The sequence below is a fragment of the Scyliorhinus torazame genome, chromosome 31 (genome assembly GCF_047496885.1).
Source record: "Scyliorhinus torazame isolate Kashiwa2021f chromosome 31, sScyTor2.1, whole genome shotgun sequence".
Taxonomy (NCBI): Eukaryota; Metazoa; Chordata; class Chondrichthyes; order Carcharhiniformes; family Scyliorhinidae; genus Scyliorhinus; species Scyliorhinus torazame.
The window spans coordinates 4,477,203-4,539,702 of NC_092737.1; the positions used below are offsets into that span (position 1 = coordinate 4,477,203).

Here is a 62,500-nt window from a genome sequence, read left to right on the forward strand (position 1 = left end):
TGCCCAAACTGGACCACAGACACAGAGAGAGAGAGAGAGGGAGTGGGGAGAGATGCCAAGAGTAAAACTTCGAGCTCAACCCTCCCTCACCGGGAATGAAGGCCTCGCTGAAGATATCTCTCTTTCAGGATTTGGAAACTGGGAGTCATGAGGAGGGCCGGGATCACGCGCTGTTGGCCTTGGGTCTGAGGCCAGGCCTAGCTGGGAGAGGCTCCACTCATGTCAACATCAAAATGGGTCAACGGGAGTGTGTGGGGGGGGGGGGGGGGGCAACATTGGGGTCTCTAGGCCGGAGGAGGCACCTCTGTTCTAAACCTCACTGCTGGGGGAAAGAGGAGACTCAGTGAAACCTGGGAAGGGTCTCACCAGCTCGACGTTGCTGAGGGACGAACATGGGAACGGGCAAAGGCCATTCAGCCCCTCCAGTGAGGGAGAACATTGCTGATGCGTCTCAGCCCCACCTCCCCGCCTTGGTCCCGTTACCCTTCAACCCCTTCCCCAACCAAAATCTATTCATCTCAGACTTGACATTTCCAATTGAAGACCCCCCCCACCCCCCACTCCTCCCCCCCCCCCCCCCCGCCCCCCGAGCCCAGAGCTCCCAGCTGCCAGATCCTCCCCCCCCCCCCCCCCCCACTCCTCGCCCCCCCCCCCCGAGCCCAGAGCTCCCAGCTGCCAGATCCTCCCCCCCACCCCGTTGCCCCTTTCCGGTGCAACTCCTGACTCACCGAGGCCTGGGGGCCACCTGCTGTCGGTCCCGTTCGAGTGGACACCGTGTGGGATTTTCACCATTGCTCACCATTACTCAGGGAGGGGAGGGGAGAGAGAGGAGGATTGTTATCAGGTCAGTGCCTGTCTGACGAAGGAGCCCCACCCCAGGGGAGAGTGTATCCACCCCCGCCTCCCCGCCCCCCCCGCCCAATAGCGCAGGAATGAACATGGCGAACCTGCTGATCGGCTGGTCAGACTGCGCTCTACATCCGCGCCGATCCCGGCAGTGCCACCGCGAGAGGATCTATTTTTAATTCAACTTGCTCGAGGTCGACCTGGCTTGGACTCAGCTGCCTGCCTCCACGACGCACACAGACCGCAGCTTCCGGACGTTCCCCATCTCCTCGCGAGGCACCCAAACCCCAGGGAATACAACACTGGGAAATTGGAAAGGATCGGGGGAAAAAAAGCTGACGATTTCTGTGCTCGGAAGAGGGGTTTGGACTTTGTAACAGGAAGTGAACACACTGAGCAGCAACTAACCTTTGAGGAAGAGGTTTGGGAATGTGGTCCCTGGAATGAGCAGACACTGGATTCGAATCTCACTGTTTGAAATTCTGACCTCTTTGAGATGAGTGTTCTGCACTGTCCCCCTCCAACACTCCCTCTGCACTGTCCCCCTCAAACACTCCCTCTGCACTGTCCCCCTCCAACACTCCCTCTGCACTGTTCCCCTCCAACACTCCCTCTGCACTGCCTCAAACACTCCCTCTGCACTGTCCCTCTGCTACACTCCCTCTGCACTGTCCCCCTCCAACACTCCCTCTACACTGTCCCCCTCCAACACTCCCTCTGCACTGTCCCCCTCAAACACTCCCTCTGCACTGTCCCCCTCCAACACTCCCTCTGCACTGTTCCCCTCCAACACTCCCTCTGCACTGCCTCAAACACTCCCTCTGCACTGTCCCTCTGCTACACTCCCTCTGCACTGTCCCCCTCCAACACTCCCTCTGCACTGCCTCAAACACTCCCTCTGCACTGTTCCCCTCCAACACTCCCTCTGCACTGTTCCCCTCCAACACTCCCTCTGCACTGTTCCCCTCCAACACTCCCCCTGCACTGTTCCCCTCCAACACTCCCTCTGCACTGTTCCCCTCCAGCACTCCCTCTGCACTGTTCCCCTCCAACACTCCCTCTGCAAAGTCTCCCTCAAACACTCCCTCTGCACTGTCCCCCTCAAACACTCCCTCTGCACTGTCTCCCTCAAACACTCCCAGGACAGGTACAGCACGGGGTTAGACACAGAGTAAAGCTCCCTCTACACTGTCCCCATCAAACACTCCCAGGACAGGTACAGCACGGGGTTAGATACAGAGTAAAGCTCCCTCTACACTGTCCCCCATCAAACACTCCCAGGACAGGTACAGCACGGGGTTAGACACAGAGTAAAGCTCCCTCTACACTGTCCCCATCAAACACTCCCAGGACAGGTACAGCACGGGGTTAGATACAGAGTAAAGCTCCCCCTACACTATCCCCATCAAACACTCTGCAGGACAGGTACAGCACGGGGTTAGATACAGAGTAAAGCTTCCTCTACACTGTCCCCATCAAACACTCCCAGGACAGGTACAGCATGGGGTTAGATACAGAGTAAAGCTTCCTCTACACTGTCCCCATCAAACACTCCCAGGACAGGTACAGCACGGGGTTAGATACAGAGTAAAGCTCCCTCTACACTGTTCCCAACAAACACTCCCAGGACAGGTACAGCACGGGGTTAGATACAGAGTAAAGCTCCCTCTACACTGTCCCCATCAAACACTCCCAGGACAGGTACAGCATTGCGTTAGATACAGAGTAAAACTCCCTCTACACTGTCCCCATCAAACACTCCCAGGACAGGTACAGCACTGGGTGAGATACAGAGTAAAGCTCCCTCTACACTGTCCCCATCAAACCCTCCCAGGACAGGTACAGCACGGGGTTAGATACAAAGTAAAGCTCCTTCTACACTGTCCCCATCAAACACTCCCAGGACAGGTACAGCACTCGGTTAGATACAGAGTAAAGCTCCCTCTACACTGTCCACATCAAACACTCCCAGGACAGGTACAGCACGGGGTTAGATACAGAGTAAAGCTCCCTCTACACTGTCCCCATCAAACACTCCCAGGACAGGTACAGCACGGGGTTAGATACAGAGTAAAGCTCCCTCGACACTGTCCCCATCAAACCCTCCCAGGACAGGTACAGCACGGGGTTAGATACAGAGAAAAGCTCCCTCGACACTGTCCCCATCAAACACTCCCAGGACAGGTACAGCACGGGGTTAGATACAGAGTAACCCTCCATCTACACTGTCCCCATCAAACACTCCCAGGACAGGTACAGCACGGGGTTAGATACAGAGTAAAGCTCCCTCGACACTGTCCCCATCAAACCCTCCCAGGACAGGTACAGCACGGGGTTAGATACAAAGTAAAGCTCCTTCTACACTGTCCCCATCAAACACTCCCAGGACAGGTACAGCACTCGGTTAGATACAGAGTAAAGCTCCCTCTACACTGTCCACATCAAACACTCCCAGGACAGGTACAGCACGGGGTTAGATACAGAGTAAAGCTCCCTCTACACTGTCCCCATCAAACACTCCCAGGACAGGTACAGCACGGAGTGAGATACAGAGTAAAGCTCCCTCTACACTGTCCCCATCAAACACTCCCAGGACAGGTACAGCACGGGGTTAGATACAGAGTAAAGCTCCCTCGACACTGTCCCCATCAAACACTCCCAGGACAGGTACAGCACGGGGTTAGATACAGAGTAACCCTCCCTCTACACTGTCCCCATCAAACACTCCCAGGACAGGTACAGCACGGGGTTAGATACAGAGTAAAGCTCCCTCGACACTGTCCCCATCAAACACTCCCAGGACAGGTACAGCACGGGGTTAGATACAGAGTAACCCTCCCTCTACACTGTCCCCATCAAACACTCCCAGGACAGGTACAGCACGGGGTTAGATACAGAGTAAAGCTCCCTCTACACTGTCCTCATCAAACTCTCCCAGGACAGGTACAGCACGGGGTTCGATACAGAGTAAAGCTCCCTCTACACTGTCCCCAACATACACTCCCAGGACAGGTACAGCACGGGGTTAGATACAGAGTAAAGCTCCCATACACTGTCCCCATCAACCACTCCCAGGACAATTACAGCACGGGGTTAGATACAGAGTAAAGCTCCCTCTACACTGTCCCCATCAAACACTCCCAGGACAGGTACAGCACGGGGTTAGATACAGAGTAAAGCTCCCTCTACACTGTCCCCATCAAACACTCCCAGGACAGGTGTGTCACCCTTTGCGTCTCTGTGTTTCACACTCTGTGTCACTCTGTGTGTCCCAAGCACTGTCTCTCACTCTCACTCTATCTCTCTCTCTATCTCACTGTTTCTCCTCTGCTGTTCTCTCAATCTCTCCTTCATTTAAAAAAAAAAAAAAATTTTCTATTAAAGGTTTTCATAAAATATCAATAACAAAATGAGAAAGAAAAAAGAACCCAACAGGGTTAAGTACAAAACACGATCTAAAAAAGCAACCCCCCCCCCCCCGTACCTAAATAATAAATTAACATTAACACCCCGAATTAACACAACAGGTGTATACACCCCCTCAGACCCTCCAGTGTAAATAACATAAACAAAAATAAAGTAACCCCCCCCCCCGAGCTGCTGCTGCCATTGACCAATGTCTATCGTTCTGCCAGAAAGTCTAAGAACGGTTGCCACCGCCTAAAGAACCCTTGTACCGACCCACTCAAGGCGAATTTCGCCCTCTCCAATTTAATAAACCCCGCCATATCGCTGATCCAGGATTCCACGCTTGGGGGCCTCGTATCTTTCCACTGAAGGAGAATCCTTCGCCGGGCTACCAGGGACGCAAAGGCCAGAATTCCGGCCTCTTTCACCTCCTGCACTCCCGGCTCCTCTGCCACCCCAAATATTGTGAGCCCCCAGCCCGGTTTGACCCTGGATCCTACCACCCTCGACACCGTCCTCGCTACTCCCTTCCAAAATTCCTCCAGCGCTGGGCATGCCCAGAACATATGGGTGTGATTTGCTGGGCTCCCTGAGCACCTAACACACCTGTCCTCACCCCCAAAGAACCTGCTCATCCTTGTCCCGGTCATGTGTGCCCTGTGCAGCACCTTAAACTGTATGAGGCTGAGCCTCGCGCACGAAGAGGAAGAGTTCACCCTCCCTAGGGCATTTGCCCACGTCCCCTCTTCGATCTCCTCTCCCAACTCCTCCTCCCACTTACCTTTCAACTCCACCACCGAGGCCTCCTCCTCTTCCTGCATCACCTGGTAAGTTTCCGAGATCTTCCCCAATCCCACCCACCCCCCCGAGAGCACCCTGTCCTGTACTGTGTGTGGCAGTAGCCGCGGGAATTCCACCACCTGCCGCCTGGCAAACGCCCTTACCTGTAAGTACCTGAAGGTGTTCCCCGGGGGGAGCCCGTACTTCTCCAGCTCACCCAGGCTCGCGAACCTCCCGTCCACAAATAGGTCCCCCAACTTTCGTATCACTGCCCTGTGCCACCCCGAAAACCCTCCACCTGTTCTTCCTGGGGCGAACCGGTGGTTCCCCCGTAATGGGGTCCAAGCCGAGGCCCTAACTTCCCCCCTATGCTGCCTCCACTGCCCCCAAATTTTGAGGGCTGCCGCCACCACCGGGCTCGTGGTATACCTCCTTGGAGGGAGCGGCAGCGGCACCGTTCAATCTCTCCTTCATGATGATGAGCGGAATGCACCTTTCCCTCTCCCCCTCCAGCCTCAGTCTGTTATTGCTCCAGCCCCTCGGAGAGTCAATTCCTCAGGCCCATAGTCCCGGGGGGGGGCAGCAACTTCCAAACCCACGACCTCTGCCATCTAGAAGGACGGCACCAGATACCTGGGAACCCCACCACCTGGAGATTGTTCAGCCCCTCAACTCATACCTCCCTCCTGCAAACTCCCTCCACCTCCCTCTCCCCCATCTGTCCACTCCCTCGCTCTCTCTCTCTCTCCACTCCATCTCTTCACTCCCTCGCTCTCCCTCTCTCCACTCCATCTCTTCATTCCCTCCCACTCTCTCTCCCCACTCCATCTGTCCACTCCCTCGCTCTCTCTCTCCACTCCATCTCTTCACTCCCTCTCTCTCCCTCTCCGCATCTGTACATTCCCTCCATCTCTCTCTCTCCACTCCATCTCTTCACTCCCTCGCTCTCTCTCTCCACTCCCTCCCTCTCTCTCTCGCCACTCCATCTCTTCACTCCCTCCCTCTCTCTCTCCACTCCATCTCTTCACTCCCTCCCTCTCTCTCTCTCCACTCCACCTGTCCACTCCCTCCCTCTCTCTCTCTCCACTCCACCTGTCCACTCCCTCGCTCTCTCTCTCCACTCCATCTCTTCACTCCCTCTCTCTCCCTCTCCGCATCTGTCCATTCCCTCCCTCTCTCTCTCCACTCCATCTCTTCACTCCCTCTCTCTCTCTCTCCCCGCTCCATCTCTTCACTCCCTCCACCTCTCTCTCCGCTCTCCCTCCACTCCCCCCCCCCCCCATGTCTCAAGCTCCACTCCCTCCCTCCATCTCTCTCTTCCCATTCCCTCCTACCCTCCCCTCCACTCTCCCTCCATCTCCCTTTCCTCCTGCCTCCTGGAATGTGTGCCCGCTCACCCCTCCCTCTTTCCCCCGCCCCCCCCTCACTCTCTCTCTCTCTGTCCCACTTGAGTATTTCTCCACCTCCACCCTCCCACCTCTCCCCTTCCCCCAATGAGGACTGGGTGCAGTGATGTTGGTCCGACTGCCAGCGGGGGGGGGGGGGGGGAATCCATGGGGATCTCAATTCCCCTCCACTCCCAACCCCTTTCTCTCCCCCACCCCCTCGAAAACCCTTTTTCTACACTTTGTAATGATGCCCCAGCCGTCCCTCCCAGTCAGCGAACAGTGTCTACTTTTACACCTCGACTGTAAGTGATGTAAATAATTACTTTCTGTTTCTAGCTCTTATTAATTTTTGTAAAATAAAGGAGTATTTTCTTGACGGAAGAAATGTTCTTAGAGTTTAAATTATGCAAAAATAACTAAAATAAAAAAAAATTAGCAGTGGATTCAGTGAGAGAGGCCTGAGTAAAGATAGATTGGAAAAAGATTGGCGGAACCCTCTCTTATTCAACGATGTCGAATCTGTTTGTCTGTTCATTTTGACTCTGTCTTTGATTCTGTATGCATTGCGACCAGATTGATATACAGCTTGTTTTTTTGGGGGGTATTAAGTAACCTCGCTGGATTTACCATCAATAAATGATTTTTTTTTTTTAAGATTTGCCTCCTTTTTTCGTACATTCACCTGAATTTCGGGTCATAGAATTGTGCCAGGGCAGGCCATTCACCCCACTGTGCCCGTTCTAGCCCTTTGCCAGATCTCCCCCCCCCCCCCCCACCTCTTCCCTCCTCCCCTCCCACCTCGCGCCGCACAGCAACACAAGAAGTAGTATCAGGATTAGGCCCACTGGACCCGTCGAGCCTGCCCTGCTATTCAGTACAATCCTGGCCGATCCAGCTGTTTAGCACAGGGCTAAATCGCTGGCTTTGAAAGCAGGCCAGCAGCACGGTTCAATTCCCGTCACAGCCTCCCCGAACAGGCGCCGGAATGTGGCGACTAGGGGCTTTTCACGTCAACTTCACTGAAGCCTACTTGTGACAAAATGCGATTTATTATTATGAGCTGGCCTCCACCGCGCCGAGGGACAGTGAATTTCAGAGATTCCCCACCCTCTGCGAGAAGGGATTTCTCCGCACCTCGGTTTTAGATGACCGGCCCTCTATCTTGTAGCTATGTCCCCTTGTTCAAGACTCTCTCACTGGTGAAAAAAATCTCGCCATCCACCCGGTCTAGCCCCCTCAGGATCTTATACTTTGAATAAAGTCTCCCCTCACTCTGCTAAGCTCCAAGGAATACAGACACGGTTTATTTAGTCTTTCTTGCTCGGACAACCGTCCCATCGCAGGAATTATCCTGGTGAAGCTCCTTTGGAACTGCCTCCAATGTTACTATATCCTTTTTTAGATAAAGGGACCAGAACTGTACGCTTATTCCAGGAGTCACCAACACCCTGTACAATTGCAACAAAACCTCCCTATTTTTAAACTCCACCCCCATCACAGTCAAGGCCTCAATGGCGTTGGACCTGCCTGTTACCTGTTTGTGATTCTGGAACAGCCAGATCCCTCGGCACTTCACCCACCCGCAGTCTCCCTCCATTTAGATAATAATCTGCCTTTTGATTCCTCCTGCCGAAATGCATGACCTCGTACTCCTCTCTCTCTCTCCCTCCCCCACATTAAACTCCATTCGCCTGCCGTTCGCCCAGTCACCAGTCTATCGATATCCCGTTGGAGAATCACGACGTTGATTGGAAACGTTGCATTATATTCCTTCCTCCAGATCATTAATGCAAATAGTAAACGATTGCAGGCCCAGAACTGACCCCTGCGGTACTCCACTGCTTACAACTTTCCACTCTGAAAAGGACCCATTTATTCCAACTCGCTGTTTTCTGTGTTACAGCCAGTTTTCAATCAGTGCTAACACACTTCCTCCAATTCCAGGGACTTTCACTTTATGCACCAGCCTCTTATGTGGCACCTTGACAAATGCCTTTTGGAAATCTAAATACACTACATCTACAGGTTCCCCTCTATCTACTCTCCCTGTTATATCCTCAAAGAATTCAAACAAATCTGTCAAACATGACTTGCCTTTCATTAGACCATGTTTTTTTAAAAATCCATTTTTTCCAATTAAGGAGTGGCCAATTCGCCCACCCTGCACATCTTTGGGTTGTGGGGGCGAAACCCACGCAGACACGGGGTGAATGTGCAAACTCCACACGGACAGTGACCCAGAGCCGGGATCGAAGCCGGGACCTCGGCGCCGTGAGGCAGCGGTGCTAACCGTGCTGCCCGTCCTTAGACCATGTTGACTCGGTTTGATTATATTCACCATTCCTAAACAATTAGCTATTTCCTCTTTGATTATTGACTCCAGCTTCTTGCCAATAATAGATGTTAAACTAACTGCCTGTGGTCCCTGTCTTCTGCCTTTCTCCCTTTTTGAACAAGGGAGTCACATTGGCTGTTTTCCAAACTTCTGTTACCCTCCTGCAATTTAGCGGGTTTCGAAAAATTTCAACCAATGGCACCACTATCTCTGCAGCCATGTCCATTCAAACCCCAGCGTGCAGCCCATCGGGTCCTGGTGACTTGTCCGTCTTTAACCCTTCGAGGTAGTTCAACACTCTGTCCCTTGAGATTGTGATTTCCGTAAGGTTGACCGTATTATTTCAAATCAGCCCATCTGATATCGTAGGGATATTTACAATGTCTGTTATTCAATATATAAACCACCCCGAATCCCTCGATTAGATTCCAGTCTGTAACTCACTCCCGGGTATCTGTTATTCTATATATAAACCACCCCGAACCCCTCGATTAGATTCCAGTCTGTAACTCACTCCCGGTTCTCTGTTATTCTATATATAAACCACCCCGAGCCCCTCGATTATATTCCACTCTGTAACTCACTCCCGGGTATCTGTTGTTCTATATATAAACCACCCCGAACCCCTCGATTAGATTCCAGTCTGTAACTCACTACCGGGTATCTGTTATTCTATATATAAACCCCCCTGAACCCCTCGATTAGATTCCAGTCTGTAACTCACTCCCGGGTATCTGTTATTCTATATATAAACCACCCCGAACCCCTCGATTAGATTCCAGTCTGTGACTCACTCCCGGGTATCTGTTATTCTATATATAAACCACCCCGAACCCCTCGATTAGATTCCAGTCTGTAACTCACTCCCGGGTATGTTATTCTATATATAAACCACCCCGAACCCCTCGATTAGATTCCAGTCTGTAACTCACTCCCGGGTACCTGTTATTCTATATATAAACCACCCCGAACCCCTCGATTAGATTCCAGTCTGTAACTCACTCCCGGGTATCTGTTATTCTATATATAAACCACCCCGAACCCCTCGATTAGATTCCAGTCTGTAACTCACACCCGGGTATCTGTTATTCGATATGTAAATCACCCCGAACCCCTCGATTAGATTCCAGTCTGTAACTCACTCCCGGGTATCTGTTATTCTATATATAAACCACCCCGAACCCCTCGATTAGATTCCAGTCTGTAACTCACTCCCGGGTATCTGTTATTCTATATATAAACCACCCTGAACCCCTCGATTAGATTCCAGTCTGTAACTCACTCCCGGGTATCTGTTATTCTATGTATAAACCACCCCGAACCCCTCGATTAGATTCCAGTCTGTAACTCACTCCTGGGTATCTGTTATTCTATATATAAGCCACCCCGAACTCCTCGATTAGATTCCAGTCTGAAACGCACTCCCGGGTATCTGTTATTCTATATATAAACCACCCCGAACCCCTCGATTAGATTCCAGTCTGTAACTCACTCCCGGGTATCTGTTATTCTGTATATAAACCACCCCGAACCCCTAGATTAGATTCCAGTCTGTAACACACTCCCGCGTATCTGTTATTCTATGCATTAACCATCCGAACGGGGTGTGGCACAGTGGTTAGCACTGTTGCTTCACAGCGCCAGGGTCCCGTGTTCGATTCCCGGCTTGGGTCACTGTCTGTGCGGAGTCTGCACGTCCTCCCCGTGTCTGCGTGGGTTTCCTCCGGGTGCTCCGGTTTCCTCCCACAGTTTAAAGATGCGGGGTTAGGAGAATTTGATAACGATGATGAGGATTTGATGATGGAGGTGTGCAGGAACAGGGGCGATGTGTGAAGGGGCGATGGGTCGAGGATCTGTTCTGGTGTTTAGTTGGGAAAGTTCCACTTAAGGAATCACATTTAATCAAAGGCACCTTGGCAGCGAACCGGTGCCCCTGGGGAGTGGGGGAGGGTGGGAATCCTGGTTTTAATAGCAAGCCTGTGTTTGAAGGCCTCAGGGCAGTGAGTGTGCAGAGTGACTGTGTGACTCAGACCCACACGGAGTGCGAGGGAGGGAAAGAAACCTCAGAAAAAACACTTTGTCACCAGGCTCGGCCTGCTCCTGTTTCAAACCACTTTCCCGGTCGCTGTGCGTGAGCTTGGCACACTGCGGCCCAGGTGCAGGGTTCAGTCCTCCCCCCCACTCTCGCCCCCTCCCTCCCCCTCCCCTCCCCCCTCCCCCTCCCCCTCCCCCTCCCCGTCCCCTCCTCCCCCTCCCTCCCCCTCCCCCTCCCCTCCCTCCCTACCCCCTCCCCCCTCCCCCACCTCCCCTCCCTCCCCCTCCCCCTCCCCCTCACCCCCCTCCCCTCCCTCCCTCACCTCCCTCCCCCTCCCCTCCCTCCCTCCCCCTCCCCCTCCCTTCCCCTCCCCTCCCCCTCCCCCTCCCTCCCCCCTCCCCCTCCCCCTCCCTCCCCTCCCCTCCCTCCCCTCCCCTCCCTCCCCCTCCCCTCCCCCCCTCCCTACCCCCTCCCCCTCCCCTCCCCCTCCCCTCCCCTCCCCCTCCCCACTCCCCCTCCCCCTCCCCACCCACTACCCTCCCCCTCCGCTCTCCCCCTCCACTCTCCCTCCCCCTCCCCCCTCTCCCCCTCCCCCCCTCCCCTCCGCCTCCCCCTCCCCCCTCCCCCCTTCCCCCCTCCCCCCTTCCCCCCTCCCCACAGTGCTAACCACTGTGCCGCCGTGCTTTAATCAGGACCAACAAATGTGCAGATTATCTAATGATTCTCACTTTGCTGTTGTCCTGTAATCGGCTCCGGTGGCCGGGTTTCCCCCAGTGCCGGACCCCCCCCGAGACTCTCACATTTGCAGCTGGTTATAACCGCCGCACTCTCGGCCTGTTAACATTCCTGTCTGATGGAGCAGGATCGCTGAGGCCTTGATCCCAGGCTCAGGAATGTGGCCCTTCAGAATCCATATTGCCATGTCGTGCCCTGCGTGTTGACAGGTCTGACTGGGGCGGGGGGCTGTCCGGGGCGGGGGGCTGACCGGGGCGGGGGCTGACCGGGGGAAGGGGGGGGGGGGGTGGGTGGAGGGGGGGTTGTTTAAGTTTTAATTGGCGTTAGGCCTGAGGCAGTGAATGGAGGCCCATGGCTCGCCCTGACTGAATCGCGGCCTCCCCACGGGGAATCTCGCGACTGGGGTGACGCGTGTTAAACTGATCCGAGCTCCCGCCCCCCCCCCCCCTCGTTGGGGGTTAGTGTGAGCAGGTTGGAGGTGAGGCGCTGTGAGGGGGTTGGAGGTGAATGTGAGGGAATTGCACGGTACGGATTCTGTGAAGATCCAAAAATAATTTCCCACTCATTTTCTTAAAATCTTCCCACCGTTGCCAAGTTCCAAGGATCCCGGGAGTACTAATCTTCATTCGTGACACAAGTAGGCGTCCATTAACACTGCAATGAAAGGGCAGCACGGGGGCGCAGTGGTTAGCACTGCTGCCTCACGGCGCCGAGGACCCGGGTTCAATCCCGGCTCTGGGTCACTGTCCGTGTGGAGTTTGCACATTCTCCCCGTGTCTACGTGGGTCTCACCCCCACAACCCAAAGATGTGCAGGGCAGGTGGATTGGCCACGCTAAATTGTCCCTTCATTGGAAAAAATGAATTGGGTGCGCTAAATTTATTTTTAAAAACACTGCAATGAAGTTACTGTGAAAAGCCCCTAGTCGCCACACTCCGGCGCCTGTTCGGGTACACTGAGGGAGAATTCAGAATGTCCAATTCACCTAACAGCACGTCTTTCGGGAATTGTGGGAGGAAACCGGAGCACCCGGAGGAAACCCACGCAGACACGGGGAGGATGTGCAGACTCCGCACAGACAGTGACCCAAGCCGGGAATCGAACCCGGGACCCTGGAGCTGTGAAGCCAGAGTTATCTGTGACAGCTTGTTGTGAATAATTTGGCTGTCACTTTTCCTCCAATAAAGAGGGAGAGGACTTTACTGTCTGGATCTAAAACAGTTTGGGGAATGTCCAGATCGCCAAATTCACACGAGCGGTGGTCGGAATCCATCTTTGGTTGTTGCTGAGGGAGTGTTTACTGAGGAATTGTCGCACTTTGTTTGTGATATCCTCTCTCTCCCTCTCTCTCTCCCTCTCCCTCACTCCCTCCCTCTCTCCCTCCCTCTCTCTCTCTCCCTCTCTTTCCCTCTCTCTCTCTCTCTCCCTCACTCCCTCACTCCCTCTCTCTCCCTCTCTCTCTCCCTCTCCCTCACTCCCTCCCTCTCTCCCTCCCTCTCTCTCTCTCCCTCTCTTTCCCTCTCTCTCTCTCTCTCCCTCACTCCCTCTCTCTCTCCCTCTCTCCCTCTCCCTCACTCCCTCCCTCTCTCCCTCCCCCTCTCTTTCCCTCTCTCTCTCCCTCTCCCTCACTCCCTCTCTCTCTCCCTCTCTCCCCCTCTCTCTCTTTCCCTCCCTCCCCCTCTCTCTCTTTCCCTCCCTCCCCCCCTCTCTCTCTCCCTCTCTCTTTCCCTCCCTCCCCCCCTCTCTCTCTCCCTGTCTCCTTCTCTCTCTCTCCCTCCTTCCCTCTCTCTTCCTCTCTCCCTCCCCCCTCTCTCTCTCTCCCTCTCTCTCCCTCCCTCTCTCTCTCCCTCTCCCTCACTCCCTCCCTCTCTCTTTCCCTCTCTCTCTCCCTCACCCTCACTCCCTCTCTCTCTCCCTCTCTCCCCCTCTCTCTCTTTCCCTCCCTCCCCCCCCCTCTCTCTCCCTCTCTCTCTTTCCCTCCCTCCCCCCCCTCTCTCTCTCCCTGTCTCCTTCTCTCTCTCTCCCTCCTTCCCTCTCTCTTCCTCTCTCCCTCCCCCCCTCTCTCTCTCTCTCTCTCTCTCCCTCTCTCTCTCTCCCTCTCTCTCTCTCCCTCTCTCTCCCTCCCTCTCTCTCTCTCCCTCCCTCCCTCCCTCTCTCTCTCTGTCCGTCCAGTCAGTGATCACGGTCCGGGAAATGGGCTGATTCGCGGAGAGAGGACCCCTTGAGTCAGGGGAATGGACATCTGGAATACCGCTCCGTGTCGGACGCCCGCTGCCTGTCCATGGGCGGGGTGGGGGAATTCGGGGTTAAGAAAACAAGGTGTCGAAGGCAGTTGGTTCATTGCCGATCGGAGCCGCTCCCGGATTAACCCCTTCCCTTCACTGTCAGAGCAACGTTGAGTGTTACGGATCACTCACAGCTGGAGTCCATTCAGTCCACCACACTCCCCTGAAAGATCATTCATAGAAAATAGGGACAGGAGGAGGCCATTCGGCCCTTCGAGCCTGCTCCGCCGTTCATTATGATCAGGGCTGATCATCAAGTTCAATACCCCAATCCCCCTCCCCCATATCCCTCGATCCCTGTAGCTCCAGGAGCTGTATCTAATTCCTGCCTGAAATTACACAGTGCTTTGGCCTCCAACTACTTTCTGTGGGAGTGAATTCCACAGATTCCCCGCTCTCTGGGTGAAGAAATCTCTCCTCACCTCAGTCCTAAAAGGTTTACCACTTATCCTCAAACTATGCCCCCTAGTTCTGGACTCCCCGACCATCGGGGACATTCTTTCTGAATCCACCCTGTCCAATCCTGTTAGACATGATGTGGAGATGCCGGCGTTGGACTGGGGTGAGCACAGTGAGAAGTCTCACAACACCAGGTTAAAGTCCAACTGGTTTGTTTCGAATCACTAGCTTTCGGAGCGCTGCTCCTTCCTCAGGTGAATGAAGAGGTCTGTTCCAGAAACACATATATAGACAAATTCAAAGATGCCAGACAATGCTTGGAATGCGAGCATTAGCAGGTGATTAAATCTTTACAGATCCAGAGATGGGGTCACCCCAGGTTAAAGAGGTGTGAATTGTCCCAAGCCAGGCCAGTTGGTAGGACTTTGCAGGCCAGATGGTGGGGGATGAATGTAATGCGACATGAATCCCAGGTCCCGGTTGAGGCTGCACTCATGTGCAGAACTTGGCTGTAAGTTTTCTTTAAGACAGAGATAGATAGGTTCTTGATTAATAAGGGGATCAGGGGTTATGGGGAGAAGGCCGGAGAATGGGGATGAGGAAAATATCAGCCATGATTGAATGGCGGAGCAGACTCGATGGGCCGAGTGGCCTAATTCTGCTCCTGTGTCTTCTGGTCTTACCCCGATCCCTCCCCTACCATCCCACACTTCCCTGTCCTTCATCCTCTGACCCTCACCCCCTCTGACCCTAACCCAGGACAACGTTGTGAACTCTGGAAGCTGCTGTGATTTATTCCATGTTGTAGAGTTTTCCATGTTCCCAGTTGAATAGGCCAGTCGATAAGTTGCAAACATATACAGAGCTTTATTGTGCTGCTCCCCTCGGTTAGACAGACAGAGTGAACCAGAGCTCACAGGAAGAGCTCACCGAACAAGAAATACCAGAGACGGCCAAAACAACACCTCTTTATTGATGAGAGTGTGCAGGTGATGACACCTTGTTCTTGGTAAATACTTATTAATCCAGCAACAGCTGTTAAACTCACTCTTCCTGCCTCGCTGCTCAACACATTGACATTCTCCCTCGCACTTTACACACATTCTCAATTCTCTCTCTTAGCTTCCCCGACAGGCGGCCCTGTCAAAGATCATTCTCTCCCAAAACAGAGACATCTCCCGGTTCTGTCTGAATGTTTCTTTCTAACTCTCTGCTAAAGTCAGCTGCCTCTCGCCCCATTCCCTCTCTCTGTCCATTCCCTCTCCCTGTCCATTCCCTCTCTGATCCTCTCTCTCTCCATTCTGTCGCTCTGTCTCTCTCTGTCCAGTCCCTCTCTCTGTCCATTCCCTCTCTTTGTCACTCTCTCCATTCCGACTCTCTGTCCATTCCCTCTCTCTGTCTCTCTCTCCATTCTGTCGCTCAGTCCATTCCCTCTCTCTGTCTCTCTGTCCATTCCCTCTCTGATCCTCTCTCTCTCCATTCTGTCGCTCTGTCTCTCTCTGTCCAGTCCCTCTCTCTGTCCATCCCCTCTCTTTGTCACTCTCTCCATTCCGACTCTCTGTCCATTCCCTCTCTCTGTCTCTCTCTACATTCCCTCTCTCTGTCCATTCACTCTCTCTGTCCATTCCCTCTCTAATCCTCTCTCTCTCCATTCTGTCGCTCTGTCTCTCTCTCTCGATTCTCTCTCTCTGTCCATTCCCTCGCTCTGTCTCTCTCTGTCCATTCCCTCTCTCTGTCTCTCTCTCCATTCTGACTCTCTGTCCATTCCCTCTCTATGTCTCTCTCTCCATTCCCTCTCACTGTCTCTCTCTCCATTTCCTCTCTCTGTCTCTCTGTCCATTCCCTCTCTCTGTCCATTCCCTCTCTCTGTCCATTCCCTCTCTCTGTCCATTCCCTCTCTCTGTCTCTCTCTCCTTTCCCTCTCTCTGTCCATTCCCTCTCTTTGTCTCTCTCTCCATTCCCTCTCTCTGTCTCTCTCTCCATTCCCTCTCTCCGTCTCTCTCTCCATTCCCTCTCTCTGTCTCTCTGTCCATTCCCTCTCTCTGTCTCTCTGTCCATTCCCTCTCTCTGTCTCTCTCTCCATTCCCTCTCTCCGTCTCTCTCACAATTCCCTCTCTCTGTCTCTCTGTCCATTCCCTCTCTCTATCTCTCTCTCCATTCCCTCTCTCTGTCCATTCCCTCTCTCTGTCTCTCTGTCCATTCCCTCTCTCTGTCTCTAACTCTCCATTCCCTCTCTCTGTCTCTCTGTCCATTCCCTCTCTGATCCTCTCTCTCTCCATTCTGTCGCTCTGTCTCTCTCTGTCCAGTCCCTCTCTCTGTCCATCCCCTCTCTTTGTCACTCTCTCCATTCCGACTCTCTGTCCATTCCCTCTCTCTGTCTCTCTCTACATTCCCTCTCTCTGTCCATTCACTCTCTCTGTCCATTCCCTCTCTAATCCTCTCTCTCTCCATTCTGTCGCTCTGTCTCTCTCTCTCGATTCTCTCTCTCTGTCCATTCCCTCGCTCTGTCTCTCTCTGTCCATTCCCTCTCTCTGTCTCTCTCTCCATTCTGACTCTCTGTCCATTCCCTCTCTATGTCTCTCTCTCCATTCCCTCTCACTGTCTCTCTCTCCATTTCCTCTCTCTGTCTCTCTGTCCATTCCCTCTCTCTGTCCATTCCCTCTCTCTGTCCATTCCCTCTCTCTGTCCATTCCCTCTCTCTGTCTCTCTCTCCTTTCCCTCTCTCTGTCCATTCCCTCTCTTTGTCTCTCTCTCCATTCCCTCTCTCTGTCTCTCTCTCCATTCCCTCTCTCCGTCTCTCTCTCCATTCCCTCTCTCTGTCTCTCTGTCCATTCCCTCTCTCTGTCTCTCTGTCCATTCCCTCTCTCTGTCTCTCTCTCCATTCCCTCTCTCCGTCTCTCTCACAATTCCCTCTCTCTGTCTCTCTGTCCATTCCCTCTCTCTATCTCTCTCTCCATTCCCTCTCTCTGTCCATTCCCTCTCTCTGTCTCTCTGTCCATTCCCTCTCTCTATCTCTAACTCTCCATTCCCTCTCTCTGTCTCTCTCTCCATTCCCTCTCTCTGTCTCTGTCTCTCTCTGTCCATTCCCTCTCTCTATCTCTCTCTCCATTCCCTCTCTCTGTCTCTCTCTCCATTCCCTCTCTCTGTCTCTCTCTCCATTCCCTCTCTCCGTCTCTCTCTCCATTCCCTCTCTCTGTCTCTCTCTCCATTCCCTCTCCCTGTCTCTCTCTCTCCATTCCCTCTCTCCGTCTCTCTCTCCATTCCCTCTCTCTGTCTCTCTCTCCATTCCCTCTCTCTGTCTCTCTGTCCATTCCCTCTCTCTGTCTCTCTCTCAATTCCCTCTCTCTCCATTCCCTCTCTCTGTCTCTCTCTCCATTCCATCTCTCTGTCTCTCTGTCCATTCCCTCGCTCTGTCTCTCTCTCCATTCCCTCTCTCTGTCTCTCTCTCCATTCCCTCTCTCTGTCTCTCTGTCCATTCCCTCGCTCTGTCTCTCTCTCCATTCCCTCTCTCTGTCTCTCTCTCCATTCCCTCTCTCTGTCTCTCTGTCCATTTCCTCTCTCTGTCTCTCTCTCCATTCCCTCTCTGTCCATTCCCTCTCTCTGTCTCTCTGTCCATTCCCTCTCTCTGTCTCTCTGTCCATTCCCTCTCTCTGTCTCTCCGTCCATTCCCTCTCTCTGTCTCTCTGTCCATTCCCTCTCTCTGTCTCTCTGTCCATTCCCTCTCTCTGTCTCTCTGTCCATTCCCTCTCTATGTCTCTCTCTCCATTCCCTCTCACTGTCTCTCTCTCCATTCCCTCTCTCTGTCCATTCCCTCTCTCTGTCCATTCCCTCTCTCTGTCTCTCTCTCAATTCCCTCTCTCTCCATTCCCTCTCTCTGTCTCTCTCTCCATTCCATCTCTCTGTCTCTCTGTCCATTCCCTCGCTCTGTCTCTCTCTCCATTCCCTCTCTCTGTCTCTCTCTCCATTCCCTCTCTCTGTCTCTCTGTCCATTTCCTCTCTCTGTCTCTCTCTCCATTCCCGCTCTCTGTCCATTCCCTCTCTCTGTCCATTCCCTCTCTCTGTCCATTCCCTCTCTCTGTCTCTCTGTCCATTCCCTCTCTCTGTCTCTCCGTCCATTCCCTCTCTCTGTCTCTCTCTCCATTCCCTCTCCCTGTCTCTCTGTCCATTCCCTTTCTCTGTCCATTCCCTCTCTCTGTCTCTCTGTCCATTCCCTCTCTCTCTCCATTCCCTCTCACTGTCTCTCTGTCCATTCCCTCTCTCTGTCCATTCCCTCTCTCTGTCTCTCCGTCCATTCCCTCTCTCTGTCTCTCTCTCCATTCCCTCTCTCTGTCTCTCTGTCCATTCCCTCTCTCTGTCCATTCCCTCTCTCTGGCTCTCCGTCCATTCCCTCTCTCTGTCTCTCTCTCCATTCCCTTTCTCTGTCTCTCTGTCCATTCCCTCTCTCTGTCCATTCCCTCTCTCTGTCTCTCTGTCCATTCCCTCTCTCTGTCTCTCTGTCCATTCCCTCTCTCTGTCTCTCTGTCCATTCCCTCTCTCTGTCTCTCCGTCCATTCCCTCTCCCTGTCTCTCTGTCCATTCCCTCTCTCTGTCTCTCTGTCCATTCCCTCTCTCTGTCTCTCTGTCCGTTCCCTCTCTCTGTCCATTCCCTCTCTCTGTCTCTCTGTCCATTCCCTCTGTCTCTCTCTCCATTCCCTCTCTCTGTCTCTCTGTCCATTCCCTCGCTCTGTCTCTCCCTCCATTCCCTCTCTCTGTCTCTCTCCATTCCCTCTCTCTGTCCATTCCCTCTCTCTGTCTCTCTCTCAATTCCCTCTCTCTCCATTCCCTCTCTCTGTCTCTCTCTCCATTCCATCTCTCTGTCTCTCTGTCCATTCCCTCGCTCTGTCTCTCTCTCCATTCCCTCTCTCTGTCTCTCTCTCCATTCCCTCTCTGTCTCTCTGTCCATTCCCTCTCTCTATCTCTCTCTCCATTCCCTCTCTCTGTCTCTCTCTCCATTCCCTCTCTCTCTCCATTCCCTCTCTCTGTCCATTCCCTCTCTCTCCATTCCCTCTCTCCGTCTCTCTCTCTCCATTCCCTCTCTCTGTCTCTCTCTCCATTCCCTCTTTCTGTCTCTCTCTCCATTCCCTCTCTCTGTCTCTCTCTCCATTCCCTCTCTCTGTCCATTCCCTCTCTCTGTCTCTCTCTGTCCATTCCCTCTCTCTGCATCTCTCTCCATTCCCTCTCTCTGTCCATTCCCTCTCTCTGTCTCTCTCTCCATTCCCTCTTTCTGTCTCTCTCTCCATTCCCTCTCTGTGTCACTCTGTCTATTCCCTCTCTCTGTCTCTCTCTCCATTCCCTCTCTCTGTCTCTCTGTCCATTCCCTCTCTCTGTCTCTCTGTCCATTCCCTTTCTCTGTCCATTCCCTCTCTCTGTCTCTCTGTCCATTCCCTCTCTCTGTCTCTCTGTCCATTCCCTCTCTCTGTCTCTCTGTCCATTCTCTCTCTCTGTCTCTCTGTCCATTCTCTCTCTGTGTCTCTCTCTCCATTCCCTCTCTCTGTCTCTCTCTCTCCATTCCCTCTCTCAGTCCATTCCCTCTCTCTGGCTCTCTGTCCATTCCCTCTCTCTGTCCATTCCCTCTCTCTGTCTCTCTGTCCATTCTCTCTCTCTGTCTCTCTGTCCATTCTCTCTCTGTGTCTCTCTCTCCATTCCCTCTCTCTGTCTCTCTCTCTCCATTCACTCTCTCTCCATTCCCTCTCTCTGCCTCTCTCTCCATTCCCTCTCTCTGTCTCTCTCTCCATTCACTCTCTCTGTCCATTCCCTCTCTCTGTCTCTCTGTCCATTCCCTCTCTCTGTCTCTCCGTCCATTCCCTCTCTCTGCTTCTGTCCATTCCCTCTCTCTGCCTCTCTGTCCATTCCCTCTCTCTGTCTCTCTCTCCATTCCCTCTCTCTGTCTCTCTCCATTCCCTCTCTCTGTATCTCTCTCCATTCCCTCTCTCTGTCCATTCCCTCTCTCTGTCTCTCCATCCATTCCCTCTCTCTGTCTCTCTGTCCATTCCCTCTCTCTGTTTCTGTGCATTCCCTCTCTCTGTCTCTCTCTGTCCATTCCCTCTCTCTGCATCTCTCTCCATTCCCTCTCTCTGTCCATTCCCTCTCTCTGTCTCTCTCTCCATTCCCTCTCTCTCTCCATTCCCTCTCTCTGTCTCTCTGTCCATTCCCTCTCTCTGTCTCTCTCTCCATTCACTCTCTCTGTCCATTCCCTCTCTCTGTCTCTCTGTCCATTCCCTCTCTCTGTCTCTCCGTCCATTCCCTCTCTCTGCTTCTGTCCATTCCCTCTCTCTGCCTCTCTGTCCATTCCCTCTCTCTGTCTCTCTCTCCATTCCCTCTCTCTCTCCATTCCCTCCCTCTGTCTCTCTGTCCATTTCCTCTCTCTGTCTCTCTGTCCATTTCCTCTCTCTGTCTCTCTCACCATTCCCTCTCTCTCTCCATTTCCTCTCTCCGTCTCTCTCTCCATTCCCTCTCTCTGTCTCTCTCTCCATTCCCTCTCTCTGTCTCTCTCTCCATTCCCTCTCTCTGTCCATTCCCTCTCTCTGTCTCTCTGTCCATTCCCTCTCTCTGTCTCTCTGTCCATTCCCTCGCCCTGTCTCTCTGTCCATTCCCTCTCTCTGTCTCTCTCTCCATTCACTCTCTCTGTCTCTCTGTCCATTCCCTCTCTCTGTCTCTCTCTCCATTCCCTCTCTCTGTCTCTCTCTCCATTCCCTCTCTCTGTCCATTCCCTCTCCCTGTCTCTCTGTCCATTCCCTCTCTCTGTCTCTCTCTCCATTCCCTCTCTCTGTCTCTCTGTCCATTTTCTCTCTCTGTCTCTGTCCATTCCCTCTCTCTGTCTCTCTCTCCATTCCCTCTCTCTGTCTCTCTGTCCATTTTCTCTCTCTGTCTCTCTCCATTCCCTCTCTCTGTCTCTCTCTCCCTTCCCTCTCTCTGTCTCTCTGTCCATTCCCTCTCCCTGTCTCTCTGTCCATTCCCTCTCTCTGTCTCTCTGTCCATTCCCTCTCTCTGTCTCTCTGTCCATTCCCTCTCTCTGTCTCTCTGTCCATTCCCTCTCTCTGTCTCTCTGTCCATTCCCTCTCTCTGTCTCTCTGTCCATTCCCTCTCTCTGTCTCTCTCTCCATTCCCTCTCTCTGTCTCTCTGTCCATTCCCTCTCTCTGTCTCTCTCACCATTCCCTCTCTCTCTCCATTCCCTCTCTCTGTCTCTCTGTCCATTCCCTCTCTCTGTCTCTCTGTCCATTCCCTCTCTCTGTCCATTCCCTCTCTCTGTCTCTCTGTCCATTCCCTCTCTCTGTCTCTCTGTCCATTCCCTCTCTCTGTCCATTCCCTTTCTCTGTCCATTCCCTCTCTCTGTCTCTCTCTCCATTCCCTCTCTCTGTCTCTCTGTCCATTCCCTCTCTCTGTCTCTGTCCATTCCCTCTGTCTGTCTCTCCGTCCATTCCCTCTCTCTGTCTCTCTGTCCATTCCCTCTCTCTGTCTCTCTCTCTCCATTCCCTCTCTCTGTCCATTCCCTCTCTCTGTCTCTCTGTCCATTCCCTCTCTCTGTCTCTCTGTCCATTCCCTCTCTCTGTCTCTCTGTCCATTCCCTCTCTCTGTCTCTCTGTCCATTCCCTCTCTCTGTCTCTCTGTCCATTCCCTCTCTCTGTCTCTCTGTCCATTCCCTCTCTCTGTCTCTCTGTCCATTCCCTCTCTCTGTCTCTCTCTCCATTCCCTCTCTCTGTCCATTCCCTCTCTCTGTTTCTCTGCCCATTCCCTCTCTCTGTCTCTCTGTCCATTCCCTCTCTCTGTCTCTCTCCATTCCCTCTCTCTCTCTCTCTCTCCATTCCCTATCTCTGTCTCTCTGTCCATTCCCTCTCTCTCTCCATTCCCTCTCTCTGTCTCTCTCTCTATTCCCTCTCTCTCTCCATTCCCTCTCTCTGTCTCTCTGTCCATTCCCTCTCTCTCTCCATTCCCTCTCTCTGTCTCTCTCTCCATTCCCTCTCTCTCTCCATTCCCTCTCTCTGTCTCTCTCACCATTCCCTCTCTCTCTCCATTTCCTCTCTCCGTCTCTCTCTCCATTCCCTCTCTCTGTCCATTCCCTCTCTCTGTCTCTCTGTCCATTTTCTCTCTCTGTCTCTCTGTCCATTCCCTCTCTCTGTCTCTCTCTCCATTCCCTCTCTCTGTCCATTCCCTCTCTCTGTCTCTCTCTCCATTCCCTCTCTCTGTCCATTCCCTCTCTCTGTCTCTCTGTCCATTCCCTCTCTCTGTCTCTCTCTCCATTCCCTCTCTCTGTCTCTCTCTCTCCATTCCCTCTCTCTGTCCATTCCCTCTCTCTGTCTCTCTGTCCATTCCCTCTCTCTGTCTCTCTCTCCATTCCCTCTCTCTGTCCATTCCCTCTCTCTGTCTCTCTGTCCATTCCCTCTCTCTGTCTCTCTCTCCATTCCCTCTCTCTGTCTCTCTCTGTCCATTCCCTCTCTCTGTCTCTCTCCATTCCCTCTCTCTGGCTCTCTGTCCATTCCCTCTCTCTGCCCATTCCCGCTCTCTGTCTCTCTGTCCATTCCCTCTCTCTGTCTCTCTGTCCATTCTCTCTCTCTGTCTCTCTGTCCATTCTCTCTGTGTGTCTCTCTCTCCATTCCCTCTCTGTCTCTCTCTCTCCATTCCCTCTCTCTGTCTCTCTGTCCATTCTCTCTGTGTGTCTCTCTCTCCATTCCCTCTCTGTCTCTCTCTCTCCATTCCCTCTCTCTGTCCATTCCCTCTCTCTGTCTCTCTGTCCATTCCCTCTCTCTGTCACTCTGTCTATTCCCTCTCCCTGTCTCTCTCTCCATTCCCTCTCCCTGTCTCTCTCTCCATTCCCTCTCTCTGTCTCTCTGTCCATTCCCTCTCTCTGTCTCTCTCTCCATTCCCTCTCTCTGTCTCTCTCTCCATTCCCTCTCTCTGTCTCTCTGTCCATTCCCTCTCTCTGTCCATTCCCTCTCTCTGTCTCTCTGTCCATTCCCTCTCTCTGTCTCTCTCCATTCCCTATCTCTGTCTCTCTCTCCATTCCCTCTCACTGCCTCTCTGTCCATTCCCTCTCTCTGTCCATTCCCTCTCTCTGCCTCTCTGTCCATTCCCTCTCTCTCTCCATTCCCTCTCTCTGCCTCTCTGTCCATTCCCTCTCTCTGTCCATTCCCTCTCTCTGTCTCTCTCCATTCCCTCTCTCTGTCTCTCTGTCCATTCCCTCTCTCTGTCTCTCTCCATTCCCTCTCTCTGTCTCTCTCTATTCCCTCTCTCTGTCTCTCTCTCCATTCCCTCTCTCTGTCTCTCTGTCCATTCCCTCTCTCTGTCTCTCTGTCCATTCCCTCTCTCTGTCTCTCTGTCCATTCCCTCTCTCTGCCTCTCTCCATTCCCTCTCTCTGTCTCTCTCTCCATTCCCTCTCTCTGTCTCTCTGTCCATTCCCTCTCTCTGTCTCTCCGTCCATTCCCTCTCTCTGTCTCTCTGTCCATTCCCTCTCTCTGTCTCTCTGTCCATTCCCTCTCTCTGTCTCTCTCCATTCCCTCTCTCTGTCTCTCTCTCCATTCCCTCTCTCTGTCTCTCTGTCCATTCCCTCTCTCTGTCTCTCTGTCCATTCCCTCTCTCTGTCTCTCTGTCCATTCCCTCTCTCTGTCTCTCCGTCCATTCCCTCTCTGTCTCTCTCTCCATTCGTTGGTTTCCTCCGGGTGCTCCGGTTTCCTCCCACAGTCCAAAGATGTGCAGGTTAGGTGGATTGGCCATGATAAATTGCCCTTAGTGTCCAAAATTGCCCTTAGTGTTGGGTGGGGTTACTGGGTTATGGGGATAGGGTGGAGGTGTTGACTTTGGGTAGGGTGCTCTTTCCAAGAGCCGGTGCAGACTCGATGGGCCGAATGGCCTCCTTCTGCACTGTAAATTCTATGATCTATGATCTATGATCATTCCCTATCTCTGTCTCTCTGTCCATTCCCTCTCTCTGTCTCTCTCTCCATTCCCTCTCTCTGTCTCTCTCTCCATTCCCTATCTCTGTCTCTCTGTCCATTCCCTCTCTCTGTCTCTCTCCATTCCCTATCTCTGTCTCTCTGTCCATTCCCTCTCTCTGCCCATTCCCTCTCTCTGTCTCTCTGTCCATTCCCTCTCTCTGTCTCTCTCTCCATTCCCTCTCTCTGTCTCTCTCCATTCCCTATCTCTGTCTCTCTGTCCATTCCCTCTCTCTGCCCATTCCCTCTCTCTGTCCATTCCCTCTCTCTGTCTCTCTCTCCATTCTCTCTCTCTGTCTCTCTCCATTCCCTCTCTCTGCCCATTCCCTCTCTCTGTCTCTCTGTCCATTCCCTCTCTCTGTCTCTCTCTCCTTTCCCTCTCTCTGTCTCTCTCTCCATTCCCTCTCTCCGTCTCTCTCTCTCCATTCCCTCTCTCTGTCTCTCTGTCCATTCCCTCTCTCTGTCTCTCTCTCAATTCCCTCTCTCTCCATTCCCTCTCTCTGTCTCTCTCACCATTCCCTCTCTCTGTCTCTCTCTCCATTCCCTCTCTCTGTCTCTCTCTCCATTCCCTCTCTCTGTCTCTCTCACCATTCCCTCTCTCTGTCTCTCTCTCCATTCCCTCTCTCCGTCTCTCTCTCTCCATTCCCTCTCTCTGTCTCTCTGTCCATTCCCTCTCTCTGTCCATTCCCTCTCTCTGTCTCTCTGTCCATTCCCTCTCTCTGTCTCTCTGTCCATTCCCTCTCTCTGTCCATTCCCTTTCTCTGTCCATTCCCTCTCTCTGTCTCTCTCTCCATTCCCTCTCTCTGTCTCTCTGTCCATTCCCTCTCTCTGTCTCTGTCCATTCCCTCTGTCTGTCTCTCCGTCCATTCCCTCTCTCTGTCTCTCTGTCCATTCCCTCTCTCTGTCTCTCTCTCTCCATTCCCTCTCTCTGTCCATTCCCTCTCTCTGTCTCTCTGTCCATTCCCTCTCTCTGTCTCTCTGTCCATTCCCTCTCTCTGTCTCTCTGTCCATTCCCTCTCTCTGTCTCTCTGTCCATTCCCTCTCTCTGTCTCTCTGTCCATTCCCTCTCTCTGTCTCTCTGTCCATTCCCTCTCTCTGTCTCTCTGTCCATTCCCTCTCTCTGTCTCTCTCTCCATTCCCTCTCTCTGTCCATTCCCTCTCTCTGTTTCTCTGCCCATTCCCTCTCTCTGTCTCTCTGTCCATTCCCTCTCTCTGTCTCTCTCCATTCCCTCTCTCTCTCTCTCTCTCCATTCCCTATCTCTGTCTCTCTGTCCATTCCCTCTCTCTCTCCATTCCCTCTCTCTGTCTCTCTCTCTATTCCCTCTCTCTCTCCATTCCCTCTCTCTGTCTCTCTGTCCATTCCCTCTCTCTCTCCATTCCCTCTCTCTGTCTCTCTCTCCATTCCCTCTCTCTCTCCATTCCCTCTCTCTGTCTCTCTCACCATTCCCTCTCTCTCTCCATTTCCTCTCTCCGTCTCTCTCTCCATTCCCTCTCTCTGTCCATTCCCTCTCTCTGTCTCTCTGTCCATTTTCTCTCTCTGTCTCTCTGTCCATTCCCTCTCTCTGTCTCTCTCTCCATTCCCTCTCTCTGTCCATTCCCTCTCTCTGTCTCTCTCTCCATTCCCTCTCTCTGTCCATTCCCTCTCTCTGTCTCTCTGTCCATTCCCTCTCTCTGTCTCTCTCTCCATTCCCTCTCTCTGTCTCTCTCTCTCCATTCCCTCTCTCTGTCCATTCCCTCTCTCTGTCTCTCTGTCCATTCCCTCTCTCTGTCTCTCTCTCCATTCCCTCTCTCTGTCCATTCCCTCTCTCTGTCTCTCTGTCCATTCCCTCTCTCTGTCTCTCTCTCCATTCCCTCTCTCTGTCTCTCTCTGTCCATTCCCTCTCTCTGTCTCTCTCCATTCCCTCTCTCTGGCTCTCTGTCCATTCCCTCTCTCTGCCCATTCCCGCTCTCTGTCTCTCTGTCCATTCCCTCTCTCTGTCTCTCTGTCCATTCTCTCTCTCTGTCTCTCTGTCCATTCTCTCTGTGTGTCTCTCTCTCCATTCCCTCTCTGTCTCTCTCTCTCCATTCCCTCTCTCTGTCTCTCTGTCCATTCTCTCTGTGTGTCTCTCTCTCCATTCCCTCTCTGTCTCTCTCTCTCCATTCCCTCTCTCTGTCCATTCCCTCTCTCTGTCTCTCTGTCCATTCCCTCTCTCTGTCACTCTGTCTATTCCCTCTCCCTGTCTCTCTCTCCATTCCCTCTCCCTGTCTCTCTCTCCATTCCCTCTCTCTGTCTCTCTGTCCATTCCCTCTCTCTGTCTCTCTCTCCATTCCCTCTCTCTGTCTCTCTCTCCATTCCCTCTCTCTGTCTCTCTGTCCATTCCCTCTCTCTGTCCATTCCCTCTCTCTGTCTCTCTGTCCATTCCCTCTCTCTGTCTCTCTCCATTCCCTATCTCTGTCTCTCTCTCCATTCCCTCTCACTGCCTCTCTGTCCATTCCCTCTCTCTGTCCATTCCCTCTCTCTGCCTCTCTGTCCATTCCCTCTCTCTCTCCATTCCCTCTCTCTGCCTCTCTGTCCATTCCCTCTCTCTGTCCATTCCCTCTCTCTGTCTCTCTCCATTCCCTCTCTCTGTCTCTCTGTCCATTCCCTCTCTCTGTCTCTCTCCATTCCCTCTCTCTGTCTCTCTCTATTCCCTCTCTCTGTCTCTCTCTCCATTCCCTCTCTCTGTCTCTCTGTCCATTCCCTCTCTCTGTCTCTCTGTCCATTCCCTCTCTCTGTCTCTCTGTCCATTCCCTCTCTCTGCCTCTCTCCATTCCCTCTCTCTGTCTCTCTCTCCATTCCCTCTCTCTGTCTCTCTGTCCATTCCCTCTCTCTGTCTCTCCGTCCATTCCCTCTCTCTGTCTCTCTGTCCATTCCCTCTCTCTGTCTCTCTGTCCATTCCCTCTCTCTGTCTCTCTCCATTCCCTCTCTCTGTCTCTCTCTCCATTCCCTCTCTCTGTCTCTCTGTCCATTCCCTCTCTCTGTCTCTCTGTCCATTCCCTCTCTCTGTCTCTCTGTCCATTCCCTCTCTCTGTCTCTCCGTCCATTCCCTCTCTGTCTCTCTCTCCATTCGTGGGTTTCCTCCGGGTGCTCCGGTTTCCTCCCACAGTCCAAAGATGTGCAGGTTAGGTGGATTGGCCATGATAAATTGCCCTTAGTGTCCAAAATTGCCCTTAGTGTTGGGTGGGGTTACTGGGTTATGGGGATAGGGTGGAGGTGTTGACTTTGGGTAGGGTGCTCTTTCCAAGAGCCGGTGCAGACTCGATGGGCCGAATGGCCTCCTTCTGCACTGTAAATTCTATGATCTATGATCTATGATCATTCCCTATCTCTGTCTCTCTGTCCATTCCCTCTCTCTGTCTCTCTCTCCATTCCCTCTCTCTGTCTCTCTCTCCATTCCCTATCTCTGTCTCTCTGTCCATTCCCTCTCTCTGTCTCTCTCCATTCCCTATCTCTGTCTCTCTGTCCATTCCCTCTCTCTGCCCATTCCCTCTCTCTGTCTCTCTGTCCATTCCCTCTCTCTGTCTCTCTCTCCATTCCCTCTCTCTGTCTCTCTCCATTCCCTATCTCTGTCTCTCTGTCCATTCCCTCTCTCTGCCCATTCCCTCTCTCTGTCCATTCCCTCTCTCTGTCTCTCTCTCCATTCTCTCTCTCTGTCTCTCTCCATTCCCTCTCTCTGCCCATTCCCTCTCTCTGTCTCTCTGTCCATTCCCTCTCTCTGTCTCTCTCTCCTTTCCCTCTCTCTGTCTCTCTCTCCATTCCCTCTCTCCGTCTCTCTCTCTCCATTCCCTCTCTCTGTCTCTCTGTCCATTCCCTCTCTCTGTCTCTCTCTCAATTCCCTCTCTCTCCATTCCCTCTCTCTGTCTCTCTCACCATTCCCTCTCTCTGTCTCTCTCTCCATTCCCTCTCTCTGTCTCTCTCTCCATTCCCTCTCTCTGTCTCTCTCACCATTCCCTCTCTCTGTCTCTCTCTCCATTCCCTCTCTCCGTCTCTCTCTCTCCATTCCCTCTCTCTGTCTCTCTGTCCATTCCCTCTCTCTGCCCATTCCCTCTCTCTGCCTCTCTGTCCATTCCCTCTCTCTGTCTCTCTCTCCATTCCCTCTCTCTGTCTCTCCGTCCATTCCCTCTCTCTGTCCATTCCCTCTCTCTGTCTCTCTGTCCATTCCCTCTCTCTGTCTCTCTCTCCATTCCCTCTCTCTGTCTCTCTGTCCATTCCCTCTCTCTGTCACTCTGTCTATTCCCTCTCTCTGTCTCTCTCACCATTCCCTCTCTCTGTCTCTCTGTCCATTCCCTCTCTCTGTCTCTCTGTCCATTCTCTCTCTCTGTTTCTCTGTCCATTCTCTCTCTCTGTCTTTGTCTCCATTCCCTCTCCCTGTCTCTCTCTGTCCATTCCCTCTCTCTGTCTCTCTCTCCATTCCCTCTCTCTGTCTCTCTGTCCATTCCCTCTCTCTGTCACTCTGTCTATTCCCTCTCTCTGTCTCTCTCTCCATTCACTCTCTCGGTCTCGGCGGGCCGGCCTCTCTGTGGCTGGGGGCCTCCTTTCTTCCGTGCCGGCCCCTGTAGTCCTGCACCATGTTGTGTCGGGGCCGGCGCGTTGATGGAAGCCACTGCGCGTGTGTGGACCGCGCGTCGCCCAGTTGACGCCGGGAACAGCAGTTGGAGCGGTGTGGCATCAACACTTAGCCGCGCAATGGGAGAATCCCGCCTAGTGTTCTTACAGGGAGTAAGAACTGGGGGAGTCGTTGAGGAGTCTGGTAGCTGTGGGGAAGCTGTTCCTGTGTCTGGATGTGCGGTTCTTCCGACTTCCGTACCTTCTGCCTGATGGAAGGGTCTGGAGGAAGGCAATGCCTGCGTGGGAGGGGTCTCTGATAACACTGTCTACCTTCCTGAGGCAACGGGAGGTGTAGACAGAATCAATGTGGGGGTGGCAAGCTTGTGTGATGCGGTGGGCTGAGTTCACCACACTCAACGAGCACACCCGCTGCGCCAGTTATCGTTCTGGTGTGTCTACGCCTGCCCCCAACGTCCACTGGCACCCACCCTGGGCTGCGGGACCCCGGACCAGCTCACCGGTCACGCCAGGTGGGAGGCAGAGGGTTAGCCAGCTGCTGGGACGTCGATGGAGGTATCCCAAAATAGCAGGTGCCAGGACAATCTGCCAAGACGGGTTGATTGAAGCGCCATTGATAATTGCTTTCTCTCTTGGCCGTTTCATCACCGGGTCCAGACCCGCCCTCCGCAACATTCCCTGTTCCAACTTCACATTGCCTTAAGGTGGCAGTTTACAGAAACCACATTGCTGTTATTACAGAGCTGGCCCCGTTACAGATTTGAGTTTAATATTTAAATTCCCTCCGTGATTCAGTTTGCAGCCTAATTGTTTTTCGAGGAGGCTGCTCTGAAACTGGTCTGATCGCAGCAAAGACGGAGATTAGAGCCTGTCTATTATACAAATGGGCTCCTGCTCAGGGACTGACTCACTGACAGGGGCACACACTCGCTCCAAATCGCTCCAAATCAAAGAAATGCAGGAGGAAATGTTTGCATCTCGAGAGCTCTTCATCAGATGATAGACACTCCGCACTGTTTCACCGCCAATGGAGTGTTTTCGAAATTGTAATGTCAGACAGTGATTATCACTCTCGCTAATGATGAGGCGGAACTGACAGTATGGTCTCATTCTTGTGATACTCATTGGGGGATGAATGTTGTCCCGGATTGGCAGGAAATCTCCCCTTCGACATAATGCAATGGGATTGTATCGAGCAAACCAGACAGACCCTGGATTAAACTCTCACCCGGAGAATAGTGCAGCAATCCCTCAGTACTGACCCTCTGTCAGTGCGGCACTCCCTCAGTACTGACCCTCTGACAGTGCGGCACTCCCTCAGTATTGACCCTCTGACAGTGCGGCACTCCCTCAGTACTGACCCTCTGACAGTGCGGCACTCCCTCAGTACTGACCCTCTGACAGTGCGGCACTCCCTCAGTATTGACCCTCTGACAGTGCAGCACTCCCTCAGTACTGACACTCTGACAGTGCGGCACTCCCTCAGTACTGACCCTCTGACAGTGCGGCACTCCCTCAGTATTGACCCTCTGACAGTGCGGCACTCCCTCAGTACTGACCCTCTGACAGTGCGGCACTCCCTCAGTACTGACCCTCTGTCAGTGCAGCAATCCCTCAGTACTGACCCTCTGTCAGTGCGGCACTCCCTCAGTACTGACCCTCTGACAGTGCGGCACTCCCTCAGTATTGACCCTCTGACAGTGCGGCACTCCCTCAGTACTGACCCTCTGACAGTGCGGCACTCCCTCAGTACTGACCCTCTGTCAGTGCAGCAATCCCTCAGTACTGACCCTCTGACAGTGCGGCACTCCCTCAGTACTGACCCTCTGTCAGTGCAGCAATCCCTCAGTACTGACCCTCTGACAGTGCGGCACTCCCTCAGTACTGACGCACTGACAGTGCGGCACTCCCTCAGTACTGACCCTCTGACAGTGCGGCACTCCCTCAGTACTGACCCTCTGACAGTGCGGCACTCCCTCAGTACTGACCCTCTGACAGTGCGGCACTCCCTCAGCACTGACCCTCTGACAGTGCGGCACTCCCTCAGTACTGACCCTCTGACAGTGCGGCACTTCCTCAGTACTGACCCTCTGACAGTGCGGCACTCCCTCAGTACTGACCCTCTGACAGTGCGGCACTCCCTCAGTACTGACCCTCTGACAGTGCGGCACTCCCTCAGTACTGACCCTCTGACAGTGCAGCACTCCCTCAGTACTGACCCTTTGACAGTGCGGCACTCCCTCAGTACTGACCCTCTGACAGTGCGGCACTCCCTCAGTACTGACCCTCTTACAGTGCGGCACTCCCTCAGTGCTGACCCTCTGACAGTGCGGCACTCCCTCAGTACTGACCCTCTGACAGTGCGGCACTCCCTCAGTACTGACCCTCTGACAGTGCGGCACTCCCTCAGTACTGACCCTCTGACAGTGCGGCACTCCCTCAGTACTGACCCTCTGACAGTGCGGCACTCTTTCAATACTGACCCTCTGACAGTGCGGCACTCCCTCAGGACTGACCCTCTGACAGTGCAGCACTCCCTCAGTACTGACCCTCTGACAGTGCGACACTCCCTCAGGACTGACCCTCTGACAGTGCTGCACTCCCTCAGGACTGACCCTCTGATAGTGCGGCACGCCCTCAGTACTGACCATCTGACAGTGCGACACTCCCTCAGTACTGACCCTCTGACAGTGCGGCACTCCCTCAGTACTGACCCTCTGACAGTGCGGCACTCTTTCAATACTGACCCTCTGACAGTGCGGCACTCCCTCAGGACTGACCCTCTGACAGTGCAGCACTCCCTCAGTACTGACCCTCTGACAGTGCGACACTCCCTCAGGACTGACCCTCTGACAGTGCTGCACTCCCTCAGGACTGACCCTCTGATAGTGCGGCACGCCCTCAGTACTGACCCTCTGACAGTGCGACACTCCCTCAGTACTGACCCTCTGACAGTGCGGCACTCCCTCAGTACTGACCCTCTGACAGTGCGGCACTCCCTCAGTACTGACCCTCTGACAGTGCGGCACTCCCTCAGTACTGACCCTCTGACAGTGCGGCACTCCCTCAGTACTGACCCTCTGACAGTGCGGCACTCCCTCAGTACTGACCCTCTGACAGTGCGGCACTCCCTCAGTACTGACCCTCTGACAGTGCGGCACTCCCTCAGTACTGACCCTCTGACAGTGCGACACTCCCTCAGTACTGACCCTCTGACAGTGCGGCACTCCCTCAGTACTGACCCTCTGACAGTGCGGCACTCCCTCAGTACTGACCCTCTGACAGTGCGGCACTCCCTCAGGACTGACCCTCTGACAGTGCAGCACTCCCTCAGTACTGACCCTCTGACAGTGCGACACTCCCTCAGGACTGACCCTCTGACAGTGCTGCACTCCCTCAGGACTGACCCTCTGATAGTGCGGCACGCCCTCAGTACTGACCCTCTGACAGTGCGACACTCCCTCAGTACTGACCCTCTGACAGTGCGGCACTCCCTCAGTACTGACCCTCTGACAGTGCGGCACTCCCTCAGTACTGACCCTCTGACAGTGCGGCACTCCCTCAGTACTGACCCTCTGACAGTGCGGCACTCCCTCAGTACTGACCCTCTGACAGTGCGGCACTCCCTCAGTACTGACCCTCTGACAGTGCGGCACTCCCTCAGTACTGACCCTCTGACAGTGCGGCACTCCCTCAGTACTGACCCTCTGACAGTGCGACACTCCCTCAGTACTGACCCTCTGACAGTGCGGCACTCCCTCAGTACTGACCCTCTGACAGTGCGGCACTCCCTCAGTACTGACCCTCTGACAGTGCGACTCTCCCTCAGTACTGATTGTGTTTCCCATATTGTGTGATGCGGAGTGTTTACAGACACTCTTGGATCTCCGAGCCTGAGCGATGGTTTTGTTGGAAGCGAGTTAATGGGACCAGCGGGAGTTAGGATTTTCAGCCTCGCAGATAATTAAAATCGCAGGGAGCAGATGAAATCGCGATTCAGCTCCAGGGAGCTTGTGGGAAACGGGTCTTTGGGGGGGATTCTTCCGAAGGCACGTTTCCTCCACACCATCGGATTTCAGTGAAGCTACAGAAAGAGCGAAGGTTTGGAAACAGTCATCGCCGTCAACTCTGACCAGCCAGCCCATCACAGCCGCTCCGTTTTGCATTTACATAGCACCTTTCCAGTAACAGAACATTCCAACATGCTTCACGGGAGCTCTCTGGAGCGGAATCCAACAACAAGGCAATCCCATAATACTTGGTCAGGGGGTCAAACGCTCGGTCAAAAAGGAGCATCTTGAAGGGAGAGAGAGAGATAGAGAGCGAGAAAGAGAGGGAGGGCTTTAGGGAGGGTATTTCAGAGCTTTGACGGGGGCAGGGTTGGGTCCATGTTCTGGAGGCGGAAAGAGGGGCTCTTCGTGATGGCGTGCACATGAATTCGAAAGCTCATCCCGGGGCCAATTGTGACCCCCGAGACTGGGAAGGGGTTGGATCAGCCTGAGACTGTTGCCAGGTTGGGGGGGGGGGGGCAGAGGGATGGGGGTGGTCCCTGGAAAATGGTCGTTCGCAGCGGGGACGAACTTCAATCATTCCGACGTAATAATCGGAGGAGATATCTGCTCAGCTGAACCATGGGTCAGCACACAGCTACACACTGTTGGCACTGGTGGCGATGTCACTGATAACGCGAGTTACTTTCCCCATTTCTCCCCCCCCTCCTCTCGCCGACGGTCCTGAGGCCAAGCCCCCAGCCTGAGCTGGGGGTGAGCTGAAGGCGCGCGGCCCGGGTGTCGCTGACGGTATATCTGCGCGTCTTCACACCCATCGAAGGCGGAGGGCCGAGCGTGGGGCAGAAATCTTCACCTTTGTGTGAAAGCTGCTGAGCAGCACAGCTGACGTGCGTCACAAAGACAGAACATTCCGGCATCTAGATTATAAATAAATCAACTGAACATTCGCATTAGCTGGTGCGACCCTATGATTATTTCATAACTTACATTTTGAAGATTAGAATCTGCCTGTGAAGTAGTCAGAGTGAATGTGACCGATTGTGATGGTTCCAGGTGGATGCTCCAGAAACTTCCACCGGGCCCAGCCAGGGGTTAACCCTTTCCAGCTTCTGTTCAACCACCATAACCCCAACATCCTCACCGGTCATCTCAACCTTCGCCAATAACCATTAACCTCACCATTAACCACTCACTCTAACCACTAACCATTAACCCTCACCATTAACCACTCACTCTAACCATTAACCCTCACCATTAACCACTCACTCTAACCACCAACCATTAAACCTCACTATTCACCACTCACTCTAACCACTAACCATTAACCAACACCATTAACCACTCACTCTAACCACTAACCATTAACCCTCACCATTAACTACTCACTTTAACCACGTACCATTAACCTTCACCATTAGCCACTCACTCTAACCACTAACCATTAACCCTCACCATTAACCACTCACTCTAACCACTAACCATTAACCCTCACCATTAACCACTCACTCTAACCACTAACCATTAACTCTCACCATTAACCACTCACTCTAACCACTAACCATTAACCCTCACCATTAACCACTCACTCTAACCACTAACCATTAACCCTCACCATTAACCACTCACTCTAACCACTAACCATTAACCCTCACCATTAACCATTCACTCTAACCACTAACCATTAACCCTCACCATTAACCACTCACTCCAACCACTAACCATTAACCCTCACCATTAACCACTCACTCTAACCACTAAACATTAACCCTCACCAATAACCACTCACTCTAACCACTAACCATTAACCCTCACCATTAACCACTCACTCTAACCACTAACCATTAACCCTCACCATTAACCACTCACTCCAACCACTAACCATTAACCCTCACCATTAACCACTCACTCTAACCACTAACCATTAACCCTCACCAATAACCACTCACTCTAACCACTAACCAGTAACCCTCACCATTAACCACTCACTCTAACCACTAACCATTAACCCTCACCATTAACCACTCACTCTAACCACTAACCATTAACCCTCACCAATAACCACTCACTCTAACCACTAACCATTAACCCTCACCATTAACCACTCACTCTAACCACTAACCAGTAACCCTCACCAATAACCACTCACTCTAACCACTAACCATTAACCCTCACCATTAACCACTCACTCTAACCACTAACCAGTAGCCCTCACCATTAACCACTCTAGGGCAGCACGGTGGCGCAATGGGTTAGCTCTGCAGCCTCACGGCGCCGAGGTCCCGGGTTTGATCCCGGCTCTGGGTCACTGTCCGTGTGGAGTTTGCACATTCTCCCCGTGTCTGCGTGGGTTTCGCACCCGCAACTCAAAAATGTGCAGGGCAGGTGGATTGGCCGCGCTAAATTGGGCCATAATTGGAAAAAATGAATTGGGTACACTAAATTAATTTTTTTAAAACACCCCGCTAACCACTAACTATTAACAAACACCATTAATTACTCACTCTAACCTTCACCATTAACCATTCACTCCAACCACTAACAATTAACCCTCACCATTAACTACTCACTCTAACCACTACCATTAACCCTTACCATTAACCATTCACTCTAACCATAACTATTAACTCTCACCATTAACCACTCACTCTAACCACTAACCAGTAATCCTCACCATTAACCACTCAATCTAACCACCAACCATTAACCCTCACCATTAACCACTCACTCTAACCACTAACCATTAACCCTCACCAATAACCACTCACTCTAACCACTAACCATTAACCCTCACCATTAACCACTCACTCTAACCACTAACCAGTAACCCTCACCATTAACCACTCTAGGGCAGCACGGTGGCGCAATGGGTTAGCTCTGCTGCCTCACGGCGCCGAGGTCCCGGGTTTGATCCCGGCTCTGGGTCACTGTCCGTGTGGAGTTTGCACATTCTCCCCGTGTCTGCGTGGGTTTCGCACCCGCAACTCAAAAATGTGCAGGGCAGGTGGATTGGCCGCGCTAAATTGGGCCATAATTGGAAAAAATGAATTGGGTACACTAAATTAATTTTTTTAAAACACCCCGCTAACCACTAACTATTAACAAACACCATTAATTACTCACTCTAACCTTCACCATTAACCATTCACTCCAACCACTAACAATTAACCCTCACCATTAACTACTCACTCTAACCACTACCATTAACCCTTACCATTAACCATTCACTCTAACCATAACTATTAACTCTCACCATTAACCACTCACTCTAACCACTAACCAGTAATCCTCACCATTAACCACTCAATCTAACCACCAACCATTAACCCTCACCATGAACCACTCACTCTAATCACTAACCATTAACCATCACCATTAACCACTCAATCTAACCACTAACCATTAACCCTCCTCATGAACTCCTCACTCTAACCACTAACCATTAACCCTCACCATTAACTACTCACACTAACCACTAACTATTAACCCTCACCATTAATACTCACTCTAACCACTAACCATTAACCACTCACTCTAACCACTAATGTTAACCCACACAATTAACCCTCACCATTAACCACTCACTCTAACCACTAACATTAACCCTCACCATTAACCACTCACTCTAACCATTAACCTTCACCATTAACCACTCACTCTAACCACTAACCATTAACCTTCACTATTAACCACTCACTCTAACCACTAACCATTAACCCTCACCATTAACTACTCACTCTAACCACTAACCATTATCTCTCACCATTAACTACTCACTCTAACCACTAACCATTAACCCTCACCATTAACCATTCACTCTAAACACTAACCATTAAACTGAAACACAAACCGATGACCCTGAACCTAATTACTATATCCTAAGCATAACTGCGAAAATATTAACCCTAATCATAAATTTTAACCCCCTAAACCCTAACCTTAACCACTAACACTGAGCACTAGTCATGAAGGTTGGGTGTGCTCCGCCCTCCTGTCATGTGAGAGTGCCTTTAAGAATTGGATGTTTAAGAAATGTACCTTTAAGAAATGAAGCTGATCATATTACTGAAGTGATGTCACGTCTGCTTTTGGGAGTTTTAGTTTCAGTTTGAAGAATGCTTGGGTGTGGCTGTGAGCTGCATTGCTGGTGATCTCTGCCATGAAGGACTATCATTTGGGGGAATCTTTAATGGTAAGAAATGAGGAATTATGTAGTTTGGGAAGAATGTTGCCAGAAAAGGTGGTGGTATGTGGAATTCAGGGTGAGAGGAGTAGTGTTCCATTATGTAAGGTAAGGTTGGAAAGTCCAGTGAAGAGTGGTGAAGTGGTAGTAGGAGTAATAGATCAACTATCTTGTCGAGGAATACAGTTTATCTTAGGTAATGATATAGCTGGATCGCAGGTGAAAGTGATGCCTACTGTGGTTGATAAGCCAGCGGAAAATCAGACAACTGAAGTGTTGAAGGACGAATATCCTGGGATTTTTCCGGATTGTGTAGTAACAAGGTCGCAAAATCACAGGTTAAGACAAGAGGAGAAATCAAAGAGTGAAGATGAAGTTGAAGTGCAATTATCAGAAACGATTTTTGATCAGATGGTTGAAAAAGAACAAGAACAGGAGGAGGATGAGGCGGATATTTTTAGTTCAGGAAAATTGGCAGAGTTACAACAGAAAGATGTAAAAATAAAACGGATATATCAGAAAGCATATACGGAAGAGGAATCTGAGAGTATACCAGAGTGTTGTTACCGTAAAAGTGATGTCTTGATGAGAAAATGGAGAACTTTACATATGCAGGCGAATGAAAAGTGGGCAGAAGTTCATCAAGTAGTATTGCCGGTAGGGTATAGAAAGGAGGTGTTGCGAGTTGCACATGAGGTACCAGTGGGAGGTCATTTGGGAATAAGGAAAACTCAAGCTAAAATCCAGAAACATTTTTATTGGCCTGGACTACATAAAGATGTAGTTAAATTTTGTCAATCATGTCACACATGTCAAGTGATAGGGAAACCTCAAGCAGCGATAAAAACAGCGCCCTTAATACCCATTCCAGCATTTGAGGGACCTTTTACGAGGGTCCTAATTGATTGTGTAGGACCGCTTCCTAAAACAAAAAGTGTGAATCAATATCTTTTGACTATAATGGATGTGTCTACTAGGTTTCCAGAGGCCATTCCAGTACGTAATATTACAGCTAAAAGGATTGTGGAGGAGTTACTTAAATTCTTTACTAGATATGGACTACCCACAGAAATTCAATCGGATCAAGGATCGAATTTTACGTCAAAGTTATTCAAAGAAGTTATGGATAGCTTAGGAATAAAACAATTTAAATCAACTGCGTACCATCCAGAACAGCAGGGAGCATTAGAAAGGTGGCACCAGACATTAAAGACAATGTTGAGGGCGTATTGTCAAGATTATCCAGAGGATTGGGATAAAGGAATCCCATTCGTATTGTTTGCAATTAGGGATGCACCTAATGAGTCTACCAAATTTAGTCCTTTTGAACTAATTGTTGGTCATGAGGTAAGGGGACCACTTAAATTGATTAAGGAAAAATTGGTGGGTGAGAAATCGGAAATTACACGATTGGATTACGTGTCAAATTTTAGGGAATGATTAAATAGAGCAGGTGAATTGGCTACACAACATTTGAAAGTTGCACAAAATGTGATGAAACGGGTAGCGGACAAGAAATCCAAAGTTCATAGCTTTGCCAGCGGGGATAAAGTTTTACTGTTGTTACCAGTGGTAGGTGAGCCTTTAAAAGCTAGGTTTTGTGGACCGTATCAGATTGAAAGGAAATTAAGTGAGGTGAATTATGTGGTAAAAACACCGGATAGAAGGAAGACTCACCGAGTGTGTCATGTGAATCTGCTTAAAAGGTACTTTGAAAGGGAAGGAGAGCAAAAGGGGGAGGTTTTAATGATTCTAACTCAAAGTGACGAACCAAATCCAGATGACTGTGAATTTGACATACCTCAAATTAAATTGGAAAATGAGGGTGTTCTTAAAAATTGGGATGAATTGTTAAGTTACCTTCCAGAGGAAAAACGGACTGATCTGAAAGAGTTATTGATATCACATGGACAAGTTTGTAGAGATAAATTGGGAAGTACTAAAATGGCTATACATGATGTAGATGTGGGAAACGCTGTTCCTATCAAACAACATCCATATAGACTTAATCCTTTAAACTTGGCACAGGTTAACAGAGAGATTGAGAGTATGATTAAAAATGGCATAATTGAACGGGTTGCAGCCAATGGAGCTCACCCATAGTGATGGTACCTAAACCAGACAGTACCCAACGGTTGTGTGTGTGGAAAGGTGAATGCAGTTGCAAGAATGGACTCTTATCCTATCCCACGTTTGGAGGATTGCATCGAGAAAGTGGGACAATCCGCTTTTATTTCCAAATTGGATTTACTGAAAGGTTACTGGCAAGTAGCTTTATCTGAAAGGGCGAAGGAAATTGCAGCTTTTGTGACTCCAGGCGGTAGATACCAGTTCAAAGTTATGCCATTTGGCATGACACGCCCCAGCCACATTTCAACGGTTAACTAATGCAGTCGTTTCAGGATTATCCAATTGTGCGGTATACATCAACAATCTGCTTTTATTTTCAACTTCCAGACATGGAATGAACATTTTAAACATCGTATGGAGCTCTTCGATTGACTTCAGGAGGCGGGTTTGGTGATGAACCGAGCCGAAAGTGAATTTGGAGAAGCCCGAATCACTTTCCTTGCGGCGTTTCCGATACCCTCAAGACGAAGGGAAATAATGCAATCTCTTTGCATGCATGAATTTGATCGAACCTTTGTGCAAAAGATGTGTAGTGTGATTACTCCACTGATGGAATTGCTGAAGAAACGTAAAAAAATTCAATGGACAGCGGACTTTCAACAGGCATTTGACTGCCTGAAAGATGTGATCACCAATGCTCCTGTGTTGGAGAATTGCAAGGGGCTCTGTGGTCAGATTGAACTAAAGTATCTGATTCTAAAGAGAAATGCCGAGGAGTAGAGGAATGGATGGATCGTGCAGAGACTTTCTTGTTCAAAGAGACTGGCAATCGAGAAGGTTTTCGGTTGGAGGAAGAAGAACGGGAAAAATAGACTTTATTATTATCTCTGTTTGTGTTTTTTTAAACAAAAACGTATATTTATTGTGTGCATTTCTTAGTGGATGGTGCAAAAGTGAAAAATGAAACCATCTTGAAGTTGATGGTTTATTTTTTTTTCTTGGGGGGAGGTGTCATGTGAGAGTGCCTTTAAGAATTGGATGTTTAAGAAATGTACCTTTAAGAAATGAAGCTGATCATATTACTGAAGAGATGTCACAGGGGGGAGCTGAGCTCACTTCTGCTTTTGGGAGATTTAGTTTCAGTTTGAAGAAAGCTTGGGTGTGGCTGTGAGCCGCATTGCTGGTGATCTCTGCCATGAAGGACTATCTCTTAATCATTTGGTGAAATCGGAATTGTAAAAAGGTCTCCGTATTGAATATAAATCTAATGTGGTTCTGTTTGAACGATTTGTTAAGTCTTTTGGATGTGTAAAGGAACAGTTTGCAGGATTGGTTAGCGCTGTATTATTTTCGGGGGTTATCTTTGAAGTAAGGGGTGGTAAGAGATCCAATGTTTATTTAAAAGGTTAATTTGAGTTCATGGAATAAACATTGTTTTGTTTTAAAAACCACGTGTCCATAATTGTAATACTACACTTAGGGAGCAAGCCGTGTGCTTCAAAAGCAACTTCATGTTACATTTTGGGGTTCTGAAAACATCTCTCCTATAACACTCCTGCCAGCTAATGATCCTGAGTCTAACAGCACAGGGCGATCCCAGATATAAACGATTGGGAGCTGAATCCAGGATCACAAATGACACAAAGGGTGGAATAGGCCAACACGCTCCTGAGGAGCAACGGTGCAGAAATCTGACAAACACAAGGTAGGTCAGAGACAACGAGAGAGAGAGAGATGGATAGAGAGAGCGAGAAACAGAGAGAGAGAGAGAACAGAGAGAGACAGAGAGAGAGAACCAGAGAGAGAGAGAGAAAACAGAGAGAGACAGAGAGAGAGAAACAGAGAGAGAGAGACAGAGAGTGGGACAGAGAGAGAGACAGAGAGAGAGCCAGAGAGAGGGACAGAGAGAGAAACAGAGAGAGGGAGAACACAGAGAGAGAGAGACAGAGAGAGAGAAACAGAGAGAGAGAGAGACAGAGAGAGAGAGAAACAGAGAGAGAGAGACAGAGTGGGACAGAGAGAGAGACAGAGAGAGAAACAGAGAGAGGGACAGAGAGAGACAGAGAGAGAGAGAACACAGAGAGACAGAGAGAGAAACAGAGAGAGGGTCAGAGAGAGAGAGAGAGAGAACAGAGAGAGAGACAGAGAGAGAGACAGAGACAGAGAGAGAGACACAGAGAGAGACAGAGAGGGAGACAGACAGAGAAAGGGACAGAGAGAGAGAGACAGAGAGAGAGAGAGAGAAAGAGGCAGAGGGCGAGAGAGAGAGAGAGAGAGAGAGACAGACAGAGAGAGAGGCACAGAGAGAGAGACAGAGAGAGAGTCGGAGGCCGAGGGACAGAGAGAGACAGAGAGAGCGAGACAGAGAGAGAGTCGGAGGCAGAGGGACAGAGAGAGACAGAGAGAGACAGTGAGAGAGAGAGACAGTGAGAGAGTGAGACAGAGAGAGAGTCGGAGGCAGAGGGACAGAGAGAGACAGAGAGAGACAGTGAGAGAGAGAGACAGTGAGAGAGAGAGACAGTGAGCGAGAGAGACAGTGAGAGAGAGACAGTGAGCGAGAGAGACAGTGTGAGAGAGAGACTGTGAGAGAGAGAGACAGTGAGAGAGAGAGACAGTGAGCGAGAGAGACAGTGAGAGAGAGACAGTGAGCGAGAGAGACAGTGAGAGAGAGAGACAGTGAGAGAGAGACAGTGAGCGAGAGAGACAGACAGAGAGAGACAGTGAGAGAGAGAGACAGTGAGAGAGAGAGATAGACAGAGAGAGAGAGGGAGGCAGAGAGAGAGAGACAATGAAAGCCAGAAGGGGCAGAGGGTAAGAGAGAGGCAGAGTGAGTAAGACAAAGTCGGAGACAGAGGGATAGATTGAGAGACCGAGAAACAGGGAGAAAGGAGAGAGAGACAAACAAAGAGAGAGAGTGATGGATAGGGAGATGTAGAGACAGAGAGAGAAATGGGGAGTGTGGGAGAGGGAGAAACAAAGACTGAAAGAGAGACAGAGACAGTGAGAAACAACAAGAAACGATAGCAAGTTCGCGAGACAGGGAGCGACAGAGCGGTATTTGCCCTCAGGATCCATCATGCCCCCCTCCCCTCCATTCTGGGGGTGTCCTGTGGGGTAGAGCGCCACCTAGTGGCTGACAGTTTGAGGAATTGATGCAAAGTAAATAGTTGGACAAAACTGGCCATGTAATTGGCCGGTAGGGCAAATACTCCAGCCTGGCACATACCCAGGGGAGAGCTCCCTGTCCCTGTCTAAACCTCCCTCAGTAACACAGCATTATCCCAGTGAATTATCCCCATTCTCCTAGAGATAGAGAGAGGGGAGAGATAGAGAGAGGAGAGCGTTAGAGAGAGAGAGAGAGGGGAGAGCTAGAGAGAGGGGAGAGATAGAGAGAGGAGAGCGTTAGAGAGAGAGAGAGAGGGGAGAGCTAGAGAGAGGGGAGAGATAGAGAGAGGAGAGAGTTAGAGAGAGAGAGAGGGGAGAGCTAGAGAGAGGAAAGAGTTAGAGAGAGAGAGAGGGGAGAGATAGAGAGAGTTAGAAAGATAGAGAGAGTTAGAGAGATAGAGAGAGGGAAGAGCTCGAAAGAGGGGAGAGATAGAGCGAGGAGAGAGTTAGAGAGAAAGAGAGAGGGGAGAGCTCGAGAGAGGGGAGAGAGATAGAGAGAGGGGAGAGATAGAGAGAGGGGAGAGATAGAGAGAGATAGAGAGAGGGGAGAGCTAGAGAGAGGGGAGAGATAGAGAGAGGAGAGAGTTAGAGAGATAGAGAGAGGGGAGAGATAGAGAGAGGGGAGAGCTCGAGAGATAGAGAGAGGGGAGAGCTAGAGAGAGGGGAGAGATAGAGAGAGGAGAGAGTTAGAGAGATAGAGAGAGTTAGAGAGATAGAGAGAGGAGAGAGAGATAGAGAGAGGGGAGTGATTGAGAGAGGGGAGAGCTCGAGAGAGGGGAGAGAGATAGAGAGAGCGGAGAGATAGAGAGAGGAGAGAGTTGGAGAGATAGAGAGAGGGGAGAGAGATAGAGAGAGGGGAGAGCTCGAGAGAGGGGAGAGAGATAGAGAGAGGGAAGAGATAGAGAGAGGAGAGAGTTAGAGAGCTAGAGAGAGGGGAGAGATAGAGAGAGGAGAGAGTTGGAGAGATAGAGAGAGGGGAGAGAGATAGAGAGAGGGGAGAGCTCGAGAGAGGGGAGAGAGATAGAGAGAGCGGAGAGATAGAGAGAGGAGAGAGTTAGAGAGATAGAGAGAGGAGAGAGTTAGAGAGAGATAAAGAGAGGGGAGAGCTAGAGAGAGGAGAGAGTTAGAGAGAGATAAAGAGAGGGGAGAGCTAGAGAGACGGGAGAGCTAGAGAGAGGGGAGAGAGATAGAGAGAGGGGAGAGATAGAGAGAGGAGAGAGTTAGAGAGAGAGAGAGAGGGGAGAGAGATAGAGAGAGGGGAGAGCTAGAGAGATAGAGAGAGGGGAGAGATAGAGAGAGGAGAGAGAGATAGAGAGAGAGTGATAGAGCGAGGAGAGAGTTAGAGAGCTAGAGAGAGGGGAGAGAGAGAGAGAGGAGAGAGTTGGAGAGATAGAGAGAGGGGAGAGAGATAGAGAGAGGGGAGAGCTAGAGAGAGTTAGAGAGATAGAGAGAGGGGAGAGATAGAGAGAGGAGAGAGAGATAGAGAGAGAGTGATAGAGCGAGGAGAGAGTTAGAGAGCTAGAGAGAGGGGAGAGAGAGAGAGGAGAGAGAGAGAGAGGAGAGAGATAGAGAGAGGAGAGAGTGAGAGATATAGAGAGAGGGGAGAGCTAGAGAGAGGGAGAACTATAGAGATAGAGAGAGGGGAGAGCTAGAGAGGGGAGAGATAGAGGGTTAGAGAGATAGAGAGAGGGGAGAGATAGAGAGAGGAGAGAGTGAGAGATATAGAGAGAGGGGAGAGATAGAGAGAGGGGAGAGCTAGAGAGCTAGAGAGAGGGGAGAGAGAGAGAGAGGAGAGAGAGAGAGGAGAGAGATAGAGAGAGGGGAGAGATAGAGAGAGGGGAGAGCTAGAGAGATAGAGAGAGGGCAGAGCTAGAGAGAGGAGAGAGTTAGAGAGATAGAGGGTTAGAGAGATAGAGAGAGGGGAGAGATAGAGGGTTAGAGAGATAGAGAGAGGAGGGAGTGAGAGAGAGAGAGAGGAGAGAGAGAGAGAGGAGAGAGATAGAGAGAGGAGAGAGTTAGAGAGATAGAGAGAGGAGAGAGATAGAGAGAGGGGAGAGCTAGAGAGAGGAGAGAGAGAGAGAGAGAGAGAGGAGAGTGTTAGAGAGATAGAGAGAGGGTAGAGATAGAGAGAGGAGAGATTTAGAGAGATAGAGAGAGGGGAGTGATAGAGAGAGGAAAGAGTTAGAGAGAGAGAGGGGGGAGAGATAGAGAGAGGAGAGAGAGAGATAGAGAGAGGGGAGAGAGAGATAGAGAGAGGGGAGAGATAGAGAGAGGTGAGAGTTAGAGAGATAGAGAGAGGGAAGAGATAGAGAGAGGAAAGAGTTTGTGAGAGAGAGAGAGGGGAGAGCTGGAGAGGTAGAGAGAGGAGAGAGTTAGAGAGATAAAGAGAGGGGAGAGATAGAGAGAGGAGAGAGTTAGAGAGATAAAGAGAGGGGAGAGATAGAGAGAGGAAAGAGAGAGAGAGAGAGGGGAGAGCTGGAGAGAGGGGAGAGATAGAGAGAGAGGGGAGAGCTGGAGAGAGGGGAGAGATAGAGAGAGGAGTGAGTTAGAGAGATAGAGAGAGGAGAGAGTTAGAGAGATAGAGAGAGGGGAGAGATAGAGAGAGGAGAGAGTTAGAGAGATAGAGAGAGGGGAGAGATAGAGAGAGGAAAGAGTTAGAGAGAGAGAGAGGGGAGAGCTGGAGAGATAGAGAGAGGAGAGAGTTAGAGAGAGAGAGGGGAGAGCTGGAGAGATAAAGAGAGGAGAGAGATAGAGAGAGGGGAGAGCTAGAGAGAAGGGAGAGATAGAGAGAGGAGTGAGTTAGAGAGATAGAGAGAGGGGAGAGATAGAGAGAGGAGAGAGTTAGAGAGATAGAGAGAGGGGAGAGATAGAGAGAGGAGAGAGAGAGAGAGAGGGGAGAGATAGAGAGAGGTGAGAGTTAGAGAGATAGAGAGAGGGGAGAGAGAGAGGGGAGAGCTGGAGAGATAGAGAGAGGAGAGAGTTAGAGAGAGAGAGGGGAGAGCTGGAGAGATAAAGAGAGGTGAGAGATCGAGAGAGGGGAGAGATAGAGAGAGGAGAGAGTTAGAGAGCTAGAGGTAGTTAGAGATAGATAGAGAGAGGGGAGAGAGATAGAGAGAGGAGAGAGTTAGAGAGAGGAGAGAGTCAGAGAGCTAGAGAGAGTTAGAGATAGATAGAGAGAGGGGAGAGATAGAGAGAGGGGTGAGCTAGAGAGAGGGGAGAGCTAGAGCGAGGAGCGAGTTAGAGAGAGAGAGAGATGGGAGAGATAGAGAGAGGGGAGAGGGGAGAGATAGAGAGTGGGGAGAGATAGAGAGAGGAGAGAGTTAGAGAGAGAGAGAGGGGAGAGATAGAGTGAGTTAGAGAGATAGAGAGAGGGGAGAGCTAGAGAGAGGGGAGAGAGTTAGAGAGACAGTTAGAGGGGGAGAGAGATAGAAAGAGGAGAGTTATATGTAGAGAGAGAGAGAGATCGAGAGAGAGGAGAGAGGTTGAGAGGGGAGAGAGATAAAGAGAGGAGAGCAAGATATCATAGAATTTACAGTGCAGAGGCCATTCGGCCCATTGAGTCTGCACCGGCCCTTACAAAGAGCACCCTACTCAAGCCCACGTCTCTACCCTATCGCCGTAACCCCCACTTAACCTTTTGTTTTGACACTAAGGGCAATTTAGCGTGGCCAAACTACTTAACCCGCACATCTTTGGACTGTGGGAGGAAACCGGAGCACCCGGAGGAAACCCACACAGACACGGGGAGAACGTGCAGACTCTGCACAGACAGTGTCTCTGCGGGGAATCGAGGGGTTCGGCGTGGTTTATATATAGAATAACAGATACCCGGGAGTGAGTTCCAGACTGGAATCTAATCGAGGGGTTCAGGGTGGTTTATATATAGAATAACAGATACCCGGGAGTGAGTTACAGACTGGAATCTAATCGAGGGGTTCGGGGTGGTTTATATATAGAATAACAGACACCCGGGAGTGAGTTACAGACTGGAATCTAATCGAGGGGTTCAGGGTGGTTTATATATAGAATAACAGATACCCGGGAGTGAGTTACAGACTGGAATCTAATCGAGGGGTTCGGGATGGTTTATATATAGAATAACAGATACCCGGGAGTGAGTTACAGACTGGAATCTAATCGAGGGGTTCGGGATGGTTTATATATAGAATAACAGATACCCGGGCGTGAGTTACAGACTGGAATCTAATCGAGGGGTTTGGCGTGGTTTATATATAGAATAACAGATACCCGGGAGTGAGTTACAGACTGGAATCTAATCGAGGGGTTCGGCGTGGTTTATATATAGAATAACAGATACCCGGGCGTGAGTTACAGACTGGAATCTAATCGAGGGGTTCGGCGTGGTTTATATATAGAATAACAGATACCCGGGAGTGAGTTACAGACTGGAATCTAATCAAGGGGTTCGGGATGGTTTATATATAGTCTAACAGATACCCGGGAGTGAGTTACAGACTGGAATCTAATCGGGGGGTTCGTGGTGGTTTATATATAGAATAACAGATACCCGTTAGTGAGTTACAGACTGGAATCTAATCGAGGGGTTCGGGGTGGTTTATATATAGAATAACAGATACCCGGGAGTGAGTTACAGACTGGAATCTAATCGAGGGAGTCGGGGTGGTTTATATACAGAATAACAGATACCCGGGAGTGAGTTACAGACTGGAATCTAATCGAGGGGTTCGGGGAGGTTTATATATAGAATAACAGATACTTGGGAGTGAGTTACAGACTGGAATCTAATCGAGGGGTTCAGGGTGGTTTATATATAGAATAACAGATACCTGGGAGTGAGTTACAGACTGGAATCTAATCGAGGGGTTCGGGGTGGTTTATATATAGAATAACAGATACACGGGAGTGAGTTACAGACTGGAATCTAATCGAGGGGTTCGGGGTGGTTTATATATAGAATAACGGATACCCGGGAGTGAGTTGCAGACTGGAATCTAATCGAGGGGTTCGGGGTGGTTTATATATAGAATAACAGATACCTGGGAGTGAGTTACAGACTGGAATCTAATCGAGGGGTTCGGGGTGGTTTATATATAGAATAACAGATACACGGGAGTGAGTTACAGACTGGAATCTAATTGAGGGGTTCGGGGTGGTTTATATATAGAATAACGGATACCCGGGCGAGAGTTACAGACTGGAATCTAATCGAGGGGTTCAGGGTGGTTTATATATAGAATAACAGATACCCGGGAGTGAGTTACAGACTGGAATCTAATCGAGGGGTTCAGGGTGGTTTATATATAGAATAACAGATACCCGGGAGTGGGTTACAGACAGGAATCTAATCGAGGGTTTCGGGGGGTTTATATATCGAATAACAGATACCTGGGAGTGAGTTACAGACTGGAATCTAATCGAGAGGTTCGGTGTGGTTTATATATAGAATAACAGATACCCGGGAGTGAGTTACAGACTGGAATCTAATCGAGGGATTCAGGGTGGTTTATATACAGAATAACAGATACCCGGGAGTGAGTTACAGACTGGAATCTAATCGAGGGGTTCGGTGTGGTTTATATATAGAATAACAGATACCCGGGAGTGAGTTACAGACTGGAATCTAATCGAGGGGTTCGGGGTGGTTTATATATAGAATAACAGATACCTGGGAGTGAGTTACAGACTGGAATCTAATCGAGGGGTTCGGGGTGGTTTATATATAGAATAAGATACCCGGGAGTGAGTTACAGACTGGAATCTAATCGAGGGGTTCGGGGTGGTTTATGTACAGAATAACAGATACCTGGGAGTGAGTTACAGACTGGAATCTAATCGAGGGGTTCGGTGTGGTTTACATATCGAATAACAGATACCCGGGAGTGAGTTACAGACTGGAATCTAATCGAGGGGTTCGGGATGGTTTATATATAGAATAACAGATACCCGGGAATGAGTTACAGACTGGAATCTAATAAAGGGGTTAAGGTGGTTTATATATAGAATAACAGGTACCCGGGAGTGAGTTACAGATTGGAATCTAATCGAGGGGTTCGGTGTGGTTTATATATAGAATGACAGATACCCGGGAGTGAGTTACAGACTGGAATCTAATCGAGGGGTTCAGGGTGGTTTATGTATAGAATAACAGATACCCGGGAGTGAGTTACAGACTGGAATCTAATCGAGGGGTTCAGGGTGGTTTATATATAGAATAACAGATACCCGGGAGTGAGTTACAGACTGGAATCTAATCGAGGGGTTCGGTGTGGTTTATATATAGAATGACAGATACCCGGGAGTGAGTTACAGACTGGAATCTAATAAAGGGGTTAAGGTGGTTTATGTATAGAATAACAGATACCCGGGAGTGAGTTACAGACTGGAATCTAATAAAGGGGTTAAGGTGGTTTATGTATAGAATAACAGATACCCGGGAGTGAGTTACAGACTGGAATCTAATCGAGGGGTTCGGGGTGGTTTATATATAGAATAACAGATACCCGGGAGTGAGTTACAGACTGGAATCTAATCGAGGAGTTCGGGGTGGTTTATATATAGAATAACAGATACCCGGGAGTGAGTTACAGACTGGAATCTAATCGAGGGGTTCGGGGCGGTTTTGTATAGAATAACAGATACCCGGGAGTGAGTTACAGACTGGAATCTAATCGAGGGGTTCGGGGTGGTTTATATATAGAATAACAGATACCCGGGAGTGAGTTGCAGACTGGAATCTAATCGAGGAGTTCGGGGTGGTTTATATATAGAACAACAGATACCCGGGAGTGAGTTATAGACTGGAATCTAATCGAGGTGTTCAGGGTGGTTTATATATAGAATAACAGATACACGGGAGTGAGTTACAGACTGGAATCTAATCGAGGGGTTCGGGGTGGTTTATATATAGAATAACAGATACCCGGGAGTGAGTTACAGACTGGAATCTAATCGAGGAGTTCGGGGTGGTTTATATATAGAACAACAGATACCCGGGAGTGAGTTACAGACTGGAATCTAATCGAGGGGTTCAGGGTGGTTTATATACAGAATAACAGATACTCGGGAGTGAGTTACAGACTGGAATCTAATCAAGGGGTTTAGGGTGGTTTATATACAGAATAACATACCCGGGAGTGAGTTACAGACTGGAATCTAATCGAGGGGTTCGGGGTGGTTTATATATAGAATAACAGATACCCGGGAGTGAGTTACAGACTGGAATCTAATCGAGGGGTTCAGGGTGGTTTATATATAGAATAACAGATACCCGGGAGTGAGTTACAGACTGGAATCTCATCGAGGGGTTCGAGGTGGTTTATATATAGAATAACAGATACCCGGGAGTGAGTTACAGACTGGAATCTAATCGAGGGGTTCGGGGTGGTTTATATATAGAATAACAGATACCCGGGAGTGAGTTACAGACTGGAATCTAATAGGATTAAGACTCTACGAAATGCAGTGAATTGAATGATGAGATATATTGACAAGTACACCTGACCTAATATTGTGGGTCCTTATCCATGACTTCAGCAAAACCCTGAACCTGCCCTTGGTTTATTGTTTTGGTGTGTTGGAGGTGTTACTCTGGGACTTGCACCCTGACTGCGCTGATCTGAGCGTGTCTATCCAGCCGGAGCACTGCGATACACTCACTGACATGAGGCACCTGTTGCAATATTCAGCGAGGATCTCCCAGGGCTGATGTACCAGATCGCACTGAATGATTCCACAGGCAACCTCCGTGACACATCCAGTTTTACTAGTCCTGACTGACTCGCACAAGCTGTGTTTAGAAGATTAAGGGGTGATCTAATCGAGATGTTTAAGATGATTAAAGGATTTGATGGGGTGGAGAGCGAGAAACTATTACCTCTGCGGGGTCCGCGGGGGGGGGGGGGGGGGGGGGGGGTGGCAGAACCTTCAAATTGGAGCCACGCCTCACACAGAGGGGAGCGGGGATCCGGAACATCCCCCCCCCCCCCACCCCCCCCCCCCCCCCATCAAACAAATCTCCCCCAAAGACTTGGGATCAAAAGAGAATTGATGGATTTTTGTTGGGGAAGTGTTTGAAGGTTACACAATTTAAGATTAAAATGAAAATGAAAATCGCTTACTGTCACAAGTGGGCTTCAAATGATGTTACTGTGAAAAGCCCCTAGTCGCCACATTCCGGCGCCTGTTCGGGGAGGCTGGTATCGGAACGGACTTGCCCCAATTCTATTTACTGTTGGAAGAGGGCGTCATTCTGTCCTGTGTGTGATGTTCCCCTGCATCCCGCAGAGCTCTGGCGGTGAAACCTTTGCTCACACCCTGATGCAGGGTACGGCGCTAGACAAATGCAAGTCTGTCTTTGCCAAGGTGCCGTTTGGCGAGGGGCTGCCTGTGGTTGAATTGTCCGAGAGTGATTCTCAGACAGTCTGGCTGCAGCCCCCGCCCCCCCCCCCCACCCCCCCACCCTCACTGAGTCACTCAGATGGAATTAACCTTGAACAATCCACAGACAGTAAATTTGCCCACTGGGATCATGAACAAATACATGAATAGGATGGGAATAGAGGGATACGGACCCAGGAAGTGTAGAAGATTGTAGTTTAGTCGGGCAGCATGGTCGGCACGGGCTTGGAGGGCCGAAGGGCCTGTTCCTGTGCTGTACATTTCTTTGTTCTTTGTTCAGTTTCCTCCCGCAGTCCAAAAATGTGCGTGTTGGGTGGATTGGCCGTGGTAAATCACCCCTTAGTGTCCAAGGGATGTGCAGGTCACGTTCTGGGGTAGGGGCTGGACATGGGAAGGGCCTCTTTGTGCACTGTAGGGATTCTATAAAATCGGCCCAATCTATCAGAGGGACAATTTGACCCCAGGCCACATTCGGAGGGTATGACGCATAGGTGACCACAGAGAGAGAGCAGAGAGAAAGTGAGATGGAGAGACCGAGAGAGAGGACGAGCGAGAGAGAGAGAGCAGAGAGTTGGAGAATGAGAGAGAGAGAGAGATACCAGAGAGATAGGGTGGGAGAAAGGGAGAGGGAGAGAGAGGTAGAGCGGGCTGAGAGGTTTAGGGAGGGCGTTCCAGAGAGCGGAATTGGAGGAGCGCAGAGATCTTGGAGGGTTGGAGGGACTGGAGAAGGTTACAGAGATCAGGAGGGTTGTAGGGGCTGGAGGAGGTTACAGAGATAGGGAGGGTGGAGGGACTGGAGAAGGTTACAGAGATCAGGAGGGTTGTAGGGACTGGAGGAGGTTACAGAGATAGGGAGGGGTGTAGGGACTGGAGGAGGTTACAGAGGTAGGGAGGGGTGTAAGGACTGGAAGAGGTCACAGAGATAGGGAGGTCTGGAGGGGGTTACAGAGATGGGGAGGGGTGGAGGGGGTTACAGAGATAGGGAGGGGTGTAGGGGCTGGAGGGGGTTACAGAGATAGGGAGGGTGTAGGGGCTGGAGGGGGTTACAGAGATGGGGAGGGGTGGAGGGGCTGGAGGGGGTTACAGAGATAGGGAGGAGTGGAGGGGCTGGAGGGGGTTACAGAGATTGGGAGGGTTGTAGGGGCTGGAGGGGGTTACAGAGATAGGGAGGGTGGAGGGGCTGGAGGAGGTTACAGAGATAGGGAGGGTTGCAGGGCTGGAGGAGGTTACAGAGATAGGGAGGGTGGAGGGGCTGGAGGAGGTTACAGAGATTGGGAGGGTTGTAGGGGCTGGAGGGGGTTACAGAGATAGGGAGGGTGGAGGGGCTGGAGGAGGTTACAGAGATAGCGAGGGTTGTAGGGGCTGGAGGAGGTTACAGAGATAGGGAGGGTGGAGGGGCTGGAGGAGGTTACAGAGATAGGGAGGGTGGAGGGGCTGGGGGGGGGGTTACAGAGATAGGGAGGGTGGAGGGGCTGGGGGGGGTTACAGAGATAGGGAGGGTGGAGGGGCTGGGGGGGGTTACAGAGATAGGGAGGGTGGAGGGGCTGGAGGAGGTCACAGAGATAGGGAGGGTGGAGGGGCTGGAGGGGGTTACAGAGATAGGGAGGGTTGCGGGGCTGGAGGAGGTTACAGAGATAGGGAGGGTGGAGGGGCTGGAGGAGGTTACAGAGATTGGGAGGGTTGTAGGGGCTGGAGGAGGTTACAGAGATAGGGAGGGTGGAGGGGCTGGGGGTGGGTTACAGAGATAGGGAGGGTGTAGGGGCTGGGGGGGGGGTTACAGAGATAGGGAGGGTGGAGGGGCTGGGGGGGTTACAGAGATAGGGAGGGTGGAGGGGCTGGGGGTGGGCCCACCCTCCCCGTTGCGAGCTGCTCAGGGTCCCATTCCCAGATGGATCAATCCCATCACAACTGTTGCCTCTCCCACCTCCAAAATCAATTTCACCACAAGTGTAAATGTTCCCAGATCTTCCCAGATTCGGTGTTCAGAATGTCAGGAATAGTTTTAAAAATAACTCCCAAAGTCAGCTAGGTTTAAATTTAGATTTTAATTGCAGCTTTCTGCTGTGACAGTGAAAGTAATTCCGTTTCAGCACTCAGCTCCCAGAGTGGGGAATGTGGAAAGGTGCCGGATTAACTGGGCAGATAGACCCTGCTCTGGGAAAGGAGCAGGAGGGGAGCGGGAGGGGAGGGGAGCGGGAGGGGAGCGGGAGGAGACATGTGGAAGGTGGGACACTGGGAGACAGGGGATGGGGAGATGGGGAGACGGGGAATGGGGAATGGGGAGACTGGGAGATGGGGAGACGGGGAGATGGGGAGACGGGGAATGGGGAGATTGGGAATGGGGAGATGGGGAGACTGGGAGATGGGGATTGGGAGATGGTGTGATGGAGAATGGGGGAATGGGGAGACTGGGGGATGGGGAGCCGGGGAATGCGGAGATGGGGAATGGGGAGACTGGGGAATGGGGAGACGAGGAATGGGGAGATGGTGTGATGGAGAATGGGGGAATGGGGAGACTGGGGGATGGGGAGATGGGGAGATGGGGAATGGGGAGATTGGGGGATCGGGAGATGGGGAATGGGGAGACAGGGGGATGGGGAGACTTGGGGATGGGGAGATGGGGAGATTGGGGGGTCGGGAGATGGGGAATGGGGAGACAGGGGGATGGGGAGACGGGGGAATGGGGAGATGTGGAATGGGGAGACTGGGGGATGGGGAGGCTGGGGGATGGGGAGGCTGGGGGATGGGGAGACGGGGACTGGGGAGATGGTGTGATGGAGAATGGGGGAATGGGGAGACGGGGAGATGGGGAGACGGGGAATGGGGAGACTGGGGGATGGGGAGACTGGGGGATGGGGAGGTGGGGAATGGGGAGATTGGGGGATGAGGAGACTGGGGGATGGGGAGGTGGGGAATGGGGAGATTGGGGGATCAGGAGATGGGGAGACTGGGGGATGGGGAGACGGGGAATGGGGAGATGGGGAATGGGGAGACTGGGGGATGGGGAGACGGGGAATGGGGAGATGGTGTGATGGAGAATGGGGGAATGGGGAGATGGGGAGACTGGGGGATGGGGAGGTGGGGAATGGGGAGATTGGGGGATAGGGAGACGGGGAATGGGGAGATGGGGAGATGGGGAGACTGGGGGATGGGGAGATGGGGAATGGGGAGACTGGGGGATGGGTAGACTGGGGGATGGGGAGACAGGAATGGGGAGATGGTGTGATGGAGAATGGGGGAATGGGGAGACGGGGAGATGGGGAGACTGGGGGATGGGGAGATGGGGAACGGGGAGATGGGGAGACTAGGGGATGCGGAGATGGGAAATGGGGAGACTGGGGGATGGGGAGACGGGGAGATGGGGAGACTGGGGGATGGGGAGGTGGGGAATGGGGAGACTGGGGGATGGGGAGATGGGGAATGGGGAGACGGTGAGACTGGGGGATGGGGAGATGGGGAACGGGGAGATGGGGAGACTGGGGGATGGGGAGATGGGGAATGGGGAGACTGGGGGATGGGGAGACGGGGAGACTGAGGGATGGGGAGGTGGGGAATGGGGAGACTGGGTGATGGGGAGATGGGGAATGGGGAGACTGGGGGATGGGGAATGGGGAGATTGGGGGATGGGGAATGGGGAGACTGGGGGATGGGGAGATGGGGAATGGGGAGATTGGGGGATGAGGAGACTGGGGGATGGGGAGGTGGGGAATGGGGAGATTGGGGGATCGGGAGATGGGGAGACTGGGGGATGGGGAGACGGGGAATGGGGAGATGGGGAATGGGGAGACTGGGGGATGGGGAGACGGGGAATGGGGAGATGGTGTGATGGAGAATGGGGGAATGGGGAGATGGGGAGACTGGGGGATGGGGAGGTGGGGAATGGGGAGATTGGGGGATAGGGAGACGGGGAATGGGGAGACTGGGAGATGGGGAGACTGGGGGATGGGGAGATGGGGAATGGGGAGACTGGGGGATGGGTAGACTGGGGGATGGGGAGACGGGAATGGGGAGATGGTGTGATGGAGAATGGGGGAATGGGGAGACGGGGAGATGGGGAGACTGGGGGATGGGGAGATGGGGAACGGGGAGATGGGGAGACTAGGGGATGGGGAGACGGGGAGATGGGGAGACTGGGGGATGGGGAGGTGGGGAATGGGGAGACTGGGGGATGGGGAGATGGGGAATGGGGAGACGGTGAGACTGGGGGATGGGGAGATGGGGAACGGGGAGATGGGGAGACTGGGGGATGGGGAGATGGGGAATGGGGAGACTGGGGGATGGGGAGACGGGGAGATGGGGAGACTGAGGGATGGGGAGGTGGGGAATGGGGAGACTGGGTGATGGGGAGATGGGGAATGGGGAGACTGGGGGATGGGGAATGGGGAGATTGGGGGATGGGGAATGGGGAGACTGGGGGATGGGGAGATGGGGAATGGGGAGATTGGGGGATGGGGAGACGGGGAATGGGGAGACTGGGGGATGGGGTGATGGGGAATGGAGAGATTGGGGTATGGGGAGACGGGGAATGGGGAGACTGGGGGATGGGGAGATTGGGGTATGGGGAGACGGGGAATGGGGAGACCGGGAATGGGGAGATTGGGGGATGGGGAGGTGGGGAATGGGGAGACTGGGTGATGGGGAGATGGGGAATGGGGAGACTGGGGGATGGGGAATGGGGAGATTGGGGGATGGGGAGATGGGGAGACTGGGGGATGGGGAGATGGGGAATGGGGAGATTGGGGGATGGGGAGACGGGGAATGGGGAGACGGGGAATGGGGAGACTGGGATGTAATGGGACAGGCTGTGCCTCACTAACTGGATGGAATGGATGAGATAGGAAATGCTGTTTGAGGGCAGTGCGATTGGATTGGGAAATGTTGGTGTCTGAGAAGGTGCCACATGACAGACCTGTTAGCAAAACTGAAACCAATGGTGTTCTCATCAAACCATCGGAATCAGGAGTGGGCTGGGCCATTGAGCCCATTGAGACTGATAGCCCCATCAATACCATCATGGCTGATGATGCGAGATAGATTGTTCAGCTGCAGGAGACACGCGTGTGGAGTTGGCGATAGAGGAGTGTGAGGGTTGACCTCCAGTCGCCCTGACGGAAGTATTCGCCTGCGTTCTGCTCACTTGAAGCCTGCCTGATGGACAGGAGCCCTGGGCGAATGATGGATGCTCCTTTGATGTTAGAGCTCCTCTGTCACTCAGTCAGACCCACAGACGGGAAGTGAAGCCAATTCAAAGCGTGAATCAAGAGTGAAGAATGTCCCGCAGGTTAAACTGGGTCCCTGTCAGAGGGAGGGCAGCTCCCCAAGCAGCCCCACATCAACAACACAGCAGATTAAACAAAAAACATCAGCAGAAAAAAGTTCCCCTCCACAAACCGCGTTCAAAAAACTCGCAGAACCACATTACAGAACAGGGACACAGAATGTGGGAGCTGTGATCCACTCTGCGGACAGATTCGTCATCTTCTACCGACACCCCTCCCTCTCTCTGTAACTTCCTCCATCCCCCTACTACCCTCCCTATCTCTGTAACCTCCTCCAGTCCCCTACTACCCTCCCTATCTCTGTAACCTCCTCCAGCCCCCTACACCCTCCCTATCTCTGTAAGCTCCTCCAGCCCCCTACACCCCCTCCCTATCTCTGTAACCTCCTCCATCCCCCTACAACCCTCCCTATCTCTGTAACCCCCTCCAGCCCCTACACCCCTCCCTATCTCTGTAACCTCCTCCTTCCCCCTACAACCCTCCCTCTCTCTGTAACCTCCTCCAGCCCCTACAACCCTCCTATCTCTGTAACCTCCTCCAGTCCCTACAACCCTCCCTATCTCTGTAACCCCCTCCAGCCCCTACACCCCTCCCTCTCTCTGTAACCTCCTCCAGCCCCTCCCTCTCTCTGTAACCTCCTCCAGCCCCTATAAACCCTCCCTATGTCTGTAACCTCCTCCAGCCCCTACACCCCTCCCTATCTCTGTAACCTCCTCCAGTCCCTACAATCCCTCCCTATCTCTGTAACCACCTCCAGTCCCTACAATCCTCCTTATCTCTGTAACCTCCTCCAGCCCTATAAACCCTCCCTATGTCTGTAACCTCCTCCAGCCCCTACACCCCTCCCTATCTCTGTAACCTCCTCTCGTCCCTACAATCCCTCCCTCTCTCTGTAACCTCCTCCAGTCCCTACACCCCTCCCTATGTCTGTAACCTCCTCCAGCCCCTACAACCCTCCCCATCTCTGTAACATCCTCCAGCCCCTACAATCCTCCCTATCTCTGTAACCTCCTCCAGCCCCGACACCCCTCCCTATCTCTGTAACCTCCGCCAGCCCCTACAACCCTCCCTATCTCTGTAACCTCCTCCAGCCCCTACAATCCTCCCTATCTCTGTAAACTCCTCCAGTCCCTACAACCCTCCCTATCTCTGTAACATCCTCCAGCCCCTACAATCCTCCCTATCTCTGTAACCTCCTCCAGCCCCTACAACCCTCCCTATCTCTGTCACATCCTCCAGCTCCTACAATCCTCCCTGTCTCTGTAACCTACTCCAGCCCCTACAACCCTCCTATCTCTGGAACATCCTCCAGCCCCTACACCCCTCCCTATCTCTGTCACCTCCTCCAGCCCCTACACCCCTCCCTATCTCTGTAACCTCCTCCAGCCCCTACAACCCTCCCTATCTCTGTAACCTCCTCCAGCACCTACAATCCCTCCCTATCTCTGTAACCTCCTCCATCCCCTGCAATCCTCCCTATCTCTATAACCTCCTCCAGTACCTACACCCCTCCCTATCTCTGTAACCTCCTCCATCCCCTGCAATCCTCCCTATCTCTATAACCTCCTCCAGTACCTACAACCCTCCCTATGTCTGTAACCTCTTCCAGTCCCTACAGCCCTCCCTATCTCTGTAACCTCCTCCAGTCCCTACAACCCTCCCTATCTCTGTAACCTACTCCAGCCCATACACACCTCCCTAACTCTATAACCTCCTCCAGCCCCCTACACCCCTCGCTATCTCTGTAACCTCCACCAGCCCCTACACTCCCTCCCTATCTCTGTAACCTACTCCGGCCTCTACAACCTCCCTATCTCTGTAAGCTCCTCCAGCCCATACACACCTCCCTATCTCTGTAACCTCCTCCAGCCCTTACACCCCTCACTATCTCTCTAACCTCCTCGAGCCCAGACACACCTCCCTATCTCTGTAACCTCCTCCATCCCCTGCAATCCTCCCTATCTCTGTAACCTCCACCAGCCCCTACAACCCTCCTAATCTCTGTAACTTCCTCCAGCACCTACAACCCTCCCTATCTCTGTAACCTCCACCAGCCCCTACAACCCTCCTAATCTCTGTAACTTCCTCCAGCCCCTACAACCCTCCCTATCTCTATAACCTCCTCCAGTACCTACACCCCTCCCTATCTCTGTAACCTCCTCCATCCCCTGCAATCCTCCCTATCTCTATAACCTCCTCCAGTACCTACAACCCTCCCTATGTCTGTAACCTCTTCCAGTCCCTACAACCCTCCCTATCTCTGTAACCTCCTCCAGTCCCTACAACCCTCCCTATCTCTGTAACCTACTCCAGCCCATACACACCTCCCTAACTCTATAACCTCCTCCAGCCCCCTACACCCCTCGCTATCTCTGTAACCTCCACCAGCCCCTACACCCCCTCCCTATCTCTGTAACCTCCTCCGGCCTCTACAACCCTCCCTATCTCTGTAAGCTCCTCCAGCCCATACACACCTCCCTATCTCTGTAACCTCCTCCAGCCCTTACACCCCTCACTATCTCTCTAACCTCCTCGAGCCCAGACACACCTCCCTATCTCTGTAACCTCCTCCATCCCCTGCAATCCTCCCTATCTCTGTAACCTCCACCAGCCCCTACAACCCTCCTAATCTCTGTAACTTCCTCCAGCCCCTACAACCCTCCCTATCTCTGTAACCTCCACCAGCCCCTACAACCCTCCTAATCTCTGTAACTTCCTCCAGCCCCTACAACCCTCCCTATCTCTGTAACCTCCTCCAGACCTGACACCCCTCCATATCTCTGAAACCTCCTCAAGCCCCTACAACCCTCCCTATCTCTGTACCCTCCTCTAGCCCCTACAACCCTCCCTATCTCTGTAACCTCCTCCAGACCTGACACCCCTCCATATCTCTGAAACCTCCTCAAGCCCCTACAACCCTCCCTATCTCTGTACCCTCCTCTAGCCCCTACTACCCTCCCTATCTCTGTAACCTCCTCCAGACCTGACACCCCTCCATATCTCTGAAACCTCCTCAAGCCCCTACAACCCTCCCTATCTCTGTACCCTCCTCTAGCCCCTGCAACTCTCCCTATCTCTGTAACCTCCTCCAGCCCCTACAACCCTCCCTATCTCTGTAACCTCCACCAGCCCCTACACCCCTCCCTATCTCTGTAACGTCCTCCAGACCCTACAACCCTCCCTATCTCTGTAACCTCCTCCAGTCCCTACAGCCCTCCCTATCTCTGTAACATCCTCCAGACCCTACAACCCTCCCTAACTCTGTAACCTCCTCCAGTCCCTGCAACTCTCCCCATCTCTGTAACCTCCTCCAGCCCCTACAACCCTCCCTAACTCTGTAACCTCCTCCAGTCCCTGCAACTCTCCCTATCTTGGTAACCTCCTCCAGCCCCTACAACCCTCCCTATCTCTGTACCCTCCTCCAGCCCCTACACCCCTCTCTATCTCTGTAACCTCCTCCAGCCCCTACAACCCTCCCTATCTCTGTAACCTCCTCCAGTCCCTGCAACTCTCCCCATCTCTGTAACCTCCTCCAGCCCCTACAACCCTCCCTATCTGTGTAACCTCCTCCAGTCCCTGCAACTCTCCCTATCTTGGTAACCTCCTCCAGCCCCTACAACCCTCCCTATCTCTGTAACCTCCACCAGCCCCTACACCCCTCCCTATCTCTGTAACCTCCTCCAGACCCTACAACTCCAAGATCTCTGCGCTCCTCCAATTCCGGCCTCTCGCCCGCTTCCCATCGCTCCACCATCGTCGTCCTTTCTCCAGCTGCCTTGGGGTCCCTAAGCTCTGGGATTTCCTCCCTAAACCCCTCTCTCTCCCCCCCCTATCTCTCTTTGAGATGCTCCTTAAACCCGCCCTCATTGAGCGAGCTTCTGGCCACCGGCCGCTATCACCTCCTGTGGGTGTGTCTCGGAGTCTTAGAACATAGAACATTACAGCGCAGTACAGGCCCTTCAGCCCTCGATGTTGCGCCGACCTGTGAAACCACTCTAAAGCCCATCTACACTATTCCCTTATCGTCCATATGTCTATCCAATGACCATTTGAATGCCCTTAGTGTTGGCGAGTCCACTACTGTTGCAGGCAGGGCATTCCACGCCCTTACTACTCTCTGAGTAAAGAACCTACCTCTGACGTCTGTACTACATCTATCTCCCCTCAATTTAAAGCTATGTCCCCTCGTGCTAGACATCACCATCCGAGGAAAAAGGCTCTCACTGTCCACCCTATCCAATCCTCTGATCATCTTGTATGCCTCAATTAAGTCACCTCTTAACCTTCTTCTCTCTAACGAAAACAGCCTCTAGTCCCTCAGCCTTTCCTCATAAGATCTTCCCTCCATACCAGGCAACATTCTGGTAAATCTCCTCTGCACCCTTTCCAATGCTTCCACATCCTTCCTATAATGCGGCGACCAGAATTGCACGCAATACTCCAAATGCGGCCGCACCAGAGTTTTGTACAGTGCAACATGACCTCATGGCTCCGAAACTCAATCCCTCTACCAATAAAAGCTAACACACCGTACGCCTTCTTAACCATCCTCTCAACCTGAGTGGCAACTTTCAAGGATCTATGTAAATAGACACCGAGATCTCTCTGCTCATCCACACTGCCAAGAATCTTACCATTAGCCCAGTACTCAGTCTTCCTGCTATTCCTTCCAAAATGAATCACCTCACACTTTTCTGCATTAAACTCCATTTGCCACCTCTCAGCCCAGCGCTGCACCTTATCTATGTCCCTCTGTAACTTGTAACATCCTTCCGCACTGTCCACAACTCCACCGACTTTAGTGTCATCTACAAATTTACTCACCCATCCTTCTACGCCCTCTTCCAGGTCATTTATAAAAATGACAAACAGCAGTGGCCCCAAAACAGATCCTTGTGGTACACCACTAGTAACTTGACTCCAGTCTGAACATTTCCCATCAACCACCACCCTTTGTCTTCTTCCAGCTAGCCAATGTCTGATCCAAACTGCTAAATCTCCCTGAATCCCATGCTTCCATATTTTCTGCAGTAGCCTACCATGGGGAACCTTATCAAACGCTTTACTGAAATCCATATACACCACATCAACTGCTTTACCCTCATCCACCTGTTTGGTCACCTTCTCAAAGAACTCAATAAGTTTTGTGAGGCATGACCTACCCTTCACAAAACCGTGTTGACTATCTCTAATCAAATTATTCCTTTCCAGGTGATTATACACCCTATCTCTTATAAACCTTTTCAAGATTTTGCCCACAACAGAAGTAAGGCTCACTGGTCTATAGTTACCGGGGTTGTCTCTACTCCCTTTCTTGAACAAGGGGACAACATTTGCTCTCCTCCAATCTTCTGGCACTATTCCTGTAGACAAAGATGACTTAAAGATCAAAGCCAAAGGCTCAGCAATCTCCTCCCTAGCTTCCCAGAGAATCCTAGGATAAATCCCATCCGGCCCAGGGGACTTATCTATTTTCATACTTTCCAGAATTGCTAACACCTCCTCCTTATGAACCTCAAGCCCTTCTAGTCTAGTAGCCTGAATCTCAGTATTCTCCTCGACAACATTGTCTTTTTCCTGTGTGAATACTGACGAAAAATGTTCATTTAGCACCTCTCCTATCTCCTCGGACTCCAAGCACAACTTCCCACTACTGTCCTTGACTGGCCCTACTCTTACCCGAGTCATTCTTTTATTCCTGACATATCTATAGAAAGGGTTATCCTTGATCCTACCTGCCAAAGACTTCTCATGTCCCCTCCTGGCTCTTCTTAGCTCTCTCTTTAGGTCCTTCCTAGCTAACTTGTAACTCTCGAAGGCCCTAACTGAACCTTCATGTCTCATCTTTACATAAGCCTCCTTCTTCCTCGTGTTTCGACTGCTTTAGTAAACCACGGTTCCCTTGCTCGACCACTTCCTCCCTGCCTGACAGGTACATACTTATCAAGGACACGCAGTAGCTGTTCCTTGAACAAGCTCCACATTTCCATTGTGCCCATCCCCTGCAGTTTCCTTCCCCATCCTATGCATCCTAAGTCTTGCCACATCGCATCATAATTGCCTTTGCCCCAGATATAACTCTTGCCCTGCGGTATATACCAATCCCTTTCCATCACTAAAGTAAACGTAATCGAATTGTGGTCACTATCACCAAAGTGCTCACCTACCTCCAAATCTAACACCTGTCCTGGTTCATTACCCAGTACCAAATCCAATACGGCCTCGCCTCTCGTTGGCCTATCTACATACTGCGTCAGGAAACCCTCCTGCACACATTGGACAAAAACGGACCCATCTCAAGTACTCGAACTGTAGCGTTTCCAGTCAATATTTGGAAAGTTAAAGTCCCCCATAACAACTACCCTGTTGCTTTCGCTCCTACCCAGAATCATCTTTGCTTGTCTTATTCTTGTCTGAGAAGCTCTCCTGTGCCTTGGGGCGCTAGACAAATGCTCTCTTTGTTGTTTCATTCTTCCCTCTGCCCCGATTTGGAAAATAAAATCTTAAAAACTTTACGCTCTGTGTCACGTTTTTAAAAATACATTCAGAGTACCCGATTTTTTTTCCCAATTAAGGGGCGATTCAGCGCGGCCAATTCCCCTCCCCTGCACATCTTTTTGGGTGGTGGGTGTGAGACCCAGGCAGTCACGGGGA

At 51.6% G+C, this 62,500-nt stretch overlaps 1 long non-coding RNA gene across 1 annotated transcript; it reads left to right on the forward strand.

The window, feature by feature from the left end:
- Positions 1-11,616: 11,616 nt before the first annotated feature.
- LOC140404798 (uncharacterized) lies at positions 11,617-40,471 on the forward strand. The gene is made up of 2 exons (XR_011938585.1): positions 11,617-11,736; positions 39,411-40,471. It is a non-coding gene; the product is annotated as an uncharacterized lncRNA (long non-coding RNA).
- The last annotated feature ends 22,029 nt before the right edge of the window (positions 40,472-62,500 follow it).